This window comes from Stenella coeruleoalba (assembly GCF_951394435.1).
Source record: "Stenella coeruleoalba genome assembly, chromosome: 1".
Classification (NCBI taxonomy): domain Eukaryota; kingdom Metazoa; phylum Chordata; class Mammalia; order Artiodactyla; family Delphinidae; genus Stenella; species Stenella coeruleoalba.
In genome coordinates this window covers 24,607,401-24,679,202 of record NC_137169.1, presented here as the reverse complement: position 1 = coordinate 24,679,202, position 71,802 = coordinate 24,607,401, and the positions used below count along the sequence as shown (strand labels likewise).

General features: G+C 49.6%; 1 protein-coding gene and 1 pseudogene across 2 annotated transcripts; one reads left to right on the top strand and one right to left on the bottom strand.

Moving 5' to 3' along the window:
- Window positions 1-43,504: 43,504 nt before the first annotated feature.
- Window positions 43,505-60,735, bottom strand: SERINC2 (serine incorporator 2). Its single transcript, XM_079901271.1, has 10 exons — window positions 60,625-60,735; window positions 53,584-53,745; window positions 52,680-52,870; window positions 52,142-52,221; window positions 51,624-51,761; window positions 49,903-50,072; window positions 48,158-48,248; window positions 47,721-47,862; window positions 45,260-45,475; window positions 43,505-44,090 (listed from the first exon to the last, which is right to left on the bottom strand). Exons 1-10 carry the CDS (start codon window positions 60,661-60,663, stop codon window positions 43,955-43,957), a joined length of 1,365 nt encoding a protein of 454 aa, XP_079757397.1. The 5' UTR covers window positions 60,664-60,735; the 3' UTR covers window positions 43,505-43,954.
- Window positions 60,736-69,289: 8,554 nt separating this feature from the next.
- Window positions 69,290-70,390, top strand: LOC307182701 (methylosome protein WDR77-like; annotated as a pseudogene). Its single transcript has one exon. The product of its transcript is annotated as a methylosome protein WDR77-like (transcript).
- The last annotated feature ends 1,412 nt before the right edge of the window (window positions 70,391-71,802 follow it).

Sequence of the window (71,802 nt, the reverse complement as noted above, 5' to 3'; positions counted from 1 at the left end):
CCTTGTCAGCACAGTTAACCCTTTTCCTGGCACTGATGAGGCTGTTTCTGACTCTCTAAAGGTCCCTGTTATGACCTTGCGGGAGGGTTGTAAGTGACAGTAATCTCTTCATGCACCCCCCACACCCCTCATTGCTTCAAATTCTTTAACAGCACACCCCAAGGGCACCCCAGTAATGTCAAACCCTAGAGGGGAACACTGCCATACCAAAATAATCTAAAGGTTTAATCAATTTACATTAACAAAAACCTGTAGAATCTGTGTGGGAATGGACGCTGAGGGTGTTAGACACAGAAGGGAGGAACATAACTTTAGATCAGATCAGTTTATCCATATGGTTCACTTACCTGCAGTCACCATCCAGGTGCTCGCTCAAACCTCCGGGAGTGGTTGATTAGCTAAACCTGAACTCCATGGTGGCCTGCAGTAAGTGAGGTTGAATGCCATAAATTCCCTGGTTTCATACAGAGGAAGGAATCCAGAGATTTAAGGAGAGCATCCAAGCAGCTCATACACCATTTAACTACGTTTCCTGTGGAGGTTCAGGAGAACATGACTTCTCCAAGGACTGAGAAATGCATTGAGAGTCACATCAGCAAAAAGAGTAGTAGTTTCTTTGAAAATCACTCTCTAAGCCAGAGATAAAGGACGGAAATTCTGCCATTGAAATGGACTTTCTTATTTCAAAGGGAAAGATGAGATGAGGTCCTGGAGGATAGTACAGGCCAAGTAACAGCACTTGGCCGCAGAGGCAACATGGTTACCATCGTGGACAGCAGGGCCCCAGTGGGATCAGAATGGTTAGGTCTGCAGGGATCTTTGGTGTGGTCAGTTGACCGTGGGCTCTGCAGGACAAAAGTAGGTGTTCAGACTACTGAGATCCCATTTGATCTGTTTAACCCAATAAGAAACTCTAGGTATACCCAATAATTTTAAAAATAATAGGCAAAAAAATGATAAACAATATTTTGTATAGTCAGGATAAAGTAAGTGTTGGTAACTGATTTAAATAAAATTGTGATAAAATATATTGGGAAGACTGAAGAGAAGTGAGGAGATATAGAAGAAACTCATAAAAAATAAGTATAGATATTTAACTCATTAAATCATGAAATAGCATCATAAGCTCGTTATCTGGAAATACTGAGGTCAATAGCAGAAGAAATGCCTGACAGTGTTCAAAGTGATGGCCTCTGGGGGCAAAACCAGTAAGAGGGGAGGTGTGCTCGGGAGTTTGTGCCAGGCATCATTTAGAGTTGAAATTTTTGAAAAGTTAAAGTTTTGAAAAAAAAAGAAATATCTTGAAGAGCTACATTCTCCTCACAAACCATCTGCAGACAGGGCTCATGTCACCCAAGGTAGCTCTTCCCTAGGCCAAACACCCCCAGTTCCCATTGGTCTGGCCTCTTCCTTCCTCCCTGGGAGGTTATGTAACCTGCTCAAGGTCACAAAGAGAGTAGGTGTCACAGTCCAGAGTGACATTTGGGGCTCCTCTGACAGACAGCAGAATAGGAACCTCTGAGGGCAGGGCCTTGAGTTCCCTGGTGCCGTGACTCAGTTCCCCGGGTGACTCTGCAGGTAGGCTGGACAGAGAGTCATCCCTGAGGAATCATCCCACACTGACTCCTGCCTGAGGATGCCCCATGGGAGCAGAGACTGCCCGCCCAGCCCCACCTGAAGCAGGACTTCTGATCTGGCTTTTCTGGGGCGTGTTCCTACATATGTCAATAAGCAGCAAATAGGTACAAGAAATCTCCTGCATACGAACCTTCAAGTTGCGAACTTTCAAAGATTCGCACATGCATTCACATGTCCAATCACGTAAGTTAGTTCATGTGTCTGGTGTACCTTGTCACGTGCGTGCATCCCCTACAAGTGGTTGTGTTTTTGGGTACTTTACTGTACAGTACTGTTGCTGTGCAACTCAAGGAGCTTACTAATGAAGACCTGATGGAATTGGAGGCCCAGAGAAAGGATGAAGAGAAACAAGAGGAAGAAGAAGTAACTGAAGAACCGAAGAGATTCACAATGCAGGAAATGGCAAGGGGATTTTCTTTATTTCAGGAGGCACTGTTAGTTTTTGAGGCACAGCGCCTGAACGTAAGACGGTACACGAAGGTTGCAGCAACCGTTCAGAATGCAATCCAGTGCTACCGTGTCATCTATGACAAGAAAAATAAGTTACTACCCAGACATCACTGGATCGTTTTTCAACAGGGTAAATAGAATTGAATCCAGCTAGGAGCCAGAACCTGTGCCATCAGCGTCAGGCATGAGTGAAATTGCAGCTTGCCCTCCATCTCCTATAGCTGACGATCCTTCAGCTCTACCATCTCCCACCTCCTCTCCCTCCTCCAGTCAGTAACTCTTCTTGCCTGTTCACTCGATGCCAGCCCCTGGATGCCAGCTGTTGTACTGTACCACTGTATTTTTCAAGGTACTGTACTGTAAGGTTAAAAATGTTTATTTTTTAAAATTAATTTATTTATTTACTTATTTTGGGCTGTGTTGGGTCTTCGTTGCTAAGCGTGGGCTTTCTCTAGTTGCAGTGAGTGGGGGCTACTCTTCGTTGCGGTGTTCGGACTTCTCATTGCAGTGGCTTCTCTTGTTGTGGAGCACAGGTTCTAGGTGCGCGGCATCAGTAGTTGTGGCGCACGGGCTCAGTAGTTGTGGCACGTGGGCTTAGTTGCTCTGCAGCATGTGGGATCTTCCTGGACCAGGGATTGATCCTGTGTCCCCTGCATTGACAGGCGGATTCTTAACCACTGCGCCACCAGGGAAGTCCCAAAATGTTTTTGTTATTTTTGTGGGTTTTTTGAGGTACGTGGGCCTCTCACTGTTGTGGCCTCTCCCGTTGCGGAGCACAGGCTCCGGACGCGCAGGCTCAGCGGCCATGGCTCACGGGCCTAGCTGCTCCGCGGCATGTGGGATCTTCCAGGACCGGGGCACGAACCCGTGTCCCCTACATCGGCAGGCTGACTCTCAACCACTGCGCCACCAGGGAAGCCCCAAAATGTTTAATTTTTGTGTTTGTTTTTTATGTATTATTTGTGTGAGAAGTATTATAAACCTATTACAGTACAGTACTATATAGCCAATTGTGTTAGTTGGGTAGTTAGACTAACTTTGTTTGACTTACAAACAAATTGGACTTACAAATGCACTCTCAGAACGTAACTCGTTCATATGTAGGGGACTTACTGTACTTTCATGAATACAGCCAGTGTGGCAGAGGGGAGGTTAATGCCCCATTTCGTAGACGAAGAAATTGAGTTTAAGGGAATAAATGACTTATTCAAGACACACCATGGATACAATGCACATTTGGAGCCAGGCCCGATGCTACTGCCTCTGTGCCCTTACCTTTCTGGGGTGTGTTCCTGCATACTGCGATATCAGCAAACACGAGATATTCCAACTCTGAGCCAGGCCCTGGGGTGCAGGTTCAGGTGGAGAGGAACGAAGGGGACTGGGTCAAGGAGACTCAAGTCTATGTGCTGAGTCAAGGATGTACACACTCCCTGGGCGGCGGAGGGCAGGGTATTCATCTCTACTTTATAGATGAGGAAACTGAAGGTCAACAATTCAGATGAGTTATCCATGGTCCCACAGCTACTGTGGAGAGCGGTAGTAGTGAAGGTCATCGACCCTACGGCCAGACCCCTAAGGTTTGAGCCGGCTCTGGGGCTGCTCTGGGTAAGTACTTGACCTTCCTGTGCCTCTGTTCCTTCTCTGTCAGATGTGGATACTAACAGATGTCACTTCTCAGGGTCGCTGAGCCAATGCACATAGAGGACCAAGGGCAGGGCCTGGCTGTGCTGCCTTCTCCCTGTCACTCACTCCCTGTTTGGGAAGGTCAACGGATGCCTCTGAAATGAGTGTTCAGAGACAGCGTGAGCTGCCTCAGAGATCAGGAAGCAGGAGGGATCCCTGGCTCACACTCTGGAAAGAACAGAGCAGATGCCTGACCCCTGCATGCTCTGCCTGTACACAGCAAAATGAAATCAGCTCTGTGAGCGCAGAGGAGACAGGATGTAAAGCCCAGACCACTCTGTCTTGAAACAGTTTGGACTGAAACCGGCTGAAACAGTTTGTGGAGACACCTTCCACACGAGGGCCACTTAGCTTGACAGGACTCAGGTCACAGGCAGGCGGGGCCTAGGGTCAGGAAGGAGGAAGTCTGGCTGCTGCCAGCACTTTTATGACACAGCCATGAATCCAGGCCATGGAGAGACACAGTGGTTCTATTAATTCACTGGGCAAAATTATGAGGCAGGTCCTTGCTCAGAGACAGCGATGGCCGGCCTGCTGTGACAGCTGCGAATGGCACTGGTTTGTCTGATTCCAGAACTTACATTATTGGGAGGCAGAAGGCAGAGAGTGGGTGTGGCCTGGACTTCAGTGTTGGACCTTGGGCTTGAGTCCCCCCACCTCTTTCAGTTGTGTGATCTTGGACCTCCAAACTCTTGCTCACGCAGCTGTGAAACAGAGATGCAGGGGACATGGGTTCGTGTCCCGGTCCGGGAAGATCCCACATGCCGCGGAGCGGCTGGGCCCGTGAGCCGTGGCCGCTGAGCCTGTGCGTCCGGAGCCTGTGCTTCACATCGGGAGCGGCCACAACAGCGAGAGGCCCGCGTACCGCCAAAAAAAATAAAAAACCCTTGCAGAGAGTCTTTGAAGACTATGGTATCTCTTTTCCTTTTTCTTCCACAATAAAAATAGCTCTTTATTTTTTGGCTTATGTAAATAGTACCTGCTTATGGTGATCAACTTACATAATACAGAAAGTTAAAGAAAAGCAAGTAAAAACCACTTGAAAGTCCATTTCCCCAATGAAAACCCTTAATGTTTTCAGACCAGCCTTACATGCATCTGTTTATGACTCTAACAAACCTGTATACTTAACATCCCATCGCTGGGACAGTAACAGTGTGAACTCTGTATCATGAACATCTTTTTAAAATCAGCCTTTTTGTTCCCCTTCCCCCTCCCTCTCTCCTCTTTTCATTCCTTCCTTCCTCTCGCACCCCCCCAGGTAATTTACTTTAACCAAGTGGTATGTATCCTTCCACAGTATTTTTAGGCTCATATAATCATATATATACAGTTTTGGCCTTTTGTCTAATAAAAATAAAAATTATATTAAAAATATACATTTATCTGTGTCTTACTATTCTCACAAAACAGCATGAAAATCCTTCCAAATCAATAGATCTAGCTCTAACTCATTGCTTTTTTTTTTTTTTTTTTTTTTGGCGGTACGCAGGCCTCTCACTCTTGTGGCCTCTCCCGTCGTGGAGCACAGGCTCTGGACGCGCAGGCTCAGCGGCCATGGCTCACAGGCCCAGCCGCTCCACGGCATGTGGGATCTTCCTGGACCAGGGGACGAACCCATGTCCCCTACATCGGTAGGTGGACTCTCAACCACTGTGCCACCAGCGAAGCCCTAACTCATTGTTTTTAATGGCTGCATTCTATTCCATGGTAAGGAGGTACTACAGTTTATTTAGCTATTAACTCTTCCTCCCTAGATGAACATGAATTTTGTTTCCAGTTTTGTTATCAGGAACAATGCTGCCAACAAAAATGTTTTGTACATAAACCCTTCCATGCTTGCATTCTCATTTCTGTGATACAGATTCTAGGAGTGGTATCGCTAGGCCAAGAAATGTCTGTGGTTTTAATTTTAATAACTATTACCAAATTGCTTTGGCAAATAGATGTTGCCAAATTGCATCCTTCCCCAAGGTTCTTAGTTTGAACATTTTTTGCCAATGTGATGGAGGAGCAGCTGGATCAAACCAGCCTAAGTCAGCTCAAATGGCAAAAATTAGTCCAAACAGGCCAAGACTCACCTCTGCCTGATGAACCTGTAATAAATGGGGTCTAACCAGATAAAACCAGCTCAGACTGGCCCAAACCAAATCAAAATGGAATAAATTAGTCCAAGCTTGCAAATACTTTCAACCATTCCAACTGTCTTCAGCCTGTGAACTAAAATGTTGCCTGCCATATCAGTAAACAAAAGATGTTGCAGCCACCCAACCATCACATTACACCTGCCCCAATGGTGAGCCCTGAGGGAACTCAGGATGGAAACAAAGAATGCCCGCCACCTAGCAGTCAACTACTGCAGCCACCCCCAACAGTGCACCCCGAGGAGACTCGGGATGACAAAGCACAGGATGCTGGCCCCAGATGCCTGAGGTGCATACCAAATGACTTCAGTGAGCCCAGACTCTTGCCTCTTCCCATGTATAGGCAAGCTCTAAATTCCTTAACCTGAGATGTCTGGTTTTCTTTTATTAACAGTAATATTTTGATGTTCCAACTACCTGGTCTCTGTAGCAAAAACTCCTATATATCCTGGCTCCCTGCCTTGCCTCTTCAGAACAGTTTCTCAGAGTTATCTGAGATGCTGTGTCTGGGGTCTGAAGTCCTCGGAATGTCCACCAAATAAAACCTAACCCTCAACTTTTAGGTTGTGCATTGTTTTTTTCAGTCGACAAACCTCCTCCTGGTTTCAGAAGAGCCACTCACTGAGCAATCAACATGGTCCCAGTGTCTGCGTGCTGGGCAGCCTAACCCACATTGGCTCTGTTCAGTGCATTCTGTAACAGCAAAAATCTGCTAAAAGATACAGCAGATCTTTTGCTCCTTCTTAGTTCTTTGGGTTATAAGAAAATCACCTTCACACTCAGTCACTCAAAGGGGATTTCTTAGCAGGAAATTGAGGCATCTCAGAGACCCCAGGAAAGGCAGAACCAGGAACTGAGAGGCCGTCAGGAGCTGAGGTGGCCACCTCTCTCATTCATGTCTTCATTCTGGCTGTACTTTGAAGTGGAAACCAAGGCCCAGGCAGGAAAGTGGCTTGCTAAGGACCAAGAACCCACTGGGAGCAGAGCCACATCAGGGTTATGAGGGACCCTCAGGGTGGGGGCCTAGAGGTCGAAAGCTGATGTTGGCTGGTAGGCACTGGCTGTGACCAGTGTCCTAACCCAGCAGGAAGCCCTCAGGCCCTCACTGGCTCAACTTCAGTTGACCAGTGACCTTATTTTTCCTCCTGAATCCCCTGGAGCCCTGAGAGGTTTGGTGGGATCTGAAGCTATACAGATTGGGATCCTCTGTAAGATTTACAGGGAAAAAAGCAAAATTATTTGTACAAAATTGCTGTGAGCCCATTCCTGGGCCTTGAAAGTGGCTTAACAGAGTGAAGGACTTTGAGGTTTAAGTTTCATTCACTTTGTGATAAATCTGCTTCTGGTCTGGAAGCAGCGGGAAGCAGAGCCCTTGAGGAAGAGGCCTTGGCTGGGCTGGCAGCCTCACCCTGGGCATTCTCTGTACACTGCTGCCCCCTTGAGGCCAGTCCAGGGATTGGGGCGGGAGCCTCAGGCTTTACAGTGAGAGCGCTGGTCCCCAGGTCTGAGGGAGGGCAGGGAAATGTGAGATGGCCCTTGCAGAGAGACTGAGTGCAGACTGTCCCCAAGTGTGTGGCCAGAGCTGGAGAGAGAAGTCAGAGTCACCATCAGAGAGGCGATTCCTGAAGAGGAGTCAGATGCCAGGTAGCCCTGGTCTGAGAAATGAGCTCCAGCCTCACAGACCTCCTTCCTATTTCTAGAATATTCTAAACCGCTCCACACCTCAGGGCCTTTGCAGTGGCTCTCCTCTGTCTCGAGTGCTTTCTCCAGCCCTTCCCAAGAGTAGCTTCTCATCTTTCAGGTCTCAGCTCAAATATCATCTTCTCAAAAAATCTTGGGCAGTGACACCAACTTCCTGAGCCTCAGTTTCCTCTTCTAATACATGGAGATTAATAATATTTATAGGGGACTTCCCTGGTGGCGCAGTGGTTGAGAATCCGCCTGCCAATGCAGGGGACACGGGTTCGAGCCCTGCTCTGGGAAGATCCCACATGCCGTGGAGCAACTCAGCCCATGCACCACAACTACTGAGCTCACGTGCCACAACTACTGAAGCCTGTGAGCCTAGAGCCCCTGTGCCACAGCAAGAGAAGCCACTGGAATGAGAAGCCCGCGCACCACAACGAAGAGTAGCCCCTGCTCTCCTCAACCAGAGAAAGCCTGTGCGCAGCAATGAAGACCCAACGCAGCCAAAATAAATAAATAAATTTATTTATTTAAAATATAATAATATTTATAGGATCGTTGTGATGTACCAGGGAGATGATTATTGTAAACATTTGATAACTGAACTGATACTGTTCAGATAACTGAATGGGGAGGGGCATGGAAGGAGGGCTTGGAGGCTGCAAAGGCCAAAGGACAACCTGGGGTGGGGAAGGAGGGTGATGGGAACTTGAATCTACAGGACTCTCCCCACAGGGCGTACCAGATGGTCTTCCTCCACTCTGCTCACCACGCTGTTCTGACACACATCCCATCCCTCACCACCACCCTGACCCAGGTGACCCTCATCTCTCACCAGCATTAGAGCAATACCTTCTCTCAGCATGTCGACTAAGCCTGGTTTTTACCTATACCTCCCATCACACCCTGTACTTCTCACGCTTCTCCTTCGCTCAAATGTAATGATTTATTTCTACCAATTTTATTTGCTAATGATTTATGTGGGGTTGATACTTCTGTTTTAGTATCATTTGGGTTTTTTTAACTAATTTATTTTATTTATTTACTTTTTTACGGTAGGTCCTTGTTGGTTATCTGTTTTAAATATAGCAGTGTATACATGTCAATCCCAACCTCCCCATCTATCCCTCCTCCGACCCTTCCCCCCTGGTAACCATAAGTTCATTCTCAGAGTCTGTGAGTCTGTTTCTGTTCTGTAAATAAGTTCATTTGTATCATTTTTTTTTAGATTTTGCATATAAGGGATATCATATGATATTTGTCTTTCTCTGTCTGGCTTACTTCACTTAGTATTGAATATGGTAATTTCCAGGTCCATCCATGTTGCTGCAAATGGCATTATTTCATTCTTTTTTATGCCTGAGTAATATTCCACTGAATATATGTACCACATCTTCTTTATCCATTCATCTGTTGCCAGACATTTAAGTTGCTTCTGTGCCTTGGCTATTGTAAACAGTGCTGCGATGAACATTGGGGTGCATGTATCCTTTCGAACCATGTTTTTCTGTGGATATATGCCCAGGAGTGGGATTGCTGGATCATATGGTAGCTGTATTTTTAGTTTCTTAAGGAACCTCCATACTGTTCTCCACAGTGGCTGTACCAATTTACATTCCCACCAACAGTGTAGGAGGGTTGCCTTTTCTCCACACCCTCTCCAGCATTTACTGTTTGTAGATTTTTTGATGATGGCCATTCTGACTGGTGTGAGGTGATATCTCATTGTAGTTTTGATTTACATTTCTCTAATAATTAGTGATGTTGAGTATCTTTTCATGTGCCTCTTGGCCATCTGTATGTCTTCTTTGGAGATATGTTTATTCTGCCCATTTTTTCATAATGGGTGGTTTGTTTTTTGGATATTGAGCTGCATGAGCTGTTTGTAAATTTTGGAGATCCTGTCGGTCATATCGTTTGTGAGTATTTTCTCCCATTCTGTGGGTTGTCTTTTTGTTTTGTTTGTGATTTCCTTTTCTGTGCAAAAGTTTTGAGTTTAATTAGGTCCCATTTGTTTATTTTTGTTTTTATTTCCATTACTCTGGGAGACGGATAGGAGCCCAGGAGCCCTCAAACAATGATTCTTGGGAGTTGGGGTTAAATAGTCCAGCTCCCTTGCTCCTCATGTGGGATGACTCTGAGGCATGCATTTTATACCCCAGAGTTGCCTGTGGAATTGAACACTAATCACCCATTGTGATAGCCATGTGTTTTGCCCCCTATTGGCTGCCTTCCTTTCCCTATCTCACTTCCCCACCACCCTGCTAGTGTCCCCTGCAGCTCCCAAATTAACTGTATGCACTCAAATCCTTGTCCCTGGGTCAACTCCTGGGGGAATTAAGACACTGGGTAACACATCTTCCTTTTTTTGCACTTCCAACCTTCTCTCAGCTAATTTCCTCAATTAAATCCCTCTCTGTTTGAAATACCTGGGGTCCTTTCTGTTTTCCTGTAAGATCCCAACTGATGCACTTCTCAAATGGACTATAAATTTGAAAAGGGGAGCCTTAGTCACTGCTCTGTCTTATCACTCAGCAAGGCCCAGCACACAATAGATGCTTAATAAGTACTTGTCAATGACATACACGTGTAATGAGGTGATTTTATTGACTGCTCACCATGCTTTTTTTTAAAATAAATAAATTTATTTATTTATTATTTATGGTTGTGTTGGGTATTCGTTGCTGCGTGCGGGCTTTCTCTAGTTGCAGTGAGGGGGCTTCTCATTGCAGTGGCTTCTCTTGTTGCAGAACACGGGCCCTAGGCACATGGGCTTCAGTAGTTGTGGCATGTGGGCTCCGCAGACTCAGTAATTGTGGCACATGGGCTTAGTTGCTCCGCGGCATGTGGGATCTTCCCGGACCAGGGCTCGAACCCGTGTCCCCTGCACTGGCAGGCAGATTCCTAATCACTGCACCACCAAGGGAAGTCCCAGCTCACCATGCTTTATGTGCATGTTTTCATTCATTCCTCATGTCCATCTGATAAGGAAAGCACTGTCATTATCTTCATTTCATAGATGAGGAAACTAAGGCCCAGAAAAACCAAGCCCCTTGCCTAGAAACCTAATGTTTTCTTCTCCACACAGTAATTCCATTCATCATCAAACTTTCAGAAAAGGTCTATAAAGCACCATGGTGTGATCTGAGCTGCACTCTGGGATGGTGGGGGGAGGCTCAGAGTGACTGAGCGCAGGAAACCAGAACAGCCTGGAGCAGCCGGCAAGAGGCAGTTAGAGAAGTGGGTTCAGGGGTGCTCCTGCTGAGCCCAGAGCTGCAGGGGTCCAGTCGAAGAGGGATGATGAAAGAAAGCCACACTCTTTTTCTCTCTACACTCACAGAACACTTCTGTAACCGGATATATGGGGGTTGCTCCACACTGAAACCGAGCAGGACCCCGTGGGGCTCCTGGGCACAGAAGCCTTTATGTCCCCCATTTCTTATTTGAAGGCAAGACTCCAGCCTCCATGACCTTCCCTGAGTTCCAAAGCGCAGATTCTGAACAGTTGCTAATAAAAGGAGGAGCAGTCAAGAAACCACCTGAGGCCAGATTAAAGGGACCAGAGAAGCCCATCCAGATTAGGAGACCCGGGCTTCCCTGGTGGTGCAGTGGTTGAGAGTCCGCCTGCCGATGCAGGGGACACGGGTTCGTGCCCTGGTCCGGGAAGATCCCACATGCTGCGGAGCGGCTGGGCCCATGAGCCATGGCCGCTGAGCCTGCGCGTCCGGAGCCTGTGCTCCGCAACAAGAGAGGCTACAACAGTGGAAGGCCCGCGTACCGCAAAAAAAAAAAAAAAAAGATTAGGAGACCCGACCACCTGAGATGAGATGAAATGATCTTATTTGCAAAACAGAAATAGAGACACAGATGTAGAGGACAAACGTATGGATACCAAGGGGGAAAGGGGGAAAGGTGGGAGGAATTGGGAGATTGGGATTGACATATATACACTATTGATACTATGTATAAAATAGATAACTAATGAGAGCATACTGTATAGTACAGGGAACTCTGCTTAACACACTATGGTGACATAAAAGGGAAGGAAATCCCAAAATAGGGGATATATGTATATGTATAACTGATTCATTTTGCTTTACAGTAGAAACAACACATTGTAAAGCAACTATACTCCAATTAAAATTAATTAAAAATAAATAAATAAAGGAGTGCAGGCCCTGCACACACCCTAACCTTGTCAGCAACCCCACCCTTGAACTACTGCTATAAAACTCCAAATCCTCCCAGGTTGGGACACAAAATTTTAAGAGGCACAAGCCCACTGTGTCCCTCTTTGCCTGGCAAAGCAATAAAGCTATTCTTTTCTACTTCACCCAAAACTCTGTTCCCGAGATTCAGTTTGGTGCACAGAGGCTGAGCTTTCGGCATCAACACCAAGTAATTTTCTAATTCTCTGCAGACACCAACTGGCTCTCCTACAATCTAACTCAATCCTGTCACGATCTACCTGGAGAAAGTGTCAGATCCCACAGGTTAGGGGCTCAGTCCCACAAGGCTGTCCTCTCTACTGCAGATGCCAATCAAAAGTCCAGGTTGTCACCTGTGCTTCTGACGCACTGGCCACAAATCAGAAGTTCCCACAACTCCCTCCTTGGGTTTTATATTTTGCTAACAACTCACAGAACTCAAGAAAACAGTTTATTTACTAGATTACCAGTTTGTTATACAAGAGTATAGCTCAGGAACAGCCAGAAGGAAGAGGTGCATAGGGCAAGGTATGTGGAAAGGGGCACAGAGCTTCTATGCCCTGTCCAGGCGCACCAACCTCCCAGCACCTCATGTTCACCTATGGAAGCTCTCTGAACCCCTCCAGTTAGGGGATTTTGGAGGCTTCATTATGTAGGCATGATTGATTAAATCCTGAGGCCCTTGCGTTAACATACAAAAAGACACATCTCTTCAGAGATTCCAGGGGTTTTAGGAGCTGTGCTAGAAAACTAGGGAGAGAGACCAAATATCTATTTCTTATTATGTCACAGGAGAGAGAGCACGGGATGGCCTTGAGGGACATAGGAGCACTTCTCCTGGATTTTCAGTATTTTCTTGAGGATGAAAACCTAGTGTTTTTTGTTTTTAAAGAATTTCCCATGATTCAAGTGATGGAGACTTCTTACTATGGAGAATAAAAAGCAAAGGTCTTCTTGTTTAGGGTCTGTTACAGGCTGATTAGGCCTGGAGACCCATGAGTCATATACTCAGACCTGCCCATCCTCCCCAAGCAAAGAAAACTCATGGAAATGTCTTCCATCTTGATTTAACTTACATTTTCCCAGAGCCTACTTATACCCCTGAGTGTCTGACTGGGCAGAACCAAGATACTTTGCAGATGGGGAATTTGATGTTCTGCGATGCGTCCATGAGATAACCTTGTTTGAGTGGGGTCATTGGGCTCCTCTAGCTTCTCTGGCTGCCACCCGTTACCCCAATCCACACTTTGCTCCCCATATGTCCAGGGGAGATATCTGTAGAGGGTGCATGGGAAGAGGGGCAGATCGGGGCAGAGTTCCTGCAGGGATACAGGGGAAGGGAAGAAAGGGATGGAAGACAGAAAAGACCGAGGGCTGGTCTGTTCCCCTTCACCGGCTCACCCGGAAGCTATCAGAGCACTCGGAGGGGCACGGGTGTGTGCACTGGCTGGGACTTATCCCTCCACTGCCCATCCTGACAGAGTCGGGCCTGCCCACACATGAGACCTCAGTTCCTCATCTGTAAAGTATGAGGCTGTTGGCTCCGATTATTGCTATAAAGCAGAGGTTGAAAGCTCAGTTACCTAAGGGGCCGAGCAGGTAACATAAATGAGAAAATGGGCCAGTTAAGTCTTACAACAAACTGGAGAGTCAATGCCTCTGCAAAGAGGGCAGCTACACTCCCAGTCCCACAGATCCGTCAGATACTGGACATGCGCCATAAATTTGATTTACTTGTTGCCAAGATGGACTGTACTTCTATATCATCAGCTCTCTCAAATTTTTGAGAGGGCCAGAGGAATTCAGGCATTTGTGAAATGCGTCTATTTTAAAACAAAGACTATTGGCAACTAAAATTTGTAACTATTGTGGGAGCCAAACAAGCCCAGAGGTCTCGTTTGTAACTTCTGCTCTTAGAGCACCTCTGTTTCCAGCATGCGAGCTTGATGAGAGGAGGGACAAGTACACACACGAAGACACATGTCCAGAGACACCCAGAAACACTTACACACACACCCATGCAGACACACATGTATACACAAGCAAATTTGTGCACATGCTAAGACATTCATTGGCTGGGAGTGAAAGTCAACATATTTACAAACAATATGGCCTGAGCGTCAACCTACTTGGAGGGACAACTACCTTCATCTGGAGGAGGGTCCCGGAGGCCCCACTGGGTCAGGTATTACGGTTCTGGTTGCTGGATCATGGGACAGACTGAGAATAGTTATTTAATAGATATACACATTTCTACACACGGACACAGGGAAACATGTACCCACACAAACACACATATACACATACCTACACCTTCTTCTCTCCCTGACGATTTTCTCCAGCTTCACCAGAAACCAGCTTGGGTGTGGGGGAATTACCATCCCTTGCCCACAACTTCAGGAGTTGATGGACAAAGGCCCCAGCTCCCTGTCCTCTGGTGGATGATTCTGGTTCTGCAGATGATCCCCAGCGGGGCTGGTCCAGATGCCCACGGTGGTAACCAGCTTGACCGTTTCTTTTTTTGACTTGCCTCCCTTCTGTCTCACTCTCCCGATTTCCTCATTGGTGCCTCCCAAAGAAACTACTAGCACCCAAGTTTTTGTCTCAGGGTCTGCTTTTGGTTGGAACCAAACCACACATGCACACCTGGTACACACAGAGGCCCAAAGAGAGGTGGACACACAAACACATGTACGTGTACACAGACACCCACACTCGTGCACATGCCCGGGCACACCCTGTGATCTCCCTGAGCACAGGTACCAGCTCACCTCCTCAAACTTGGGCCCCAAACCCTTCACTCTGGGAAGCTCCCTTTAATAGCCAGGAGGCTCATGTCTTGCCCAACCCTGCAGCCCATCTCGAACATGTGCCGGCAGTCAGCGTCAGCCCGCACGAGGCTCTGGGGTGTCTGGCAGTCGGATCCCATGTGGAAGCTGAGCACGGTCCGTGCGTGTAACTCAGGAGAAATGTGTGCAGAAACCTATGGCCTCATATATTCTGAACCATAAAGCCACAAAGACCGCGGATAATCACAGAGAGAGATGCACTGGCATATATAAGACCCAGAGCCACCAGGGCCAAATGCAGAAACCAACACCTGGAAACATCCCTGACTGTGCCGGCCCAGCTGTGAGCTCACAGACACCTGCACACTTGGGCTGACCTACGGATGAAGGCACCATGGGGGGCCCTCACCTCCAGACCCGGGGGTCCACGTGACACACACCCGCACACACACCCCAGCGGCGGCACAGCCACCTGGTTTCCTCTTCCTCTCAGGGACATTTCATGACCAGACCCCAAACCCCAGTGCCTTGGAGCAGGAGGACCTAAGTAAACTTCATATCCCATCCTTCCTCTTTTGACAGATGGGGTCCCACAAGCCCAGAGAGGGGCTGCAGCTTGCCGAGGGCAGGACTAGACCCCAGGGCTCCCGCCCCCAGCTCTGGAGTGTTCAGCCTCCCTCACCCGACTCCCGCCACCGCCAACCCCAGGTCTCTGGCAGACATGGGCAGGTGCCCACACACCTCCAGGCTGGCCCCAAACTTGGCGCTCAGGGGGCGGTGCTCTGGTTGTCTTTGGTCTGCAGCTGGAGGACCAGCCTGGGCAAGGGACACAGTGAATGGGGAGGGCAAGGAAAGGGCACTCAGCCGAGATGCCAGGGGGCCTAGACCACTGCTTCCCACCCTCTTTCCAGGGCCAGCGGGCCCCCAGATCCAGTAGGGTGTCCAATACCACCGAGTCTCCACCTCCGTCACCAGCCCAAGAGCACACATGTGTATCCATTTACCTCTTCCTCATTTACACCCAGGGAAGGGAGTGTAGAAAACAGATACAGCGTCGGTATAGTACACCTACTGTGTGCCAGGCAACACGCCTCCATTTTGAAAATGAAGGAGCCAAGTGTTAGAAATGTTCAGAGACTTGCCCAATACATATATCAGGTAAATGACCGAGCTGGGATTTGAACCTGGGCTGTCTCAGTCCAAATGCAATAGAGCTCCCACGTACCACCAGCTGCCAGACCCCCTTAAACCAGGCTGGGACTTGCAGGTCCACCTCTTCATTTGTCTTAGACCAATGTTTGTTGGGTAAGTACTGTGTTGGGTAATTTGCTCATTACGTTGCCTTTGTCCCCAGCCCCCTGACTGTCACCCCAGCTGCCTGCACACCCCTGCCGGTCACACCTGGCCCCGGGTGGTCCTGGGCCACCTCAGTGAGTTTCTTCTCGATGTCAAAGACCAGGAGCTTCACCCCATGGCAAGCGGCGCACTCGATGTGGGGGACAGCCTTGCAGGGGTAAGCATAGATGATGCACGAGGGGCCATGCCCAGGCCCAGCACCTGCTCCAGCTCCACCTGGCATGGCCAAGAGCCCAGCTGGGGACCCACTCCTTTGCTCCCACTGGATGGGACCATGAGGTGCCTGTGACTGAGTCCCTGCAATGTGCCAGGCACTGTTCCAGATGCTGATAGTTCTAGCTCAGAACCAACCCCTTTCCAATAAACTCTGGTCCCATGGGAGAAGAAATCAGGGTGGCTGCCTGTAGGCAGCTGGTGCATTTAATCCTGCTTAGCTGAGGGATCCTCAGAAAGGGAAGGAGGGAGGCTTAGTAAAATATCCCCATCTTGGGCCTCCCTGGTGGCACAGTGGTTGAGAATCCGCCTACCAATACAGGGGACACGGGTTCGTGCCCTGGTCCAGGAAGTTCCCACATGCCATGGAGCGGCTGGGCCCGTGAGCCATGGCCGCTGAGCCTGCGCATCCGGAGCCTGTGGTCCGCAATGGGGGAGGCCACAACAGTGAAAGGCCTGCATACCACAAAAAAAAAAAAAAAAATCCCCATCTCCAGGGATATCATTCCCGCCAATTGAGTTCCTGCTCTAACCTGTCTCAACACCGTGAATCCCTTTCTGCTAAGAAATCTCCAGAATGTTCTACTCCCCAGTGTAAGGAAAGAGCACAGCCTTTGGGTCAGGCTCAGTCATTCACCTAAGTCCGTTTCCTCCTTAAATGAAGGGGGGATACCCCTGGCCACCTCGTCAAGCTGTTGGGAGGATCAAGGACAGAAATCCGTGTGAGGCCCTTCACACAGCGCTTGGCACAGAAAGTGCTCAACAGGACAAGGGGAAGCTTATGCATGACCCGCAGCTCAGTGGGATTCAACCCCTACCTGGCTGATCCAGTCTGACCCTTAGCAGGCCCAGACCCACCTGGCTGGCACAGTCAAAGCTGGTGCCCAGGGTGGCCAGGACATGCAGCACCCAGGGGCTACTGTTGCACTTCACCTCACAGAAGGGTGAGACCTGCGGCAGGGCCTGGCGGAAGGCCCGATGGCAGCTGGCCAGTATGCCCAGGTCAGCCACCGTGAAGGGGTCTTGGCAGTCCTGCCAGGACAGGGGAAGAGGGAGGGAAGCCTGGGAAGTGGGTTATCTCGGCTAATCCTCACAATAACTCTTAAGTCCCATCTTAAAGATGGAGAAATGAAGGCTCAGAAAGAGGAAGTCAGGGACTTCCTTGGTGGCGCAGTGGTTAAGAATCCACCTACCAGTTCAGGGGACACGGGTTCGATCTCTGGTCCAGGAAGATCCCACATGCTTCGGAGCAACTGAGCCCGTGCGCCACAACTACTGAGCCTGTGCGCCTAGAGCCTGTGCTCCGCAACAAGAGAAGCCACCGCAATGAGGAGCCCGCGCACCCCAACAAAGAGTAGCCCCCCTCACCACAACTAGAGAAAGCCCAAGCGCAGCAACAAAGACCCACTAAAGCTAAAAATAAATAAAATTTAAAAAATAAAAAAAAGAAATAGGAAGTCACTGGCTCAAGGTCACACAGCAAGTACATGACAAAGACAGAATCTGAGCCCAGGTCTCCCAAGTCCAGGGAGCTTTGCTTTTAACCACTTTTCTCTACTCCCTTTCGACTTACGCCCCTCTCCTCAGCAGGAAGGAGAAGTCTGTTGGGCCAGGGAAGGCTCTAGGTTACTTATTCTATAATCATTCAACAAAGATTTCTCCAGCACCTACTCTGTGCCAGGCTCTAGCTTGGGTGCTGGGGAAACAGCAGTGAACAGTCCAAACCAAAATCCCTGCCATGTGAAGCTCCTACTCAACTGAACCAGAGGGAGACAAGTACGAACTCATGCAACATGTGCTCGGTAAGCAACTACCACGTGCCAGGCACTGTGCCGAGGGTGGGGGGTGGTGTGGGCAGAAGTACTGTATAAATTATTCCCATTTCGCAGATGTGGTCACTGAGGCTCCGAGGGCAGGTGTACCTCACCCAAGTTCTCACCGTTGGGAGGCAGCACAGTTGAGACTCAATCCCAAGAATGAATGGCTTCAGCTGAGACCTGAACGTCAGTCTGTTTTTTTTTTTTTTTTGCGGTATGCGGGCCTCTCACCGCTGTGGCCTCTCCTGTTGCGGAGCACAGGCTCCGGATGCGCAGGCGCAGCGGCCATGGCTCACGGGCCTAGCCGCTCTGCGGCATGTGGGATCCTCCCGGACCGGGGCACGAACCCGTGTCCCCTGCATCGGCAGACGGACTCTCAACCACTGTGCCACCAGGGAAGCCCCATCAGTCTGTTTTGAGATATGGTCTATTTTTGTCCCTTCTTCTCTCCTCCTCATTGATGCCAGTGGCTATTTCTGTAATTTATGCCCTTGGGGGAGGTATGTGGCCAAGGCAGAAAGAGCCTGCAAGTCTTTCTGACTTTCTTGGGGGAGCTTAGCCCTTGATGGAAGAGGTTGCTGAGTTGCAAAAAGAGTGTCTTAGTCACCCTGATAGATGGAAAAATGAGGCTATCTGTGTCACTCAGTGTCCGGTCACGTCCCTCCTCCCTGGCCGCACCCTCCCTGTACATGTGAGCTGCTGAGGTCGCTGTGACCTGCTGGCCCTTTCAGGCTGAAGCCACCACTTTGGGGCTGCCTTGCCCCTGGATGCCAGCTGACACTCCCCACAGGCATACACCCCACCTCTGTGCTGTGACCAGAGCCTCCTGGCCTGTTCCAGGAAGGCAGTTCATCAAGGAGCCGGCTCCTGCCCTGACTCTTCTCTTCTGCCAGCCCTGCCTGGGCGGCAGGGTGGGCAGGACCCAAGGATGGCAGAGATGGCAAGTCTCTTATGTCTGGGTGGCAAAGAAGTGAGTCTCTACCCGGAAAATAACCTGCTGCGTGACTCGGACAGTATTCTTCCTTTCCTCCTGTGTGCCAAGTGACCTGGTATAGCAGAGGTGTTAATCTCCTGGGCTTGAAATCACCCTGGCTTACTACTCACTAACTGTGGGGCCGTGGGCAAATTACCTGACAGCTCTGAGCCTCAGTTCCCTCCTCTGCGAAATGAGGGGCAGTGACCTCAAGTGGCAGTGATGAGGATTAAGTGAGATAATGTACATGAAGTGCTTCACTATTACTGTTGGCATTTGTGCTTGCGTTTCTGTCCCTATGAATTGTCCCCACCACATTATGATAGCTTGAAGACAGGGAACACATCTTCTGCATTTCTGGGTCTCCAGTGATGCACACTAGTATAAGACTTGGCACAGAATTTGCTTCAGTGAATATTTGTAGAATAAGTAAATATAGGATGTCACAGCTAAGACACTTAAGATCTAGGATATATATCAAAATCTGTCAGCTTCTACAACCTGTTCAGGATCAAGAAGAGAAAAATCAATGGGACAGAACGGACAGGCCAGAAACAAAGCTCAGAACAAAAGAATTTAACACATCACCAGGGACTTGCCTGGTGGTGCAGTGGTTAAGAATCCGCCTGCCAATGCAGGGGACACGGATTCGAGCCCTGGTCTGGGAAGATCCCACATGCCGCGGAGCAACTAAACCTGTGCAGCACAACTACAGAGCCCGCGTGCCACAACTACTGAAGCCTGCCCACTCTAGGGCCGTCGTGCCAAAACTACTGAGCCCGTGTGCTGCAACTACTAGAGCCCATGCTCTGCAACAAGAGGAGCCACCGCAATGAGAAGCCTGTGCACCGCAACAAAGAGTAGCGCCCGCTCACCGCAACTAGAGAAAGCCCACGTGCAGCAGCGAAGACCCAAAGCTGCCAAAAATAAATAAAAAATTTTTTAAAATTGTTTAAAAAAAAATCACCAATCATCGAAAAAACAAAAAAAAAATTTATGGAACAAATGGTGTTCGGACAGCAGGTGAGCAATTTGGAAAATAAAATGTATTTAGAACCTCACTTCTAACCGATATAAACATGAAATGATTTAAAGTGTCAAATATACGCTTTTAAACAATCCATAAAACACATTAAAATATAGTCAATTATGTATCATATCTTTGGGAGGGAGGATGATGTTTTAAGCTTGGATGTGACCAAAGAGATCATAGTGTAAACATTGAGATTTGATGGCATCTGGTTTATAAATTATGTACATTCATAAACTCAGAACTCATTCTTTCTAGGAATCAGGAGACCTGTGACATGGTGCTGACATGGAGATTAGCTAACAAGGCCGTGTGACTTGAGTAAGTCTGCCCTCTCAGGTTTTGAGTCTCTCAACCGTAAAACCCAAGAAGCAGTGTAATGAGACAATTTAAGGTCTTCATCTGAATTCCATCTCTGGTCAAATTATTTTACCTTTTTTTTTTTTTTTTTTTTTGCGGTACGCGGGCCTCTCACTGTTGTGGCTTCTCCCACTGCGGAGCACAGGCTCCGGACGCGCAGCCTCAGCGGCCACAGCCCACGGGCCCAGCCGCTCCGCGGCATGCGGGATCCTCCCGGACTGGGGCACAAACCCGCGTCCCCTGCATCGGCAGGTGGACTCTCAACCACTACGCCACCAGGGAAGCCCTATTTTACCTTTTTGATCCTCTATGTCCTCATCTGAAAAATGGAAATAATATTAGGATAGGACACTAGGGCTATTTTGAGGACTGAATGAGACAACCAAATAAAGATCTTAGCTTAAACCCTGTTGGTTTAAATTACTGGGATCTGAGGACCTGGCCTCTAAAGGCTGGTACACAGTTTAGTACAAGCAGGTGCTCCGCAGATGGCTCTGACAGCCCTACCTTTCTCTGAGAGCTGGGACTTGCTCGTGCAGAGGTCAGGTGAGTACATGACTCTCAGCACAGCCTGCCTGATCATATGCACATTTCTTCTGGAACATTCATAGTTTGACCCTATGGACTCGGAATGGGATTGAAATGCAGGGTGCGACCTTGGTGAATAACTGGGGTTAGGTCCTATTAGATCCTGGGATGGCCATGTGGTTAAATGCCAAGATACCTCAGGTTTTCTTTAACTGTGCTGTTAAAGGCCATGAAGCTTCATGCCACGCACATTCTCTTGCCTTAAATGCATCAAAACCATCTGGTTTGTAGCAAGTCTAGAATCAAAGAAAGATAAGTCAGACCCAACATTTCTATGAGCCCTGCAGTTGGGTTAATGAATATTTATGGAACTCCTACTATGCATTGCATAGTTTCACTGTTTCTTATAGTTCTCATGACAACCCCATGAAGCACTAATTACCATCTCTATTTTTTAAAGTTAATTTTTATTGGAGTATAGTTGATTTACAGTGTTGTGTACCATCTCTGTTTTACAGATGAGAAATCAGAGGCTCACAGATGTTTAAAAAAAATTCCTGGGCTTCCCTGGTGGCGCAGTGGTTGAGAGTCTGCCTGCCGATGCAGGGGACACGGGTTCGTGCCCCGGTCCGGGAAGATCCCACATGCCGCGGAGCGGCTGCACCCGTGAGCCATGGTCGCTGAGCCTGCGCGTCCGGAGCCTGTGCTCCGCAACGGGAGAGACCACAACAGTGAGAGGCCCGCGTACCACAAAAAAAAAAAAAAAATTCCTAAAAATTTTTTTAAAAAACAACAGCAAAAAATTCCTGAGGTTCTCAGTAAGTGGCAGATCCGGATTCAAACACGGGTCTGTATGATTCCAGATCCCAGGCTTCTTCCACTAGTAGTTAAAATAGTCACTGAATAGTCACAACATTGCAAAGTGAATATTATTATGTTGGTTTTACAGATGGAAACCTGAAGGTCAGAGAGAAGCAGGACCTCACGCAACAAAATGGCTTCCAGAACTCACAGAAGTCATCTCGAAGGATGACCTCAGATCTGGGTCTGATGGAGACCAGGGCAAACAGCCAGTCTTGGGGGAATATAATGGCCTCATCTGTCCTTGCCAGTCTCCCCCTTCCCACCACAAAACCAACCTCAGAAGACTCTCCAGTCCCACCCAGCCCACTTATCACATCCCTCTCTGTTACAAACCTTTGCAGAAGTTTCCTTCTGCCTGAAACCCTTTCCCTCCAGCCTGCTAAGCTACTGTTCATCTCCAATGACGTCCAACTCAAATGGCTCTGGGTGGTAGTCATTAGAGCTGTCCATCGGCTATTCGCAATTCTCTTGTAATTGGTAAAATTACACTTCCCCACTGAATCAATCCATTTAAGCTAAGTTATGCCCCAATAACAAAGCATGCCCAAATCATACAAGTTCATAACTATAAAGATTTGTTTCTCACTCATCTTATGCTCCCATTGTGGGTCAGCTCTGGCTCTGTTCCATCATTCCAGGATTCAGGCTGAAGGAGCAGACCCTCATGGCACATTTCTACAAAAATCAGTAGCTAAAACAAGTCCCATGGCCAAGCCTGATGTCAGTGGGGAGAGGATAACAGGGAGAGACAGCAAACATTTTGGCAATAATACAGTCTATCACAGCCTCCCATCCCTTGGAGTTATGTATGGCCATGTGACTTGCTTCATCTAATAAAATGTGAGCTAAAGCAATACCTTACTTCCAGTAGGGGACTTTAAGAGCCAGTGTGAATCGTCGTCTTTTCTTCTATATGAGCAATCAGTAGATGGTGGCTACTCCACCAGCCTGGGTCCCAGAGTGAGGACAGTGTAGAGCAGGGCCCCCAGCCAACCCTTCCTGGATATATAGTTTGAGGAAATAACAACCTTATTGTTTAAGTACTGAGGTTTGAAAGTTGTTTGTTACTGCAGCCTAAGCTAGACTGTCCAGCTCAATACACACCTCCTTTCGAAGACTTCACTGTGCTGACAGAGGACAGTGGGAGGTGCTCAGAACTGCACAGGGATTGACCAGTCAGGAAGCTGCTGATTTTTAAGGGGGACTAAAATACCACCGGAAATGTGACAAGGTTAAGAACATGGTATTTACAGAATTACTATTCAGAAATGTACAATGCATTGTTCATTCATTCATATATTAATCAATTCATTCAATAAATATTTATCAAGCACTTACCATGGGCCTGGGACAGTGTAGGCATTGAGGATACAGCAGTGAACAAACCAACATCTCCTCCTTCATGGAACTCACATTGGAGTAGTTGGAAAAGATGCATTGATAAGTCACTTGTGGGAGTGGTAAGCATGCTTGAACATGGGTAATGGCAGGGCTTTTCCTCTGTAGCTGCAAGTGAGCGGAGGAGCCGAACTCTTCAGAACAGGAGAGGGAGAGCTGTGGGGAACCCCAGAGAAGGTGGAGAACAAGGGCACCTAGTGTCACAAATAGTCTCTATGCACTAGATACATAGGGAATAGTAACATGAGGGACGATATGGACCAGATCTTCAGCATTTTTCAAAATTCTCTTGACAATCAAGACCTAAAAAACAAATAAACAAAAACAAAACAACCCCCCCCCCACTTCATTTTAGACCTACCATCTTTTTGCACTGGCTTGTGGAGGACTCTCTGTAAATACATAACTGAGCAGAACCCTATGGGGCCTTACTGGGATGGACCCCTCCCCCATATCCTCTGTTGTTGCTCCTCTCTGAAGTACCCAGAGAGTATTTCATGCATATTTCCTGAGTTTTTCAGGTGCTAAAACCACCACCAAAAGGAAGAAATTAACTACGTGATGATCACAAGCACGTAGTTCCCAGACCTTCTGGCGCCTAAGGATTGGTCACCATCAGCCAATCAGAGCATGAGCTGATCACATACCCTGGGATGCCCCTCCCTCACCTGGCCTTTAAAAATGCTTTGCTGAAACGCTTTAAGGAGTTTGGGTTTTGGGGGGGCATGAGCCACCCGTTCTCCTTGCATGGCCCTGCAATCAACCTTTCTCTGCTCCAAACTTCATTGTTTCCGTATTGTTTGGCCTTGCTGTGCATCAGGCACTCGAACTTGTGTTCAATAACAAATAGTTTGACCAATCAGGGGATTTCAAGGTGCAGAGTTGGTTTTCCATCCCTCCATGATCAACCACCCACTGAACAGGTGGCCAAAACCAGGATACGGGTTTCACTATGCCTGTCTCCTTACTCCTCATCCAGGTGCGCATGGCAATCGTCCTCTGGCCACAGCCAAGTTTACTGTACTTTCAGGGAAGGTAAGTACCTGTTCATAGTTTAAATACCCGGTCCATTCAAAGAGATACCACTTCACATGCATTAGGATGGCTATTACCAAAAAAATAAAAAAGTGTTGGTGAGGATGTGGAGAAACTGGAACCCTTGTCTATTGCTGTCAGGGATGTAAAATGGGGCAGCCACTGTGTAAAAAAACTATGGCAGTTCCTAAAAAAGTTTAAACACAGAATTATCATATGATTTGGCAATTCCTAAGTATATATCCAAAAAGAAATTGAAAGCAGGACTCAAACAGACATTTGTATGCCTATGCTCATAGCAGCATTATTCACAATAGCTAAAAGTCCATCAATGCGTATGTCCATCAACAAATGAATGGATAAACAAAATGTGGTATATCTGCGCAGTGGAATATTATTCACCTGTAAAAAGGAATAAAGCACTGACACATGGATGAACCTCGAAGACATTCTGCTCAGTGAAATAAGCCAGACACAAAAGGACAAATATTGTACGATTCAACTTATAGGAAGTACCCAGATTAGTCAAGTTCATAGAGACAGCAAGTAAAATAGTGGCTACCAAGGGCTAGATGGGGACAGCATGGAAGGGACTGGAGAATGGGGAGCGATGGTTTATCCAGTACAGAGTTTCAGTTTGGGATGACAGAAAAGTTCTGGAGGCAGATGGGTTGATGGTTGCTCGACAATGTGAGTGTACTTAATAACATTGAATTGTACACTCAAGGGTTAAAGTGGTAAATTTTATGTTATACATATTTTACCACAATTAAAGAAAAACCAGAACTCTGATCCATTTGGGACCATTGGGCAGAGAGAAGATCTTACTGAGGGCAGCTTCGCATGCTACCTCTATCCTCCTGCCTCAGACTGACTCCTGGGTTCTTACTCCCCACCACCAGCTTCAGCTATTGGTGGCAGCAGGAAGGGGCGGGAGAGTCCCGTTCCCCACTGATCAAGTCCATCAGTGATTGGTGATTTCCCACCCAATGGTTCAAGACCTGTTGGGATCCCAGCTTCAGCAAATGCAATTCCAAATGTTTTAGGGTCAGCCAAATAGGGACTAACTCCCCCTCGGTTCCGGACTATACTTTGCTCTTGGTTCCAGTGAACCAAAAGTCATGAGCTACAAGGAATGCTTTAGTCCCGGTTAATTACAATGCAAACTGCTACCCACATTTTCTTATTCTTGTCTGAAGGTGGGGGTCTTCAGTCACCTAATAGCATCCAATCCCCAGAGCTAGTGTAGTCCACATGGCCATAGAAGCCAACAAAGGTTCTTACCCACCACCCACAGCCAAACCCCTGCTGCAGCAACCAGGTGACTGGGCGGGGGAGGGGGAAGAGGGCCACCTCCCTTTCACTGTTTCACTCAGAGTAGAAGTTCAGGCCTGTGGTGACATCGCAGATCCCCCATGTCCCTGAACTGGGACACTGATGTGCAAGCCCTTGGAAGGCAGCGTGGACACAAACAGAGCACTTAGCCAGCATGATGACTAAACCGGAGGGAGCTGAGGGCGAATGTTTCACCACCACATACTTATCCAGCAGAAAGACATCTCCAACAAAGGGCCTTGAGACCACATAATTCTCTCCATCATAGATCTTCAACTGACTTCACAGAAGAGGTGCAGCAGCCCTTGCAAAAGATGCATAACAGCAATAGCCACTCACAGTATTTTAATTCCATGTGCTTCCCCTGCAGAAGGGAAATTGTCACTTGACAGTGACAGTGACAGGGGATCTTAAGCCACATGTAGGGGCTTTCCTATAACAGTTACTTGTGTTCTCTCAGCTTCCGTTTCCCCATCTGCAAAATAGGGGTAAATAAAAGTTACCTGGCAGGTAGGCAGGTGCTTTTAATCATAGAAACTTAGAATCACGGAAGCTTTCAGCCAGCAAGGACCTTGGAGGGGTGGGGGCAGTCCCTGGGACATCAGCCACTCCTCCCAGACCAGGAATTCCCTCTCCAACTTCCTTTCCACATGTTCATCTAGCTGACTTTATTTGCACGTTCCTGAAGACAGAGAGCTCGCTCCCTTTCAGTTCTTGAACAGCAACTCTGACTGATAGCAGTTTATTTCGACCTCCCACTTCTTGCTTCTAGCTCTGTTCTTTGAAACCACACAGTACAAATCAGTCTAAATTCTCTTCCCCATGACAAGCCTCTGACAATGTGAAGGTCAAGATTGAGTCCACCTCTAGGGAAAATATCTTTAGCTCATTTCACAGATGAGAAAATCGAGGTCCAGAGAGATACTGGGAATTGCTCAAGATCACAAGCCCAAATTCCCACGTGACCGACAGCAGAGCAAGGGTCATCTTGGAGTCTAACTAATAGGCAACAAGGATGAGGAGGGATTCCCCAGAACCCCACCAGGCTCGAGACCCATTCCTGGTTAGAGTTAGAGCTACGGTTAGTGGTCTCGTGGCCAGAACCCCATTCCTCTTCCTTATCCCTCACAGGGAAATCTTCAAACTGATGGCGCAGTGGTTAAGAATCCGCCTGCCAATGCAGGGGACACGGGTTCGAGCCCTAGTCCGGGAAGATCTCACATGCCTCGGAGCAACTAAGCCCATGTGCTACAACTACTGAGCCTGTGTGTCACAACTACTGAAGCCCACACGCCTAGAGCCCGTGCTCTGCAACGAGAAGCCACTGCAATGAGAAGTCCATGCACCGCAACGAAGAGTAGCCCCTGCTCGCCACAACTAGAGAAAGCCCACACACAGCAACGAAGATCCAACGCAGCCAAAAATAAATAAATAATAAATTTTTAAAAAATGCCATGCATGTTTTTGTACTTCTACTGCATATGCATGTACCCACAAACAATATAGGGTATTATTTTGTGCATTTCAAAAAAACGAACATAAATTGTGTCATACCATATCATTTTGCAACTTGATTTTTTTCAGTCTTCAGGGTGTTTTATGTTATCCTTATTGGTTTATGTAGCTCTACTTAAGTTATTTCAAATACTATAGGGTAGTCCACTATCTGAACAAACCTCAGGTTATTTACCCATCCTTAACAGAGTGCTGATTAGATCTTTTGCACTTTTTACTATTATGGACAGAGCTGCAATGAACATCCTTGTACATGTCTCCCTGTGCATGTGGGTGAGGTTTCTCTAGGGCAAACATCTATTGATGGAATTGCTCAATCATTGTTCTCATCTTCAAGCTTGCCCAATATTGCCACATTTCCCACCAAAATAATGGCTCCAGTATACACTCTTGCTGGAAATATGTGAGTTCCTGTTTCTCCACATCTTACCAACACAAATGTCATTAGCCTTAAAGATTAATTTTTAAGGATCTATTTCCCAACCTCTATCCCCACTAGTTGTTGAATTTATTATTCCAGTTTCTCTATTTTTACTTTTTTACTGTCTCATACATCATTTATTGGAAAAGCATCTCTAAAAATCGCATTTTAATTGTCGATTTGTAGATTTCTCCTAGTCTGTTAATTTTTGCTTTAGTATAATTTGAGGCTACATTATTGGGTCCATAGGGCTTTAGGTTCATTATAACTTCCTGGTGAGTTGTTTATCATTAAATGATTCTCTTATATACCTAACAAAGACTTTTGCCTTAAAATCTATCTCGTTTGTATCGATATTGACACACCTGCTTTCTTTAGGTTAGTGTCTGCCTATTATGTCTTTTCCACCAGTTTACAGGCATACCTCATTTTCTTTTGCTTTGCTGCACAGATACTGCAGTTTTTTTACAAATTGAAGGTCTGTGGCAACCCCGAGTCAAGCAAGTCTATTGGCACCATTTTCCAACAGCATTTGGTCACTGATGGTTAGCATTTTTTAACAATAAAGTATTTTAAATTAAGGTATGAACACTGTTTTTTAGATATGATGCTATTGCACACAGTAGACTACAGTATAATATAGACATAACTTTCAAATGCACTGGGAAACCAAAAATTTGTGTAGGTCTTTTTTACTGCATATTCACTTTATTGCAGTAGTTAGAACCAAACCTGCAATATCTCTGAGATATGCCTGTACTTTGTTCTTTTGTGTCACTGTGTTTTAGGTGTGACCCTTGCAAATAGTATATAGACATGTCTTTATAAAAAAATCTTATCAGAGAACTCTGGTTAATTAAATTCATTTGCATTTATTGTGATTAATGACAAACATGTATTTATTTCTACAATCTTATATTTTTGTTTCTCATGTGGCTTTATGGAGATTTAATTTCTATACTATAAAACATACCATATTATTTTGCATTTCCATTTCCCACCATTTTTCTTTGATCTTTTTTTGTTTATATATAATGTAATAAACTAAATCAGAAATGAGTTAATACATGTAAAGTGCTTAGAAAAGAGCCCAGCACAAAGTAAGTGCTCAAAAAAATATATGTATTAGCTACCATTATAACAATTATTGTTATTTATAGATGTTTATTCTATATCAGTCTCTTGGGTGAGGTGGAATGACAGAGAAAATGAATAAAACAAACTGCTTTCCCTCAAGCATCCTGAAATCCAGTGCTAGAGACAGAGATATACAACAAGGAGAGAGGGGAAAGTAATAGGAATGGAAAAATAAATGATGCTCAAAGAGGGTAAATGACTTGCAAAGTTTTGCAGCTGGTAAGTGACAGAACTGGGATTTGAGCTCATTACTATCACATTCCTAAGCCTGAATTCTTAAGACTTAGTTCTTACCTTACTGCTTTGTAATGAACTTATGAGACCATGCATGTAAAGCATTTTGCACATAGTAAGAGTCCAGTAACTTACAGATGAGAATGACTGTGATGGTGAGGACAGTGACAGTGATGATGAGGATGATGGCAGTGGTAATGGTAGAGATGGTAATAGTGGGGGTGACTGTGATGAGGATGGTAATGATGATGGTGGCGGTGGGGTACTAATGGGGATGCTATTGATGATGGTGGTGGTGGTGACGGTGATGCTTAGGTTAACCAACCATCCCCTAGTTTGCCCAGGACTGTTCTGGTTTCAGCACCAAAAGTCCTGAATCCCAGGAAATCTCTCAGACCCAGGCAAATCAGGACAGCTGGTCACCTTAGTGATAGCAATGGTGATGATGGAATGTCCAGGAGACCTTTTAGAAACCATCTAATCCAAGGGATCTAAACTTTTCTTGATCATAGACCATTTTGAGAATCAAGTGAAAGTTATTATTCCTTTCTTCTCTTATCAAAATCTTTTGCAGGCTAAGAATATCTGATCTCCTCCAATCATTCCATTTCTCAGATCGAGAAACTGAGGTCTTTGCCTCAGAGATTTGGTCCCAGCATGGACAGGTCCTCTGCTAACACTGAAGTGTGCAAGGCAGCATCTGAATCTGCTCTCTGACAGCTCAGGGCTGTCCTGATTTTATATTCTATAAGGAAGAGAGGACCTTCTCACTCCTTCATGACCTATCTGAGAGTTGCATGTGGTCAGATGAAATGATCTTACAAGTCCTTGAGAATAAAACCCAGAGAATAAAACCCAGATGGATTGAACCAGAGCGTGAAGACAGTTTTCTGGATACTAACCCACTCTCCCATGCAAAACGGCTCCTGGGTTAAGTCGAAGTTCAGGTAAATGAAGCCAAATTCATGAACTCATGGAAGCACACAAATTACAGAGAAAGCTGGATGAGTAGAGAAATTAGCCTTACTGGTTTGTCTAAGACTGAGGGATTCCCAGGGTGTGGAAACCAGGACTGAATATAACACATTCATGAAAGAGCCACAGAGATACAGTGGACACTCTTTTGTGACCTCCCCAGCACCCATTCCCCACCTTCCCTATCATATCAGAATTTTCCAACCATTAGAAGTTGGATAATTCTAATCTCACCTCTGGGTGCGGTGGCAATGAATGATTTACCTGCTTGACCTGGGGGCCACAGATAGAATTCAGGATGTCCATATAGGAAAGTGCTTATATCTTAATTTTCACCAGCCTCTCACTGAAATTTATCATTTTCTTTCATTATAAATATAGGTAGCAAACCACAGTCACATGATCAGTACCTGTGTCTGTCACCAGTGGAAATCACAGATATTCATATTACATTGCAGTGGTTGCAAACCTCTCAAAATATCCTTTACGTTCATTATTACTTCTAAATTAAAATAATTATTAAACTTGCTGCTGAATACATGTGATCAAAATGTTCTCATCTGCTGCTCCTGCATTGCCAGCCAATATCAGGTAACTCTGTGCCTAGTAGATGTTCAGTAACCAAACAGTTATGTCTCGTGGTCTCATACCAGTGACCCAGGTATGTTAATTGCTTTCCAGGCTCCTTTCCCTACATAGTTTGTTGATCAACAAGTGGAAGGCGGTAAGTCAAAGTTCACCTCACTGTTTAATGTTCTTATTAAAACTGGGTAAGTGTCTCACGTTGATGTGTCATTTTAAAATAAAATTAAAGCTTTGACTTGTTGGTATTTAAAATATCTTATTATATTAAGTATCTATAAAAATACATATATTACCCCATCATAAGTTTGTTTATTCATTATTTTAATATAATTGGTTACCTTTGTAGTCTTATATATTTTATTTTGTGCATTTAAAACATTCTGAGGAGTCCTTAAGCTTCACCAGACTGTCAGAGGCCCATGGCACAGAAGAGGTTAAGAACCACTGGCTGACCCGCCCTCCAATCCTGTTTTTTTTTAAGTTTAATTCATTATTTATTATTTTATTCCTCTTTTATTTATTCTTCAGAGCATATCTCAGCTTTTAATACACTATATAGTCCATATTTTAAAATCATCTGGGACTTCCCTGGTGGTCCAGCGGTAAAGAATCCGCCTTGCAATGCAGGGGGCGCCGGTTCGATCCCTGGTCAGGGAACTAAGATTCCACATGCTGTGGAGCAACTAAGCCCGCACGCCAAAACTACTGAGCTCGAGCTCCTCAACTAGAGAGCCCGCATGCTGCAAACTACAGAGCCCACCTGCCCTGGAGCCTGCACTCCACAACTAGAGAGAGAAAACCCACACGTCACAACTAGAGAGAAGCCCGTGCACCGCAACTAAGACCCGATGCTGCCAAAAATAAATAAATACATCTTAAAAAAATAAAAATAAAATAAAATCATCTGTTCATCTTCACTAGAAAATAAAACCCACAAGGACAGAAAATGAAACCAACATCAGAGAAAGAAGTCAGACCAGTGAGATGACAAGAAATTAGGCCCTTGGTGACATTGTTGGGCAGCTTGATCAAGCCTCACCTGCTGTGAGATCTACTTCTGCCTTTCTTAGTTGCATGAACAAATAGACTCTCTTTATTTTTTTTTTAACAAATTTGAATTGGCTGTTCAGTTGGCTATAACTAAAAGTATCCTAAGTGACATACAGGCAATAAGCAGAAACACATTTAATTAATTCATACCACAAACATTTAACCAGCCCCTACACTATACCTAGTCACTGGGCATACACGAAGGTTAATAGAACCCTGCCCTCCTGGAACACATCCCTTCCAGTAAGAAAGACAGAAAAGAGCACACATATCACAATACTGTGTATGACGGATACACTGGGACAGCACCCTCCTTCCAGTGTGCTCTCCCAGGGCCCCTGGCAGCCAGGCTCAGGGGATTTATGTAAAGGGCAATCAGATTCACTCACGCCAGATTTAGGAAAATGGAAGCGAGATGGAGGCCATCTTCCCGTTGTTTCTGCCATTTCGCCTAGCAGCACAATTGTGGAGACATTTGGTTTTTCAGAAGCACAGTTAGTAACGATGTGGTTTCCCTTGCTTGGTAGACATTGAGAATAAGACTGGACACTCATTCATTCTGCTACCAAGGATTATAGCAGGCATGGCTTGGTACCTTAGTGGCAGCTTCTTAGCTGTGGCAGTGATGTGGTTCTGGAGCCTAATCTTTCTAATTAGAGCCGTGCTCTTGATTGTCGAGTTCTGAGAGCTGTTCTTGAAAATTCGAACTGGAGCCTGTTTCTTCAGCTCACCCCATCATTCTGTGAGCCACTTAGCACCCTGAAAAATTCCTTCCTGCTTAGACTAGCCGGCATGTAACTGAATCCTGATTGAAACACAGTGTGTTCAGTGATATAACTGCATTTTAAATAAGTCTAGAGCGGTCACGGTGTTCCAAAGAAAAGCCAGTGATGGAACTAGATTCTGAAGGAAGAGTAAGGGTTGATAAGACAAATAACAGCAGTGGTCATATGAGTTTGAGAATAGACCTAACTGTGAAAAGTAGCACAACAAAGTTTCCAAAAGAAAAAATTAAAGAATATATTTCTGACTTTGGGGGAGGCAAAAGTTTCATCAGCAGGGCAAAATAAGCATCGTAAAAGAAAAAAATAATAAATTGGATTCCATTAAAATTAAGAACTACTGTTCATCAGAAGACAACAGTAAGGGAGTGAAAAGATAAGACAGAGATTGGTGAAGATATTTGCAAAATATATTTGCAAAACGTATGTCAATAAAAGGACGCACTTCTCAAGAAGCGTCTACAAGATGACCCAATTTAAAAATGGGCAATAGGGCTTCCCTGGTGGCGCGGTGGTTGAGAGTCCGCCTGCCGATGCAGGGGACGCGGGTTCGTGCCCCGGTCTGGGAAGATCCCACATGCCGCGGAGCGGCTGGGCGCGTGAGCCATGGCCGCTGGGCCTGTGCGTCCGGAGCCTGTGCTCCGCAACGAGAGAGGCCACAACAGTGAGAGGCCTGTGTACCGCAAAAAAAAAAATAAAAAAAAATAAAAAAAAAATAAAAATAAAAATGGGCAATAGAGTTCAACAGATATACAGTGGAATATTATTCAGCCTTTAAAAAGAAGGAAATCTTGCCATCTGTAACAACATGAACAAAATTGGATGTCAATGTGTTAAGTATAATAAGCCAGACAGAAAAAGACAAATATTGTGTGGTACGATATTACTGACATATAAAATCTAAAAAAAAACACAGTCAAACTCATGAAAACAGTCTACAATGGTGATTGTTAGGGGTTGAGGGAGAGGAGAAATAAGGAATGACTGGTCAAAAAGAACAAACTTTCTGTTATAAGATGAATAAGTTCTGAGGATCTAATGTACACTAATGTATGGCATGTGTGGCATGGTGACTATGGTTAATAATACTGTCTTATATACTTGAAATTTGCTGAGAGTAGCTCTTAAGCATTCTCATCCCCCCGTCCCCCGCCAAAAGGAACTCTATGAGGTGACGAATGTGTTCAAAAACGTAATTGTGGGAATAGTTTTATAGTGTATATGTATATATCAAATCACCACTTCACCAAATGTACTGATACATATCACCAAATGTACCATATGTATATCAATCATCACTTTATCAGATGTATACTTTAAATACATTACAATTTCATTTGCCAATCATACCTCAATAAAGCTGGGGGAAATAAGTTAAACAAGCACTTCACACACACACACACACACGCACACACACAAAAGGGTATTCAACTGTCCAGTAAGCATATAAAACAGTGCCCAACATCACTGGTCATCAGGGAAATGTAAATTAAGAACATGTGATACTGGGACTTCCCTGACGGTCCAGTGGTTAGGACTCTGTGCTTCTACTGCAGGGGTCCAGGTTCGATCCCTGGTCGAGGAACTAAGATCCCGCATGCCGCGTGGTGCAGCCAAAAAAATATAGATCGCATGATACCACTACACTCCTGCTTCAGACATCAGCTCAAGTAGCACTTCCTCAGTGAAGCCATCCATCCCTTTTCAGGCAGGTTGAATCTTCTTGCTATGGAAGGTCATAGCTCTGGCTACCTTTCCATCATAGCCCTTGACACATTTAGAACTTCACATGTGTTTGTGTGGCTATTGGGTTTATATCCATCTCCTCCATGGGACTATCAGCCCCGGGATGGTAGGCATGATGTCTGCTGCTGACCATTGTGTCCTCAGTGCCTGGAACAAGGCCAGGCACAGGATAGGTGCACAATACATAGTTGGTGAATGAATGAATGAAAAGAGTGAGTGAGTGAAGGAAGGAAGAAGGCATTATTATTGCCATTTCACAGGAGAGGAAACTGAGTCTCCATTTCAAGAAATGTGTCCATTTCAAGAAATGTGTCCAAAGTCACCTTATTCACCTGTAGTCATTATGCACCTACTAGGGAGTGGAGCAGTTGTCCTGCCTTGGTTACAGAATGTTCTAAAGACTCTTAGCTGGGTGGAGGCATCTCACTCAGACTGTGCTGGGTGATCTTAAGAGTTCTCAGAAAAGCCTAAACAGTACAATAAGATGAGGTCATGGCTCAGGCTGGCCTGTCTCCAGGCACTAGTTAAGATCTTGGGATTCAACTCAGAGAAGAGACCAACCCAGTGCACATTCTGGCTTACTGCCCAGAGGAGAGTTGGCACAGGACGCCATGGTGTTCTGCCCTCTCTCTCTGGGCAGCCAGTGGCACGGTGTAGCCTCATATCAGGGTGGGACATCCACACATTCACAAACACACAATTTTAGCACCTGCTTCTATGTGTGTATATACCCAAGAGATATGAAAACAGCTATTCAAACAAACACTTGTACATGAGTGCTCATAGCAACATTACTCATAATAGTTAAAAAGTGGAAACGACCCAAATACTCGTAAACAAAATGTGGTGTCTCCACACACTGGAGTATCATTCAGCCGTAAAAGGAATGACGTACTGATACCTGCTACAACATGGGTGAACGTCAACAACATTATGCTAAGTGAAAGAAGCCAGACACAAAAGGTCGCATATTCCATTTATACGCAATGTCCAGAAGAGGTAAATTCATAGAGACAAAGCAGATTAGTGGTGGCCAAGGGCTGAGGGGAGGAGGGAATGAGGAGTGACTGCTTAATGGGTACGGGGTTTCCTTTTGGGAAAATGAAAATATTCTGGAACTGGATAAAGGTGATGCTTGAGCAACGTTGTGAAAGTATGAAATGACACTGGAGGGTACACCTTAAAATTGTTAATTTCCTGTTAATTTACCTCAATTTTAAAATTTTGTTTTAAATATCTAAAATCTGACCATGGGATTATTAAGGAACAATGCAATGAGTTAATATATTCAAAGCATTTAGAAAAGTGCTTATTTCATGTTATATACTTAATAAATGATGATGATTAACTACTTAATTATATATTCATTTTAGAGAAGGAGAAACTGAGGCAAAGAATGACAAAGTGACTTGCCCAAGCTCACACAGCTAAAAAAATGGACAAGACTGGATGAAAATCCAGTCTTGCTTGGCTCCAGAGTCCCAGCTCTTTCTGCAACACAACCCTGTCCCTCCCTGAAGGTTGCTGTATTGACCAGAGTTCCATCAAGAAAACAAAAGCCACTCTAGGTGTTTCAAGCAGGAAGGAATTTAACACAGGGAATTAGATGTTTGCAAAGAAGGTATCAGGAGTAAAGTCAGGAGATGCCACCAGCTTCTAGGGTCAAGAGTCACAGCGTAGCTAGATATGAAGAGTTAGAATGTTGCTGCCACCTGGAGTCGAGAAACTATAGTAAGTTCTGGCCCACATTGCAGTCAGTGCTGTCCTGCAGTCCCGAGGCCGAAGACTGGCAGTGGGACGGAGGATGGAGTCATCCAGCTGCTGTAAAAACTTACATCTGCAGAAGGCCACACATCTATCATGGTTGCCAAAGAAGGAAAGATGGATTCTACCCTCTTCCACCTTCTAAATATCATGTGAGCACGTTTCTTCAGGACACTCTGAACTGTACCCATAATCTTGCCAGTAAAAGAGTCTGGAACATCTAGTTCCTGAGCTTAGAGCCCAGGAACCCAGTGAGAACACAGAATGGGGTGGCGCAGCTGCCAAGTGCCAACAGTCACGTTCATGCACAGGTTCCAAGGTCAGGCCTACTCTGTGTTCGCCCCTGAGCTAGGCACACCTGTAGGTATCCTTTTACTCTTCCAACTGCTACTAGTACTTATTGAGGGCTTATTGTGCCAGGCCCCGTGCTGAGCTCTGGGAATATAGCAGTGAAAGGGCCCAAGGGTGGTGGGGACTCCATCTGGAAGACAGACATGGTCAGACATGGTCAGTCTGGCCACTAGAGGAGCCTTCTGCCAAGGGAAACGTACCCACTCAACACACGTTCATTGAGCACCTATTACATGCAGACTGTGTGAGGTACTGGGGATACAGTGGTGAATACAACAACATGCATGTCCATGTACTTTTCTGTATTCTCCCCCAGGAAGAATCATCCAGTCTAGTAATTGTACATGTATCTTTTATAAGTGAATGGCTCCAGCCCTGGTGTCTCTCCTAAGCTCGAGACTCTTATATCTAACTGCTGGCTTGGCCTCATCATAACCATAACAACAATACATATAGTACATATTTGTCCCAAGCACTGTACATAAATTCACTCATTTCCTCCTCATTAATCCTATGAAATGAGTACCATAAGTATTCTCACTTTACAGATGATAAAATTAAGGCATTGGTTTAAAGTAGATTAAAATAACTTGGCCATACAGTTACTAAAAGGCCAGAAATCCAGCCCAGCCAGTCTGGCTCCAGAGCCCTTGCTCTCAACCCCTGAACTATGCAGCCTCTCAGTAGCTCCCCTTGGACGTTCTAACATCCCAAACAGAAATCTGATGACCTCTTCTCTCCGAATCCAACTCCAGTTGTCCACATCGCAATAGATAACATTCACCCAGTTGCTCAGGCCAAAAGCCAGGGCTCATCCTTGATTCTTCTCTTTTATTCACACCCCCATGTCTAACCCATCAGCAATTTCTGCTGGTTTTACGTCCAAAAAATTTCCCAGCTCAGCTCACACTGCACCATCTCCTGGGCTGTCACACTAGTCAGTCACCTCCTTCCCTGTCTACTATGGTCACCTCCCAAATGGTCACCCTGATCCCACTCTGACCTTCTTCCACCCCCTGACATCATACTGTCTTTTAAAACATAAACCAGAGACTTCCCTGGTGGCACAGTGGTTAAGAATCCACCTGCCAATGCAGGGGACATGGGTTTGAGCCCTGGTCCGGGAAGATCCCACATGCCACGGAGCAACTGAGCCCATGCACCACAACTACTGAGCCTGTGCTCTAGAGCCCACTAGCCACAACTACTGAGCCCACGTGCCACAACTACTGAAGCCCGAGTGCCTAGAGCCTGTGCTCCACAACAAGAGAAGCCACGACAATGAGAAGCCCGCGCACCGCATAGCCCCTGCTCGCTGCAACTAGAGAAAGCCCACGAGCAGCAACAAAGACCCAACACAGCCAAAAATAAATAAATAAATAAATTTATTAAAAAAAAGATGAAGCAGCAGGGGGATGCTGAGGAGGGGCAGGGGAAGCTGAGGTAGACGGAAGGTGTGCTCCAGAGCAAGGCACCATAATCTTTGTTGAGGTTCTTGTTGTTTTAAACATAGAACAAGGGCCAAACCAGACATGCGTTCCGGTCACCAGTCTGCGACCTCTGAACTCCATAGCCTGAACCTCCCCACCTCCACCACTTGACCCCTTACCATGCTGCTCGAGCTCCTCAGCTCCTCGATGGTCCTGTCCTCTTACTGCAGAGCCGCTGCCATGCAGTTCTCTGCCCTGGGCAGTCTTCCTGTGCTCTTTGAACCACCCAATTCCCACCTATTTTGCTGGTCTCAGCTTCAAAGCCATTCCTCGGAATTTTCCTCTGACCCTGCACATTCAGTACCAGAACCCAGGCCTCTTGACCTCAGCCCAGGTCTCTGGCCCTTCCTACTCTGCTATAAACTCTCTGTCCCCTAGGCTTTCTCATGGCTACTCCAGAATCAACTAATACTCATTCAGATGATCAGTCAATCAACTAACCTTTCTCTTATTGAGCATTTTCTGTTTATCAGGCTCTGTTCTAGGCACCAGGGAAATGATAAACAACGAGAGTAGGTTCTCACCCTCCTTGACCTTAGGGGAAGTCAGACAATACAGCGATCATCACACAAATGGATACATAATCACACACCGTAATAAAGGCTATGTATGCAGAGAAGTGTAGAGTTTTTAAGAAAACTAAGAGAAATGGGAAGGCTAATTTAGACTGGGGATCAGAGAAGACGGGGGAGTCAAGGTCTCCATCTTTTCTTTCTCTTATGAATTGCTTTCTCTGTACACTAATAGACTTGCTATTGGCGTTGAAGTTCCTTGCTCCAGGCTCGGTGCACAGGAACTGTTCAATAAATGTTGGCTCCTGTTACAATTTTTCTCCCTACCTCTTGCCACCTGTCACTCACATCCTCCTCCAGAGAGGCAAAGGACAGGTGTCTCTGGAGGTAGAGGGAAGGCTAAGGTGACCTCATCTTTTGGCCTAGACTTTTGTCTCAGTCCCTGAGGACTGATAGCCAGCAAAAGGAAGGAGGCACCCTTTCTTTGACTCCTACGGTGAGCCGAGCATGGTGCCAGGCCCTTTACGGATGTGATTTCACTGACCACAGCAACATCCCATGGGGTGGGTGCTAGTACAATCCCCATTCTGCAGATGGGGAAACTGAGACCCAGAGAGGTGAGGGTAGCTCATGGGCAAAACTGAGATAAGAACCTAGAGGATCTTGGCTCTGGAGTCCACCTTCCTGCAGCTCAGCAAGCTGCCAGAAGAAACACAGCGGCTGGTAGTAGGAAAGACGAAAGCAAACAAGCAAAAAACCACTGAAAACAATGTGGATGCCCGTTAACTGAGGATTAGTTAAATTAATGATAGAATATTCACTCAATAGAATCCTGTGCTGCTGCTTGAAAAAATGAAATAGATGCATGCTTTTCACACTCCTGTACTGTTTTTTGGGGGGACGGGGTTGCCATACATCAGCCTATATCTACAGCTATTTTAAAGGGGGTATCAAGCTCAATTCACAGGTGTGCAAGAAACAGAATATCTGTTTTATTTTTACATTTTTTATTTTTTGGCTGCGTTGGGTCTTCATTGCTGCACGTGGGCTTTCTCTAGTTGCAGCGAGCGGGAGCTACTCTTCGTTGCGGTGCGCGGGCTTCTCATTGCGGTGGCTTCTCTTGTTGCGGAGCACGGGCTCTAGGTGCGTGGGCTTCGGTAGTTGTGGCACGCGGGCTCAGTAGTTGTGGCTCGCAGACTCAGTAGTTGTGGCTCACGGGCTCTAGAGCTCAGGCTCAATTGTTGGGGCACACGGGCTGAGTTACTCCGCAGCATGTGGGATCCTCCTGGACCAGGGATCGAACCCATGTCCCCTGCACTGGCAGGCGGATTCTTAACCACCGCACCACCAGGGAAGCCCTGTTCACTTGTTTTATATCAACTTTCTTTCTATGCAAAGCCCCATCCAGCCAGGCTGGTGGGAAATTCAACCTCAGCCATTTTTCATTTTCCTCCCCAACACACATGACCCCTCCTGGATAGTGCAAAAGTCCTGGGGTTGCAAGTAGCAGCAAGGCAGTGGACAGAGCAAGAAAGATGTGGTATGGGGCGGGGGGCAGCTCGGGCAGGGCAGGGAACTATGCTTCCACCCTTTGAGGTCTCACCTGCTCCCCGCGCTCTGCCTGGCTCCCCCAACTCAGCAGGAGTTGCTCATAGAACATCTTTGCTCATAGAACTCACAGCCCTTGGCCTCCTCTTCCAGTCATAGAGAACTTCTTTGGGGACTGGGAAGAACCACCCCCATCCCTAATCAAGTTCCTTTGGGGCTCTCTCCTCTCCGTCCAGGAGGTGCCTCTGCTGCCCCCATCACCACCCCCTCCCCCACTGCCCAGAAGCTGCTCAACAAACTTGGACTTTTGGATACCAAAGGCAGAAGGGGAAGTATATTTTGCAGGTAACCTCTCTCTCCTGCTTCCCACTCTTCCTCAGACCTCCCCCAAGACAAGGAGGTCCAGAACCTTCTTCTCCCATGTGTTTGGCAGAGGAGAGAAAATTTAATATCTCAAAAAACTGTCTTGTCCACTTTTTCACTCTTATCACTAAGGAAATTCCAAGGGTTTTAGGAGCTCTGTGCCAGAAATGGGCAAAGACCAGATATATATTTGATCACAATATCACAAAGTATAATAGTGTCCATGGGAAAGAGGGAAAGAGTAAAGCAGAGGTGCCAAGCTAGTCAGATCATGGGAGCAGGGCTGAAGTCCGGGGCAGGGGCAGGAAAAAAAAAACGTCTTGTCACAATCTCTCCTGCTACTAAACATATAGGTATGTATATATAAACATATACAGTATACAGTTATTTATAAATATACACATATATATGGGGGTGCTATACTGTCGCTAGCCCATAGTCCTGAGGAATGGAGGTAAGTTTCTCCTGTTTATTATTTTTATTATCACTAAACATCTCACATGTTATATCATTTAGAAATGTATTCAGCTGCAAGGAACTTAATGCCCAACTAATAGGGGCTTAAATTTACTGGTGTTTGTTTTCCTCACATAACAGAAGTCTGGAGTCAGGTACAGTAGGGTTGATGCAGCAGCTCAAAAGAGCACCAGGGACTTAGACTCCTTCCATTTTTCTGTACCACAATCCTCACCATGTTGGTTTCTCATCCTCAGGCTCTTTGCCTCATTGTCCCAAGATAGCTGCTGTGGCTCCAGGCATCGTATTTGTGTTAAAATAGGAAAAGGGGGAATGAGTAGTGCCTTGTAAAAGAAAATCAGAAACTTTTCTAGAATTGCTCCTTAGCATCCCTACTTGGGTCTACTTAGCTAGAATGTTTTCAGGTACCCACTTCTAACTCTCAGGGAAGCTGCAAAGTGACAGTTGACTTTTCCCGCCTTTGTGACAGAGGCAGGAAAGGGAGAAGGGGCTTGGGAATGTCTGCTGGTTAACCACAGTGTTTGTCCCATGAAAGCACCATGTTTTACGGTTTACAAAACAGCTACTATTGCCATATTACGGAAACTGCAATTGAGGCCCAGAGAGAGGAACTGAGTTGCCTAACTTCAGGTGACAAGATAGTGGTGAGACAGCCATGGAAACAGAACTGGAGCCGAGCCCAGAGCCCTTTCCAGCGCACCACACTGCCTGTTTCCCCACGTGATCTGCAGGTCTTGCACCCACTCTGCCCAGATATTTGTTCTACAACTTTGTCCAAAGTTGCTCCAGAGCAGGCTGGGTTGAGGCTGCTGGTGGTATCGCTGCAGGGACCACAGCCCAGGTGTTGGGAAGCAGGTGTCGGGCAGCAGGTGTCCAGGGACAGAGCACAGGTCTCCGGGGATGAGGGCAGCCGCTTCCCCATTAGCAGTCCAGCAGGGAAGCCCAGCCTGTCAGCGCTGGCAGACAAAAAGAGCTGGGGTCCTACAGCCTGTCCCACAGACTGGCAAAGGAAGGGAGGTGATAAAGGAGAGTGAGAGAGAAGAGAGGGGATAGAGAAGAGGATATGAAGGAAAAGAGGAAGGAGGTGATGGAGGAAAGATGGGGGAGGGAAGTTGTGTGGAAGCCATGATGCTGAGCAGCAGGGGATGAGGGGGATACAGCAAGCAGGCTGAGTGGGCTTCCTAGCCCCTGGGGGGGCAGTGGGTCAGGCCTGACACCTGACACCCCCATCGACCACCAGGTACAGGAGTGTGACCACTGTCTCGCCAGAGAGAACAGGGGCTGAGGAAACACGGAGGGAGAGCTCCCTGCCTGGGGGATACGAGGTGGCTTCTCAGAGCCAAACTGGGACCTGAAACTCCTTAGCCAGCATTCAGGCTCTTCAGTCTGGTTCCAGCTTCCTTCCCTGCCAGGCCTGCCCCAGCCCAGACCCTGGCACAAATCATGCTCAGTACATGTTTGTTGAATGAATAATTGAAAAACTGTAGAGCAACAAGGATACAAAAGCAGGATAAAAGTGCCCACTTCTACAAACCTTTGAAAAAGGTTATCGGGAGCACAAAGTGGGCTTTTTCTCCCTAAAGTGAAACAAGGAGAGAAATGAAATCTCATGTGTTGCAGGGAGGAAGCTCAGGCTGCTCCGTGGAGAGGTCTCCTTCAGCTGAAAGCTACCAGGGGACAAAAGCATCCACAAGATCTGTCTCAAGGTGAGAGAAGGCTTCCTCGGCCCCTGCCCGACTCCAGGCCCCCACCCACTCCACCCTGGGCCCTGGTACCTGCCTCTAGCTGCTACACCCTCCACTTCATCCAGGAAAATTTTTCTAAAATACCCATCTGACCACGTCACTACTCTGCTCTAAACCCTCCAGGACCACCCCCTGGTCAGCTCACAACTTCACGGCCTCTCCCCTGCTCAGAAACCCTCCATGGCTCCCCTCTACCCTCAGGACGGTATCTGGTCTCCTCACCACGGCCCTCAAGGGCCTGTGTGACTCAGGCCCAGCCCAACTTTCCGAAGCTCACCACCTCCTGACCCCTACATGCCCTCTGCACTGCAACCACCCTACGTTTCTCATTGGTCCTCCAACACCCTGCTCTCTTGCTCACATGCCGCGTCCTGTCCCTTGGGCGTTTTCGCTCCCCCGATCTGGCCGACTCCCACTGTCCTGACAGGGGCTGTGGCAGGCACCTCCTTGGTGCACCCGTGCACCTGTGCTGCCCCCATGACCCTAAAGCTCCTCAGAAGTGGGCTGCGTCCCTGGCCACTGCATCCCAGCCCCCAACAAACCCCAGTCACCTCGATTTCTGTTATGACCTGAGGATGGACATCACAACGTCAAGACCAGGCTCAGGAGGCCCCAGCCAGGAGCCTGTCCGTCCCCCGCACATCGCTGTGCGCCTTCAGAAATGGGTAACCTGTTTCACCTGAGCCTCACAGCAGCCTGGGTACAGGTGGCGTTTTTCCATCTGCTGAATGAGGAGCCAGGGCCCAGAGGGGAAGACTTGCCCGGAGCCCCACAGGAGCCCCATGGCTCTTGCAGTTCAGCGGATCCAGGCAGCTTGGCTGACTTTAGAGCACACACTCTTCCCCACCACACCCTGGGGCCAGAGCAGGGGCCAACGTCTACAGCAGGGAGAAGTGGAGGGTGGTGACAAGTTCTTCAGGAGGACCCTAGAGGCAGGTCAGAGGTGGGCAGGACCTCAGGATGGGCGCTGGTAAGATGGCCCGAAGACCAGCCTCTCAGCCTCCCCACGTGAGCCCCCTCTCCACCCCGACTCTGGCCTCATCACCCTGCATATGGACACTGCTCCAGGGCCCCCTTTTCTGACCCCCAGGCTCCCTTTTGCCAAAGCCCCTCCTTCCTCTATAGCCCCAGCCCACAGGCTCTCCATGGCCCAGAGGACAGAGCCAGGGCCCCTCTGTCTGACCTTCAAGGCCCCTCATGGTCTGGCCCTTCAGCCCCTCTGCCCTGACATTCTGTTCCCAGCCCCTGCACTGGGCCCAGACGGGATGGGGCCCGTGCCAAGGGGGAAGGGCACAGACATGGGAGGCACACACACCGGCTTCTTTATTGGCAGAGTCTTAGAGACTCAGTAAGGCACGGAGCCCAGGAAGGGGACGGGGTGTCCTGGAGTACATGGTCAGGAATACCCGGGCCCCAGTGCTGGGCACCCCATCGCGGTGAGCACTCCTGCTTTCTGAGCAGCTCTCAGTGTTTCCCTCCTTCAGGACCCTCTCCTGGGGAGCCTTAGAACAAGGGGCCCTTTTTTCCCAAGAGGGCAAGAGTGGGCGAATGGGGGTGAGGGGAAGGAGGAGGCAGCTCCATGGTGGGCGTGGGGGGGCAGCGGGAGGGAGGGGCCTGATGCTCCTCCTCCCTGAAGGCACTAAGAACAGAGGGGCCCAGCTCAGAGGCACGTCCCGGAGGCACGGCGGGCGCTCAGCCTGCTGTCACTGAGCCCCGAAGCACCAGGTGGGCTGGCCGCAGGGAGCCGCCTCAGCTGAAATCACGGTTGGGCAGGAGGAGGGGGGCTACCAGGGTCCACAGGTAGAGAAGCAGCCCTGCCCAGCTGGCACAGATCTTCACCCACACGGCGGTCCACGTGCTGATCATCTTCCGGGTCTCACCGGGTCTGGAACACACCATCATCCCAGTGAGCCTGGCCCTGACGCTGTGACCTCAGTCCCGGCCCCGACCTTAGGATCCAGTTGCGACCCCTGACTTCACCTCTGGCTCTTACCCTGTAAACCCTAGCCCCATCTCTGATTTTTATTTATTTATTTATTTATTTGCGAAACGCGGGCCTCTCACTGTTGTGGCCTCTCCCGCTGTGGAGCACAGGCTCCGGATGCGCAGGCTCAGCGGCCATGGCTCACGGGCCCAGCCACCCCACGGCATGTGGGATCTTCCCGGACCGGGGCGTGAACCCGTGTCCCCTGCATCGGCAGGCGGACTCTTGACCTTGCACCACCAGGGAAGCTCTTTGATATTTTTGACACTTGGCCTTAAGACCCTACATAGAGCTCATGGCCTTGTACCATAGACCTGAACCTGACCTCAATTCCAACCTTGACCCAAGTCCTAGGCATAATATTGTGACCTGATTCTGGTCGCTAACCTTGTGATCCTAATTCCGTGACCGCACTCCTGGTCCCTGACTTTGGGACCCAGAAGCTCCTAACTTTAGTCCTGACCTCTAACGTTGACTCTGACCTTCAATCCCATAACCCCATCCTTGACCCTATGACCACAGTTCTGATATCTCTGACCTCAATTTTGACCCTTGGCCCTGTGACCCCAGTTCTGGCCGCTAACCTAGTTACTCTGATCTTAGCTCCTTGACCTGGTCACTTCAATCCTGGCTTTCTGGACTTGTAACCCCAATTTTAACCAAATGACCAAATTTGTTACTTTATATGGCCCCAATCCCAACTCTCGACTTCAGGACTCCTATTCTTGACCCTGTGACTTTGATTCTGACCCCACACCCTACTCCTAACCCTCAAACCATGAATCCCAAATCCGACCCCATAACCCAAATCACCACCCTGATCTGTAAACCTGGTCTGCCCTGCACAGGCCCAGCCTCACCTCCCGTGATTCCCACTTCTCAGCACTTAGCGAAGGTACCAGCTACTGCGTGGACTAGGCACTGGCAGGGAAACCGGGGCACTGATGAGGCAGGCTCCCTGGAGGGTCCTAGAGAGACACCTCCATGCCCAAGTCTTAAACTCCAGTGCAGGGCTGGAGGGGAAGGGAAGTGGCACGCGCACTGCGGACATTGCGGTTCCGTCCACACACCTGTACCAGTTGGTGAGCGTCATCATGACATGCAGAGAGGCGAGCACCAGGCAGAAGTGGAAGAAGGAGTAGCTGTAGGTGACGCTGTCCTGCTCGTTGTCGAAGGCCCGGCCCTCGCAGTCCGCCACCTGCTGCTGCTGCGTGGCCTCCAGCACAGGCGGGCACTCCTCCGTCTGCATCAGGCTGTTTACCTGCCGGTGGTCCGAGGAGCGCAGACTGGGGGAGGCGAGGGGAGGATGTGCATGTGGCTGTCAGGCCGTCACCACTGAGGTGGGTGGGTGGGCAGTGCCAGGAGGCCTCACGCACCACGGCATTGGCCATGATGACCATGGGCACCAGGGTCCCAGAGCCTCGGGAGCCGGCGGCCTGGACGTTAGGCCCTGGGCCCTGGAGTTAACAAACTGCCTTGACTCTCAACTCTACCCCTACTCCCTGTGTGACCTTGGGCAAGACACTTAACCTCTCTGAGCCTCTGATTCCTCGTCTGTAAATTCAGAGATAACAGTACCTCCCTTATAGGGTTGCTGGGAGGATTAAATGGAGTAATGGTGTTTGAAGGCCCAGCACTGTGCCTGGCACAGAGTAGGAACCAGATAAGCGGCCCCTGTTATTTTGGTTGTTTATTTGCCATCTCCACAAACACGTGTTGAGAACTTAGTACCGCAAAGGATCGTACCAGGTACTACATTCATTAAAAATATTCATAAGAATGCTCATTTGCTGGTACATTTGTTTACCTTTTATTCATTTTAGCTAAGTAGCATTACCCACTGCTTCCCCTTTCTCTATGTTTGTAATAAAGAGAGAATAATAGTAATGATTTCTGTCATTGCTTTTCTACAATGAGGTCTTGATGTTTTTAACTACATTTAATAGTTTGAGACACATATACAATTTTGAAGATCCAACTTGTGTCCTGAAAAAAAGTGAACAAAGGCCTGGATTCCAGCCCATTCCATCAAATTGAAAAATCACCCCTTGCTGAGCTTCAGTTGACCCCAATCACCAAATACTGTGCTGATATCTAGTGCACATGAGCCTAGATCTGGGCCATCCAGCTGGGGGCAAGAGCGATCATCAGTGGTCCCTGCCCTCGTGGCTGTTTATGCTTCCTTGCTTCCTGGGTTTTAAGAACTGTGCTAAGAACAGATGGGATCTGTGGGCTCTCCAAGGTGCAGCCCAGTGACTGAAGGCCAGGGAGGTGTATTACAAGCATCAGGAAGCACAGCTCTGCGCCCACGCTGGGGATGGGGAGGGATAGAGCTCGGGGGCAGGGAAGTGAGCTCCAGCACCACGGCCACTGTGCGCTCATGGCCTCGGACAAGTGGCTGCTCCTCACCAAGTCTCAGTCTCCTCATCTGTAAGATGGAGGTGACGTGGGCCCTTCCGGGTTGGAAGAGAAATCAGAGGAGAGGACAAAGAAGAGAGATGTTTGTGAACTGCCCCAACTCCACTAGGAGAAAATGTTTTGAAAAAGGTGAAAACAAAACGAAATGTGAAACAGCCTCGAAATGTTCTAGCCCAGGAGCCTAGAAGCAGGTGTGCTGCTTACAGGCAAACGGGCGCTGCCCAGGAAGGGTGACTGGGGGAGAAAAGATCAGGGCGGAGGTGCAGACACACAAAGTGGCACCTGGAGAAATGCCAGGCCGCAGGGAGGCAATACCTGAGTCTGCCAGTGTCAACAACAAGTATACTTGATATTACCGTCTGGTGACACAAAACAGCCACTCCCAGCCACCCAGCTGTGCAAATATTAATAGTTCTTTGCAATAATGGCAAACACTTATTTGGCACCTACTGCTTGCCAAGTTCTTTTCTAAGTGCCTTGTACATATTAACTCCTCATAACTCTTCAACAATCCAATGCAGTAAGTAGTATTTTTATTCCTGTTTTACAGATAAGGAAACTGAAGCACAGAAAGGCTGAGAGACTTGCCCAGGGTGCCAGGCTCAAGTCCACGCTGATAAGCATTTGCTAAGACCCCTTCAAGAATGTGCTCTTAAGAGCACATGTGATCTTAAGAATGAGCTGCTTTTTCTCAAGGGACACTGTGGGGTCACAAGCCACCCTGGGCATTAGAGGTTATCATCCTTTAGCTGAAAAGGACGCTGAAGCTTGGAAAGGGGAAGCGGTGTGAGTGATGGAGCCTGGACCCGCTGGCCCCCGTCCAGGCTCCGGCCCTGGCACCACAGCTGCCTGCACACGGCTGAGCTGGGCACACGGCAACCCGGGCTCAGGAGAGGCCTTGGGCCAGGAGGCAGGGCTCAGCCCCACCTCCGCTGCCCAGTCACTCTGTGCCCTCTGAGGGGCTCAGTTTCCCCGCCAGCGCAGTGCCGGGGCTGCATGTGCTGCCTGTGGAGGCGCCTTCCAGCTTGGTGTCCCAGCGCCCATATCCTCCCGTCACTTGTGCCTCAGGGCTCCCAATCACGATTCCTTCCCAGAAACCAGGCCCCACCCTACCTGATGAAGAGGGTGCACAGGATGAAGACGATGAGACCCACGATGCTCGGTGCGTCCCACCACTGGGTCTCGTAGCCCTCGGGGCCTGCCAGGACCGTCCCATTGTCCAAGTGGGTCAGCAGGGTGGGGTTGCATGTCCGGTCTGGGGAGGGGAGCATGGTCACCCTCAGCCCACGCAGGCCAGGTCTGTAGCCAGGGAGCCCAGAGGATGGGCTCAGATGGACAGCCAAGGGACAGACAGACACACAACCAACACTCAAGTCCCGGCGACAGCACGCAGCAGACAAAACAACAGAGACAGCTCCAGGAACAGATGGGGTCCTCCCACCTCCCCGAAGGACTAAGTCTTGGAATGGGCTGGGAATGTCCCCGTCATCTTTGAGGGTCCCCAGCCCAGGAGGAAGACCAGGCCACCTGGAACCCAGGCCTCTACTCACCGGGGACGTTGGATAAGGCCAACCAGGTGACAAACATGGTGTAGAGCGTGATGACCGAGGCCTGCAGCAGACCCGAGTTGGGCTGGGCATCCTGGCAAGGGCAGCCCACAGTGTGACTCCTGCCAAACCTGGGTACACCCCCCACCCCCAGCCCAGCCACGCCCGACCGGGGGACCTCAGAAACCCCCACCACCCTAGGGCCATCCCACCCCACACCCTTTGGGAAAACATACCACCCGGGCCACCCACTGCCACCTCGCCCACCCAAAGGTAGAGTCCTAATTTTTTCTCTTAACAGATTACCCGACTTGTTCCCCAGCTGAGAACCCTTCAAGGGCAGCACTTCTTCACACTCTGAATTAAAGCCCTCCTTCGTTTACCCCATCTGCATCTTCATCCGACAGCCCTCCCTGCTGACTACTCCCCAAACATGGTGGTCACCTCTCTGTCCGTGGAACCTGCCAAATCCTCTCCAACCTCAGGGTCTTTGCACTCGCCCTGCCCTCTCCCTGACATATTCCTCCCCCACATCTCTGCACCAGCAGTGTCTTTATATTCAGGCTTCAGCTCAAACAGGACCCCCGCAAAAGGCTCTGAAAACCCTGACTGCAGCAGACCCCGGCCCTGCCTGCCCACCTCCCTTTCAGCCCATACCCTCTTTTATTTTCCACATAGCACTTATTCTCCAAAATTACTTCAGCTGGCCTCGTCTCCTGTCGGTTGTTCTTCCCCACTCCTCACCACACAGACACGCTTGAAAATATGAATCTGAACTCTATGATTAGGAGCACCGTCTCTGGAGCCAGTCTGCCTGGGTTCAGATCCCAGCTCCACCCCTTACTAGCCGTGTGACCTTAGGCAAGTCTCTTTACTCCTTTAAGCCTCTGTTTCCTCATCTGGAAAGCGGGGATGATGATGGTGCAAGGACTAATAACATGACAGATGTCATTAACTGTTAGCTATTATTATTCCTCCTCTTCCTCACAGCTGTATCCCCAACATCTAGAAGAGTGCCTGGTACACAGTGGATGCTCAAGAGGTATTTGCTGAATGAATACTGATTTCTGTGTGACCTGGAACAGAGGCATCACCCTCTCTGGGCTTCCGTTTTCTTACTGGGAAATGGAAGCTCTGGCCAGAAGGGAGATTCCCAACCTTTCTGCTAAGGACCCCCAAAGACTATCTAAGCTACCTCTGAAACACCTGGTGGGCTGATATCCCAAACTGTGAAATACCACTGGATTCTTCCGAAGAACAAGTGATTACCTTGGGAGCTCCCACCCATCATCCCAGATAGTCTGGGATTGGAAACTGTGGAATTGCACCTTCTAACACCACTTCTTGAGGTGTCTAGGAATCATCACTTGGTGACCCTTCCTAATGTTCTCCTGATTTGCATGAAAAAAATGATGACATCAAAATAATGATAACAATAGCCAATGTCTGATGGATATGCCAGGCACTGTTCTAAGTGTTTATAAACATGGTCTCAATCTTGAGAATAACTCCAAATAGTGTTATTATTCCCATTTTACATCTGAGACGGAAGAGGCACAGACAGGTTAAGGCACTTTCCCAAAGACAGCCAGCATATAAATGCGAGAGTCAAGACTCTGACCCAGGGAGGCTGACTTGGGAGCCCACACTCTTGGCCCAAGCCTCTGTGACTGACAGTCCTGGCCCCAGGACCCCAAGGTTCCTACAAGAAGTCCCACACACCGAGGAGCAGAGACAGGCAGGCTCACCTGGACCTTGGGCAGGACAGCGACTATGGATACGCAGAAACAGAAAATGAGGTTGAGGCTGATGAAGATCTTGCCCTCGTAGCAGGCGCCAGGCTGGGTGTAGTAGATGAACAGTAGTGCCACGGCCACGACTGACAGCGCGTAGAAGAGGAGGGTGAAGAAGAAGAGGCCTGGGAGGGAGGGGCAGCGGCAGGTGGGTCAAGAGGTGCAAGGACCCCCATCCCTTGTCGAGCAGTGCACTGGGTCTCAGGCCCCAACTTCCTCCTCCAAGGAGTGTCTACTAAACTTCAGTCCCTGGGGGCTTCCTTGGTGGCGCAGTGGTTAAGAATCCACCTGCTAATGCAGGGGACACGGTCCGAGCCCTGGTCCGGGAAGATCCCACATGCAACTAAGCCTGTGCACCACAACTATGAGCCTGAGCCCTAGAGTCCACGAGCCACAACTACTGAGCCCGTGCACCACAACTACTGAAGCCCGCGCGCCTAGAGCCCGTGCTCCGCAACAAGAGAAGCCACCACAGTGAGAAGCCCGTGCACCACAACGAAGAGCAGCCGCCACTCACCGCAACTAGACAAAGCCCGTGCGCAGCAACGAAGACCCAGCGCGGCCAAAAAGATTTAAAATAAATAAATTTATTAAAAACAAAAAAACTTCCGTCCCTCACCCAGGCTTTGTGAGCTCCTGCCCCACCCTGAACTAAAATGATTCACTTGCCGTAAAAAAGGTCACCATAAAAATAAAGACAATGAATAGAGGGGACTTCCCTGGTGGCGCAGTTGTTAAGAATCCACCTGCCAGTGTAGGGGACACGGGTTCAATCCCTGGTCCGGGAAGATCCCACATGCTGTGGAGCAACTAAGTCCGTGTGCCACAACTACTGAGCCTGCGCTCTAGAGCCCACGAGCCACAACTACTGAAGCCCACGCGCCTAGAGCCTGTGCTTCGCAACAAGAGAAGCCACGCCGGGCTTCCCTGGTGGCGCAGTGGTTGAGGGTCCGCCTGCTGATGCAGGGGACACGGGTTCGTGCCCCAGTCCGGGAGGATCCCACATGCCGCGGAGCAGCTGGGCCCGTGAGCCATGGCCGCTGAGCCTGCGCGTCCGGAGCCTGTGCTCTGCAACGGGAGAGGCCACAACAGTGAGAGGCCCGTGTACCGCAAAGAAAAAACAAAAACAAAAACAAGAGAAGCCACGCCATGAGAAGCCCACACACTGCAATGAAGAGTAGCCCCCACTCGCCGCAACTAGAGAAAGCCCGCACGCGGCAACAAAGACCCAACGCAGCCAAAAAAAAAGACAATGAATAGAGAACAATCTCTCAAAAAGTGAACTAGATGCCTGGTGATCAGGGAGGTGTGAAAATCAAATCAACCCTGAAGAGTGCCTTTCTTCTTGATCAATTCAGAAGAACTGAAAAGGGACCCGTTCTGCCACTGGGGTTTCAATGACCAGGTGTCATTCGTGGCTCGCTCTGCAGGGCTGGCTCAACCAGATCCCTCTGAACTCTCCAGTGCAGCTCTCATCTGACCCCACCTCAGCCACCCGGGGTCAGCGGGCCCCTGCCACACACCCTTCCCTCCACGTGACATGGACGGCTCAGTTCCTGCCCTTAGGAGGCAGCTCGAGATGCCCTCCAGGCCGTCATCCAGCTTCAGGGACCACCCCCCCGCCCCAACTCCTCAGGTAGCCCAGCCCCCTCACGAGGCCATTGGGTGGCACTGACCTGCATACCAGGCGCGGGAGTCGCTCTTCTCAGCCTTGTTCACCCACCGCTGGTTCCAGGAGTGCGCAAAGTCGATGAACAGCAACAGCTGGATGAGGAGGAAGACGAAGGAGCCCACGACACCAAAGTAGAACCAGACTAGGCAGGCAGAGGGGAGGGAGGCAAGGGGGTCCAGCCATGGCGCAGCAGCCCCTGGGTCTGGGTCTCTTCTCACGCTCACTTTTATACATTCAACAGTCATTTGTGCCACACCCTGTACTGGGGACACTGAGAAGCAGCAAAGTCCCCGCCCTCAGGAGCCCCTGGCCACGCACAGAGATGCCTTGTGTCAGGGTGTGGGTCGGGGTCAAAGGGGGTCCCCCCAACCCCGAGTTGACCAAAGGCCATGTGGCCAAGCACCAGAGTCCTGTTCTCCTGGGTGGGAGGCAAGGACCCAGCCAGTAGTCTGGGGTCTGTGTGCTGGGGGCCAGCACGCTCACCCTTGGTAGCCCCCATCCCTCCCCAGCAGGGCCACCTACTGTTGGAGAAGGAGCCGTCAGGGATGTAGAAGGCGCCCACGGTGATGCCCACGAAAACCAGGAATTTAAAGAACCAAAACCTATGGTGGGGAAAGGGGGAGGACAGACAAGAAAGCTGAGTAGGGGGAGAGAAGAAGGCTGGACCCCCAGAACCCCAACCCTGAAGAGCAGGTACTGGGAGAGGTGAGAGAGACTTCCCGATGGTCTGACAGGCACAGAAAATCTGTCCTGGCCCTGGAAAAAGCCCCGAGGGGCAGAGGGAAGGACCAGTGAGGGGTGAGGATGGTCACCTGGGCTCTAACCCCAACTGTGTCACTAAACTGGTGTGTGGCCCTAGGGATGCTGTTGCCTTTCCTGAGCTTTGTTTCCTCATCTGAGAAATGGGAACCACTAGATGAGCCGACCTCTGTGCTGTGCCCTCCTGGCTTCAGCGGCCCCTGAGTCTGAGGGTTAGGGTCTGGAGATTGCTGGAGACAGGCCGAGGATAGGGAAAACCACAGCGGGAGGGGCCCAGGGTGCAGGTGGGACCCCTCCTCACCCATTCTGGATGGCAGCCCTGGGGTCCCGGCTGCTGCGCACGCAGATCATGAGCAGGGAGAAGAGGAAGAAGAAGGCCGCCATAGCGAAGCACATACGGTAGACGGCACGGTGGCCGAGCAGGGAGCCACAGTCGATGTGGCCCTGCAGGGCGACGGGGGACCCGGCCACCTCCTCACACACCCAGGGCAGCTGTGGAGACAGACAGAGCAGCTGGAAGACCCCACCCCACCCAGAACCCGGGCTGACTCTGCCCAGGCCGCCAGGCAGGAGGCTCTCCCAGGAGGGCCACACGAGCCTCCCACTTCCACCCATGGCCCATCTCCATTCCCACCCACCTCTGCGGCTGAAGCCCTATGAGTGAGCCCCCCAGGGACAAACAGAAAGCATGGCACGGTCCAGGGCAGGATTTCCCAAAGTGCTCTCCGCCCACCAGCTACATCAGAATCCCCGGAGGTTCCCCTCTCCTACAGAACTAGGGTCTCTAAGGCAGGGTCTGAGATTCTGCATGACTGGCACACTTCCCAGGGAATGCATGCTCTGTACACACTAGTATGTCAGAACCTCTGGCCTAACTATCCCACTGGCTATGAAACACTGAGATGAAGGGAAGACTTAGGACCCTCAAACTGGGCTCATGCATAAAAGTGGGGAGAGCTTACCCTGGGCCAGTGTCTGGCAGGGATGGCGATAATGATTCATGACACTTCCCAAGGGGACCAAGGCTTATGAGAAACAATAAGGCTCAAACCCTCCTCCCAATATGAAGAAACGACCCTCCATCGTCAAGCTTGGATCATCGGTGCGCTGGCATTCCTGCCCACCTCTTGATCAGCTGGGCCCCCAAGCCTGGGCCCCCTGGTAGCTGAGCCTTTGCCAGAGGCCAGGTCCCGCAGGTGGCTCACCTTGTAGAGCTGGCTCTCCACACTGGGACTCAGCATGATGACGGACACCAGCACCCCCAGGAAGAGGAAGGCCGTGAAGATGAGGCGGCTCAGTGTGGAGCTGTGGCTGCAGGGGCAGCAGCCACACAGGATGCAGGGGGCAGAGCCGCAGAGGCAGGACGCCTGCGGGGAGGCCAGGATGGCACCTTACTCTCCGGTCTCCTCTCCCCTTCCCCGCCCAAGCACGCAGCATCCACCCACTGCCCGCTGCCCGCTCAATATCTCCAAACCTACGCAGAGACTGCCTGTGCCACACCACGAAGGGACACCTCTTCCCCAGATGTCACCCCATCTAACTTTCAAGCCCAAGGGAGAGGCCAAGGAAACCAAGGCTGGAAGAGGCTGGGTCCCACAAGGACACACAGCCAGTAAGCAACGGAACCCAGATTCAAACCTGGATCTATCTCAGGTGTTACTGTGGCTTCGGCGAGAGAGCTGGGGTCTCAGTGCTTCTTATTTAGGAGGAGGCAGAGTGGAAAAAAAAATCCGGAAGGCCAGCTCTTTCACTGATGAGCTATGTGCCCTTATACAGCTCACTCAAGCTCTCTGAACCTCAGTTTCCTCTTCCCTATAATGGGAATCCTAACAGTACCTGCTTCTCACATAGCAGTTCTAAGAATGAAATACTGTAGGGATTTTATTTTAGTTTTTAATTTTTATTGTTTTGGCAGCGCTGCGCAGCACGCAGGATCTTAGTTCCCGACCAGGGATCTAACCCGCACCCCCTGCAGTGGAAGCGCAGAGTCTTAACCACTGGACCGCCAGGAAAGTCCTGTAGGGATTTTAAAGTGTAACTCCCTGGGAATTCCCTGGCGGTCCAGTGGTTAGGACTCCGTGCTTTCACTGCCAACGGCCCGGGTTCAATCCCTGGTCGGGGAACTAAGATCCCGCAAGCCTCGCAGCACGACCAAAAAAAATTGTAACTCACTCAGGTTCCCTTTGTCCCTTCCCTGCTTTATTTTTCTCTGTAGGACTTACTACCACCTGATTGGCTTCACAGTTTACTCGTGTTGCCGGCCTCTCATTGCTAGCGTGCAAGCCCCACCAGGGCAAGGGGTTTTGATGTTTTGTTCACCATGGTATTCCCAGGGGTGGGAACTGTGCCTGGCACGTCGTCGGGAGCTCAGTGACTATCTGCTGAACAAATGTAAAGCGTCTGGCATCATACCAGACGTATGTTAAGACCTCAGAAAGAGCAAGCGCTGATAAATCAACATCTGTTGAATGAATGGAATGAAGAATGTGGGTGGCTGTGACTTCCCGCTCTGGGGCTGCACCAGTTTGGGACAGCAGAGGCGTCCAGCCCTTTCTGTCTCCAGCTCCTCTGCCCTCCGTCAGCCCCTCCCTCCCTAGGGCTGGCTGAAATCACTTAGGGGCTGGTGATGCCACGCCTTTCGTAGCTGTAGACTCATCCCTTGGGAGCCAGTTCTCCAGCCCAGCCTTGGAGGAAGTGGGCCCACATCCAGATACATCTGGTTCACTGTTTCTCTTCCCCCAAACAGCCCTGATTCCTCATTCAGGTATTTAAGAGTCTGGAGGGCAAGAAAGACACAGGCTCTGCCATCCTGGAGCTTCCAAGGGCAGGAAAGATACTCAGCAAGTCATTACACCCGTCATGGTAAGTGTGAAGAAGAAAACATACGGGCTGCCATGAGAGTGACCGGCGGGGGCCTAGTTTCGATTGGGGGTAGCGGGTTACTTCCTGGAAGAAGTGACACTTAAGCTGAGAGCTGAACAATGAGGATTCACTCTCCCGACCAAGGGGAAGAACGAGTGTTCCAGACAGAGGGAACGGAGCCTGAGGCAGCTCTGGGGCGGACAGGAGCTGAGCGTTGGAGGAATGGAAAGAAGTCCCTATGGCCAAAGCTTCATAAGCAAGCGAGCGGTGAGGTCGGCCAGGCTGGCAGAGCCCGGCAGCCATGTGCAGGATCCTCGTGTTCATCCCACGAGCAATGGGCATCCATTGCCATTGGGCATCACCTCTCAAAGCCGGAGGGACAGGAACAGCCTTATGCTGAGTGACCAGCTTTGTGGAGAGCAGGCTGAAAAGGGCCCCTTGCTCCTCGGAGGCCCCGTCCCCTGCTTTCTGGACTGGTCACAAGGGGTAGAGCACACTCTGCTTGAGGGGCAGCTGCCCTCCCGTATCCCCTACACCTCTCCCCCAGACTGGAAATGCCCCTGAGAATGCTCCTTCTTACCCATCTCTCTCACCCACAAAGCCAAGTAACAGCACAGTTGCTAAGTGAATGCCGAATGAAATTCTCCCTCACGGTCCAAATCATCCAGCAATTTCTGGTTGTATCTTGCAAACCCCACCCCAATCCTGACTCCTGTTCATAGCTACCTTGGAGGAGGGCGGGGGCGGTGAGGAGATAAGCAAATGCCAGAAGAAGTGTTTTGTAAACCATAAAGAGCATTCTGAGATCAGAGAGATTAAGAAACCTGCCAGAAGTCACACAGTAAGCGAACAGCAGTGCTGAGATTCAAGTAATAACAGTAACAGCTTCCCTTTATGACGAGTTACTTGTCCCAGACACTATGATAAGGGCTTTGTCTAGATTAAGCCTCACGGACACTATGAAGTGTGTTGTAACTTCCCATTTACAAGTGGGGAACTGAGACTCAGAGAGGTGATGCGGCCAAGGTCACACAGCAAGTGAGCTAAGGAGCTGGGATTCAAGTTCAAGTCTGTCTGCACCAGGGCCTGCTAAGTCACTGATGGCACTCATTAAATTTCAAAACAGCCCAGCGATGAAAACAATCCCTCCAGTGCCCAAGAAAACCAAGGGAGGCCAACAGGTATGATCTCAGGAACCAAGTGCCCAAGTACCCAGGTCAGGGTCCAGCTCTGGCTTGATACCATTTCAATTTGAGACATTTGAGACACGAGAAAAGCTGCACACTGCAGTCAGGGAGCCTGGCCTTTCAACTCACTGTGGTTTTTGGAGATCAGAATCCAGGTATTCCTGATACCTGAAACCTTAGGTTTCCAAGGGCCTGGCTGGTAGCCAGAGAGACCAGGTCAGGGAGAGAACAATACACACAGCCCCCGCCCCTGCTTCTGGAGCCTCCTTGGAGTTGTTCATACATTCTTATCCCCACTCCACCTCTGGGGATCACTCCTACCACAACCTCTTCCTATAGAAATACCAGCCCACGGGAGTAAAGGCAGACACGTGCGCACACATGTACACAGGGAAGTCCACTGTGACACTTCCCACGAGGAAAATAATAGGGGAAAGCTGGAAATAACTAAATATCCATCATTACATCGTGGTACATCGTGGTCCCTAAGAGGCATCTCTCTGCTGAATGGAGCAGATGTGCTGGGAACACCTAAATGGGCATATACAACTAAATATAGTTAAATATAAATTATACCCCGATAAAGTTGATTTTCATTATCAAAAAATAGAAATGTTAAATTCAGAAAAAAACTAAAACAGGCACGAAGCTTTAGGTTGTATGAGCTTATTAGACTATCAGGAAACTGCAGATGACCTCATTGCCCAACACCAGGGGACAGCGGTGGCCCACTGACTCCATGGAATGTTATAGAGGCTGGAAAGATGAAAGCCACTAGACTGACAGCAACACAGGCTATGCTTGTGATGCAATGTGAAAGGCCAAGGCAGACTACAAACTGTTCCCACACTCAGATTACAACACCCCCTCCACAAATGCACTCAGGGGAAAGGCAGCAATGGAAAAGCACCAGAAATAAGGGCGGGGGAATCTTAGCACCAGCCAGGTTCTCAGAATGGAGAATTCAGAACTCAGGAGCCCGGGGTCTGCGAGTCTTTACGCTGCGAGGTTCCGTGGCACCCCATAACTGGCCGAGCCACCCTAGCACTAGACCAAACACAGGAGAGAAGAGGTCAGCCCAAGACTACTCAAAGCATACTTCCTTTCCCCACGCAGTGTGAAGAGGAGAGGGCCCTGTCTGGACTCTGCCACCAGCTGGCAGTATGACCTTAGACAAGTGGGACTCAGTTTCCTCAGCCATAAGATGGGCCTCTGGGCAGGGCAGTGAGGTGGCTTGGAGCCCATCAGACAGCCCTGGGTTTCACTAGGTTCCCCATTCCTCGAAAGTGGTCTCCAGCACGTTACCACCGGCGGGAGCTTACAGAGCAGCCGCCGCACGCCAGCTTCATGCTAACTAAGTCTCACTGAACCCTCCTGACGTGCTGAGAGGCAGGTGCCGTTGTTCTCGCCACTTTACAGACAAGGAGAGAGGTCCTCAGTCACGCCGCTGAGAAGAGGCCAAGCCAGGACCAAGACCAATGGGTCTGAGCCAAAGGCCTTTCACACTCCCTCGACTGTAGAAGGTCCTCCTTAAGTATCTGCTGACCATCCAGCTCACCATGTGCTGGCTTGGCTGGCGACTCCCATCCCTAGTGGGTCCATCTCATCTCCTCCCAGCCAGGACTCACCTTCAGCCCAGTCCAAATGCTGACCAAGAGAGCGACTTTTGTCCCTTTCCTGCCGTGACGCATTTGCATCTGACCAAGAGGCAGACGCAAATGCGTCACGGCAGGAGGGACAAAAGTCTTCCCCACCGACCCATGTATGCCAAAATGCTCCCTCTAAAGATGCCTGGCAACCCCCCCTTAGAACTTCACTCCTGTGGGGCAATGTCCATTGAAACAGGTTGTTATTGGTATCCAGCAGTGCCCAACTGTACCACTTAATACTGTGTGGCTGTGGGGAAATCATCTTCCCTCTCTGATCCAGCTTCCTCAGCTGTGAAATGGGGATAATATTCACTGCTTCATTGGGGTCGTTGTGAGGATGAAATGAAAGGGTACATACAAAGTGCTCACTACACTGCTGGGCCTGGGCTACCACTGGACAGCTCTGGGCTGTGAGCTCTGGGCCTACAGTAAGCACTCAGTAAACGGCAGCTATTGTCCGTATCATGATCTGTAAAATAGGATAACTATGTCATGGGGTTGGCGGGTGGGGTGCGTAATGAGATGGCAGGGGTGAAGGGCTCGGCACAGCACCTGGCATGCAGTAAGTACTCAGTAAATGTCAGAGGTCAGAACGCCAAGGGGAGGCCCCTGCCCCGAGGGGCAGGTCCCTTGCAGATATTAGATACTTCCTAAGCGAACCTGCCAATTCCACTCTGTACCAACCCTATCCCTCAGCATCCAGGATGTGAAGGGAGGGAAGGTGTGGGCAGAAGCCTAGACCAGGAATCAGATTTTAATCCTGACTGTGCAGTTCCTCCTCCTTTCACTGTGCAACCTTAGGCAAGTCAGCTAACCTCTCTGGGCTGCAGCCTCCTCATCGGTAAACTGGGGGTTGGAGCAGGCCTGTCAGGTGCCTTCTGACTCAGCATTGTAGGCGTCTGACTCAGAGACCAGCAACTGGCTCCAGAGGGAAGTCTCCACCCACCTTTTTAAGATGATAATAACAATACCTCCTATTTGGAGCACTTACTCTAACAGGGCGGGGCACTTTTAAATCTTCCCAACAGCATTATGAGGGAGGTAGACAGGGAGACAGCCGCACAGAGAAATGGCAGGTCTCCCTTCAACACTCCCCCCATCCCCAGGATAGCCCAGCCTGATGGAATTCTGGTCAACTCCAAGGAAACTCTCCCTCCCCCATCAGGAAGCAAGCCCAAACCTTGGTTTCACTGGGCAGGCAGGGATCTCAGGGACCAGCTCTTGATTCCCCCTCCCGTAGGTGTGCGCGCGCACACACACACACACACACACACACACACACACACACACACGCCCTTCACAGATGGGGAAATAGAGGCCCAGGGAGGACAAGAGTCCAGGAACCCACTATGCAGCCTCTCTGTGCAGATATCTGTCCACTCCTACACCCCCATCCTAACACACTCACACAAATCAGGGACAAAGGAAACTGGGATTTCAGCAGCCACCAGACTCCCCCTCCTGCCTCTCTGCTCATCTTTTGTGTGGGGCAGAGGGGGAGGGGGCTGCCTGAATGAACCTCAGATTTCATGAAGGGAAGAGGGAAGGGAGAGGGGGCTGGGAAAGGAGAAAAGAGAAGGGGCCTCCCAGCCGGGGTCTGGCGGACGCTCCTCCCCTCTGCTGGCTGCTCCCCAGGTCCCCGAGCAGACGACCAGGTAATCCCTCCCCCACACACCCCAACCTCCCTCAGTTCCCGGGTTTTCCCACCCAGAGCTGGGCCGATGGCGGTGGTAACCCGCACCCCTCACTCAAGACCGGCTTAGAAAAGCAAAGGAGGCCTCCTCCCCTCCCCCAACTTCGGCTCTGGGGCCCAGAGGGCAAGCGTCTGGGGTTCATTGGGGAACTGCCCAGGAATTAGCCTGAGCCAGACTGAACGAAGCAGAGACAAGACACAGAGAGACTGACAGACTGAACGGGCAGACAGACCCCGGCGGACAGACACGGAGCCGTCTAGACAGACAATGACAGATGGAGAGGCTTCAGACGGACAAAGACAGTCGGACAAACGAACGGACAGATATCAGACACATACAAATGGACAAACTGAGGCAGACGGGTAGGGACAGAAAGACCAACTGACAGAATGCCAGAGAAACAGAGAAGGACACACGGCAGAGAGGTACAGGGACCGGCAGGCCACACAAAGAGAGCGTCCGGGAGGGAGACCAGAGGCGCACTGCCAGGACGACTCCAAGCTGAGCCAGCTGGGGCCGCAGCCGCCCCGGGCTCTGGGCCTCAGTCTCCCCAGTTCCCTGGAGGGGCGCCCGCCCAGGACACCCCCTCCCCCGCCCGAGCGCGCCCCACCCCCGCCCCCGCGGTAACCCGATCCCCGGACACCAGCTGTCCCCGGCGCCCGCGGGCCCGGGATGGGGGCGGGGGAAGTCGGTGAGAGGGGCGACCCGAGGGGCGAGGAGGCGGGATGCAGGCCCAGAAAGACAAGTTTGGAGGAAGGCAAAAGAAGAAACTATTTGGAGGAAGAAGACAGGACGAAAGTGCGAGGCCGAAGAAGGGGCAGGCGGCGGGGGCGGGCGCCGGGGGCGGGACTCACGCAGCTGAGCAGGGAGCAGGCGCCCAGACAGGCCCCCATGTCGGCGGCGGCGCGGGGCGCAGGGCGCGGGCAGAAGGGCGCGGAATCCGGTCGGGCTCCTGGCGTCGCGGGCTGGCCCCGCCCTCAGCCCCGCCCCGGCCCCGCCCCGCCCTACCTGCCGGAACCGCTCGCCGCCTTCCGGCGGCGCTCGGGACCTCCCGGGACTCACCTGGGCCAGGTGCGGCAGGTGGGACCCTAGGGAAAGTGGAGGTACCGGGGATTCCAGCGGCCGCGCGAGCCGTGCAACGGGGCTTGTGTCCGGATCCAAAGTGATGGTTTGGAAATAGTGAGACCTGGGTTCGAGTGCCGACGAGGTCGCAATGCGACCTCACAACACTTCCCCCGGACCCCCACCGCAGGGGACAGTAGCCAAGAGATGGTCACCCCTGACTCCTCGGCGCTTGGCACGGAGCCTCTGCCCAATACATAAGCGTTGAATGATGAATGACTGGACAAAGAAATGGGCAAGTCACTTCACCTCTCTGAGCCTCATTTTCCCCATCTGTAAAGTGAGGGTACCTACCTCAAAGGGCTGGTACAACACATAGGAGATGCTTGCCAAGTGTGAGCTCCCTGTGCCTGTTACTCCTAAGACCCCGCCTCGCACTCTTTCGTCTGTCCTCCCCCTCTTTCGTCTGTCTTCCCCTCCATCCACCTGTTCTTTAAGCTCTACTGACTCCTGTCTTGGGCCACATGCTCCCCAGAGCCACCCGGCTCATCGCTCCAGGGATGCCCGAACCTGACCCCCAGCTAAGGAGGTCAGAAGGGGTGGGTGGGTCACATTCCTGCCAGACCGTCCCCTAGAGGTAGGTGGGAGAGACCCAGAAACAGGGCTCTGTAATCACTCTCGGTTCACCCTCCAGCCCGCTCCTCACTCAGCCGTAGATGGGATAATGTTAGGGAAGGAAATCTGCTTGCCTCAAAGCTGGCCCCGGGGCCAAAGATCCTACCTGACTGCATCCTTGGCGATTCATGGGGCGCCAGGCTTAGCCATTCATTGTACCAGGACTGTTCTGCAAACATCCCTACACTTTCCCTCCTCCACACTTTTGCACACAGGATACCCGACCCCTGGAAAGTCCTTCTCTTTATCCCCCTCTCTACCCTTCAAAGCCTTGCTCACAATCGCATATCTTTTTGGTGAAGAGAAACACCCTTCCCCCAAAACCACTACCTGGCTCCATTAGGAATAAATATCCTCCTGCTTCCCTGTGTTTCTACAACACGGGGCCCCTTTACAGCCCCACAAATAACTAAAGTTACCACACAGCTCAAGCTTATACCAAACTCTTTCACCTACATGGTCCCATTCAAGCCCTATAGTAACCCTGAGAAGTAGACTAACTCCTACTCCATTCCATTTTACAGATGAGGAAACAGGTTCAAAGAAGTAAAGTGACGTGCTAGACGTAAACTGAGCACTGAATAAACATCAGCTATGACTATTGTGCTTACTTATTATTGCTGCTCAAAGCCACACAGCTCAGAAGGGCAGAGCTAGAAGACCGCCCAATCTGGCCCTGATCTCAGAACCCGAGGCCTGTCCCCGACATCTCACTGCCTCTGTTTGAAAGCAGAGGTGACAATACCCAGTCAGCCTCTTTTTCTGTCCAATGATGTCTTCAGTCCTAGTCAGAGACCCTCAGGAGACTTTGAGCCACCCAAGGACAGTCTGCTTCACCTCTGGCCGGTCCCTCCCCTGCCCTGGGCACAGCACAGGGCCTGGCACACGAAGGCAGTGGATGCTTCCTGAATGAATGAATGGATGCCTGAACATTTACCACAAGGCCAGTGTCCTCAATCTGCCACCTAGCAGTCTGAAGTGAGCCCTTCTCACGGCCACCCACCCCAGGGTCAGTTCCTTTTGACACTGCTGCCCCAAGAGCCGAATTTTCCATCCCTCAACCCATCCCTTTCCATGAACTGGTCCAGTAGAAAACACCCACGACTTCGCTGAGACTCTTGTTCTGTCACTGCCTCTCACACCCTCTGCCGCCCTGGAGATCAATTCTCTCTTACCCTGAAATGGGAGTGGTTATCTTACTTAACCTCACAGAGCAGTTCCAAGCATCCAGAAAGCGTTCTAAGAAACAGGCAATTATCTGAAAGGAGGGAGGGATTAATATACCTGCAAGTGTAGAGAAACAGCGCCCTCTGAGTTTTTAGATTGAAGTTTCCCAGAGCAGGGTGATGTGCTGCCTTGTCCTGGCCTCACCCCGCCCAAGATGGAGGCGAGCTGGGCTCTCACATCCCCACATCGCCCTGCACGGAGGGGCAGACCCCCTGCAGACAACTCACTCTGTAGCCTTCTCCTGGTGCTTCCTCCTCTTCCAGCCTCATGCTTCTCATCTGTAAAATGGAGATAATCGTTTTTGCTCCATTTGTCTCACGGGAGTAGTGAGGAGATGAAATGAGGAAGTGGATAAAGAAGCTTCATTCCCTGGTATCCTGACAAGCCCACCCACTTTTCTCCCAGTCTTGAATCTCTTGCAAGGGACCAGAATCATTCTATCTCTCACACCTCCAAAGGCAAGATTACTGTCAGCAGCTGTGTGATCCTGGCAAGTCACCCATCCTCTTGGAGCCTCAGTGGAGGGTTGCGATTCAGGATCACCACAGCTCTTCCAACCATGTAATGCCATGTAAACTACACCCATTGAGAGAAACCTACAGGGGTCAATTAGTCCAACCCTCTGTGCCCATCACCCAGCCCAGACAGATGCTCAACTCTCCAGATCCCAAAGGAAGCAGGACCTGGCTTCTTGGGCCACTCAGCCCAAGGGTTCTCTAATCTGATCTCATTGGGCCTCAGTTTTCAAATCTGTAATATGGGGACAATCCCCTGCTCAAACTCCCCCATGGCCCCCAGTATCCCCCACCCATCCTTGCCCATCCCTCTTACCATCCTCCTGTCCGTGAGGACTCACATGCACTCTGGCTTTGAGCCTCCTGTCCCCTGAGCCTCACTCTCTACCCTGACCTCCACTTCCTTCTTCTGACCCATTTACAGAGCAGGGCTGGAGCTATCCCTTATGAATATGCATGTGGGATAATAAGGGCTTGGGACTGGGGGAGCTTCTGGGGAGAGGCATTCACGAGACACCATCCACCCATACACAGCCCCCCACCAAGGCTGCCCTCCCTCCCAAAGGGTGCATGGGAGTTTGAGGCAAAGGCCTGAAGTAACAACAATAATGATATCCACAGCAACCATTTTTAAGTGCTTACAACATGCCAGGCACCCTGCTAAGAGCATCTCCTGTAAGACGCTTTTAAGATGGGAACTATTTTCCCATTTAACAGATAAGGAAATCCATGCTCCAAGAAGTAGCACTCACGTAAGTCATACGTGAAACATATAAAGTGATTACAAGCAGAGCAAGGATGGAACCCAGGTTTTGTCGGACTCCAGAGCTGGTACTCTTTTTTTTTTTTTTGGCCACGCCATGCGGCTTGCGGGATCTTAGTTTCCCGACCAGGGATTGAACCAGGGCCCCGGCAGTGGAAGCGTGGAGTCCTAACCACTGGACCACCAGGGAATTCTCAGAGCTGGTACTCTTTTTTTGGCCTCTCCCGTTGCGGAGCACAGGCTCCGGACGCGCAGGCTCAGTGGCCATGGCTCACGGGCCCAGCCGCTCCGCGGCATGTGGGATCCTCGCGGACCGGGGCACGAACCTGTGTCCCCTGCATCGGCAGGCAGACTCTCAACCACTGCGCCACCAGGGAAGCCCAGAGCTGGTACTCTTAACCTCTGACATGCAGATGCACAGGGCCAAGCTCGGGAGCGCATGGTCATGGGGCCACATCTGGACTTCACACTCCAGCAGATGTGCTCACAGTGGTCTTAGGCGACCAAGGCTTTAGGAAAGGACTCAGGTCCTGGAATTGACTCCATCTGGAGAATATGGAGACAGGCAGACAGGTGTGTGCATGAACGCAGACACACACACGATGTACATGTGAGCACGGATGCATGCAGAATGTGTTGTGTGTGCATGGCGGTGAGCATGTGTGACGCGTATGCCCCTGAGGCTGCCCAGGGGATGCAAAGCTCTGCCGCTTTTGTTCCTTTTTCAACCGACCACAGGGCCTGCTGGGTGCCATGTGCCGGGGATGTGGTGTGAACAAGCCAACACTGTCCCTGCCCTCCTGGAGCGGCAGTCTGCTGGGCTTTGTACCCAGAGGTGGTTAACACTCCAGAAGGAACTTTTGTGGGAGGTTTTCTCTGTGGGATGTGGCTGGGAGGTGAGGGAGAAGACTGTGAGAAAAGTGGAAAAGGTGAGACATGTGGGGCGGGGAGCTGCAGGGGAGCCCCTGACACTTGCCGGAAGCGAAGGCTGGAGGAGTAAACCAGGGCCTGGCATGGGCTACCCGAGGGTCACAGGTCTGAGGATTCTAGGTCTCTGGATGCTCCTTTTACAGATATCAAAAGTCTGCCACAAATGCACATGTGGGCACTGTGTGTGTGTGTGTGTGTCTTTATGTGTGTGTGTGCACAGGGGATTATGTGTGATGTTTGCATGTGTGAATTCATGTCAATATGTGTAAGGAGAGGACATGCATGAATTGGAGAACATGGGTGAATCATGTGAGGTGTGTGCCGATGAGGGTTTTACATGTGGGGGTGGGGGTGTGAGTGTGAGTGTGAGTGCAGCAAGGCCTGTTACTGTCAGGGAGAAGGAGGAGGGAAAAGAGTGTCATCTGACTGAGTCCTCACATTCGTGAGCCTCAGAAATGCATCAAAAAACAGAAGAACGGGTGGAGGGATAGAGAGATGAAAGGATGGATTTGGATAGAAGAATGGAAAAAGCGATGGATATGACTTAAAGCAAATATTGCAAGATGTTCCTCGTAGATTCCAGATGATAAGGATATGGGTGTTCAGCGTACAATTGTTTCAACCTTCCTGGATGCTTGACATTTTTCATAATAAAATGTTAGAAAACAATGTACACTCAAAGGAGGCTGCGTGTCTAGTCCCAGGGAATCACGCGCAAGATGAAAAGAACAGGACGCTCATCATACAATTTTAAACTATATCCCGTCACCAGACCACACAGCACTGTGAACTCATATCATTTATAATTCCTGCAATGATCTTAGGAATCTCTCAATTGCATTGGATTTGTGAGTGTGTGGGGGCGCATGTTAAAGATGTTCATTTATTAAATAAAAGTATGTTAAACACACCACAGTTGTGGCCAGACTGTTTCGGCATGTCTTCATTTTTAAATTACTGGAAGCCTCAAAAATAAGAACTGGTTTGGGCCTCTCTTGGCCTGTGAGAGTCCCTGCTGTGTGAGGCGTGCGTGTGGTTTGCACATACACGCACTGTAGGGATGCAAGCACACGTGGCTGGGTGAGGCTGACACCCATGGGAGTGCCCACCCAGGAACTCAGCCTCCTCTAAGTCCTCATGAAGCCAGCACCGTTCTCAGGGTGAGGATTCAGGCGGAGGAAGGGAAGCCACCAGCCCCATGGCAGTCTTGGGGACCAAGAACTCTCTCATCCAAGGCTTGGACACTCTCAGGCCAAGCGGCATCCCCTAGCCAGCAGTGGAGTGTGGGCGGCGGAACCTGGGGTGTTTCCCCAGGACAGCAGGGCAAGGCAGGGTGTCCTGCGGCCCCGTGGCTCCTCCCTTTCTCTCCATACACTCCCTTCCTCTCCTCCTGACTAACCACTCTTCCTCCCCTGCCCAGTGCCTGTTGGTCCAAACTGTCAGCAACCCCCATTGTACAGAAGGGGAAACTGAGGTCTGGAGAGAGCAGAGCTACCCAGGCCACACAGCAAGGTAGCAGCAGGATCAGAACTGAGCTCCAGCCTGCATGCTATTCTCTGCACCACTGCCGGCCACCTCTGTAAGGAAGGGTGGGGGTCCAGACCCAGCAGACCCAGCAGGTGAGGCCCCAGAGTGCCCTCCTGCCTGTGTGGGTCACATACAAGATCTAGCAGGCCATGTGGGCACCAAAAACAGAGCACGGCTGGGAGGCTGGACTCAGGTTCTGGTCCCAGCTCTGCCATAGACCCTGTTGGAGTGAACCTGGACAGTTCCCTGTCCCTCCCAGGGCCTCAGTTTCTCCATCTGTAAAACAAATGAGGTGAACTACAGCAGTGGCTTTCACATGTTTGGAAGCAGAACCCCGAGCAGCTACAAGAGCTGCTGCCCTTTACTGGTGCAGGGAAGGCAAATAGACTCCATCCACTCAGCCCCCTCATCTGCCCTCCACCAAGGATCTCGCCAAAGAAATTTCCACCCAATTGCAGAAGCAGGGGATAAGAGATCAGGCTTCATCACCGAACAAGGCTGGGCTGCTTACCAGCTGTGTAAGGCTCCCCAAGCCTCAGCTTGCTCCTCTGTAAAATGGGGTTAACAGTACCAACCTCCTAGGGCTGTGTGAGATTAAATGAAATAATTCATGTCCAGTGCTTGGTACATGAGGAACCTAGTAAAACTTCAGGCAACAGTGGCTGTTATTGCTAGTCACCCCCAGATGAGAACCACTGCATAAGCCTGTTGGCTTCACCATGCGTTGTATCTGTTGTTCTGGCCCCAAAGCCAGTGCATTTCGGCAGCTGCTACCCCAGATTCCTCAGCGGGTCTATCTCTGCAGCTGCTCCAGAGCAGCTGGGCGTGCAGAGGCTGCTTCGAGGCCAGGCCTGGCCCCGAGGAGGGGAAGAATAGGGCTCCCTGTAATCAGGCCGGCCTGGGAGCAGGGGCCCGGGAGCAGGGTCAGTTTCATCTGGATGACAAAGCCTCTGACAGGCCATCATTAACTCCCCTCCCCTGCCCCGCGCCAGGCCCTGACCTGGCTCCTGAAGCTCCAGAGAGAAGGCGGCAGGTATTTAGCCAAAGCCTTTCATCCCCCGGGGCCCTCGCCTGGCTGCCTGGTGACACAAGCAGGAGGGAAAGTCAGCTTGAAGCCAGGGTCCCCAACTCACCAGGCAGCAATCAGCCTCAGGGTGGACAGCCACTTGGAATTGAGAATCCTGCAATGTTGGAGCTGAAGGAAACTCACAACTACCTAACGTATATATATATGTACAGTGGAGTATTATTCAGTCTTAAAAGGGAAGGAGGGACTTCCCTGGTGGTGCAGTGGTTAAGAGTCTGCCTTTCAATGCAGGGGACAGGGGTTTGAGCCCTGGTCCAGGAAGATCCCACATGCCGCATAGCAACTAAGCCCGTGCGCCACAACTACTGAGCCCGTGCTCTAGAGCCCACGAGCCACAACTACTGAGCCCACGTGCCACAACTACTGAGACTGCTTGCCGCAACTACAGAAGCCCGCACGCCTAGAGCTCCGCAACAAGAGAAGCCACAGCAATGAGAAGCCTGCGCACCCCCAACGAAGTGTAGCCCCTGCTCATCGCAACTAAAAAGAAAGCCCGCGTGCAGCAATGAAGACCCAACGGAGCCATAAATAAATAAATAAATAAATAAATCTTTTAAAAACAAGAAACACCTCTAGTGTCTCCTCTTATTTAACAGATGGGGAAACTGAGGCTGAGAGAGGGGAAAGGACTTACACCCATGCACACAATGGATGACTGTTGAGAGATGCTCCCTGACTTTCTGTTCCTTCCCCAGCAAGCTCCGCTCTCACCCCGGGCTGCACAGCTGCTGCATCCAACTCCTAACCTGGACTCCAGATTCCAGCTGGCTCTTTGGCACACCTACCAGTGCAATTTCTTCAATCTTTTAAAAAAATAACGTTACTCCTTTATTCTGGGTTTTGTTTCTCCCAGTTATAAAATATACCTGTTCCATGAGAGCAGGGACTTCATTTGTCTGGTTCACCCCAGGATCCAATCCCCCAGATTTTTGCGTCAGGCAGGGCATTGGGGAAGTACAAGAATGCTTTAAAAAAGTAAAAAGAAATCACCCGTGACTTCCCACCTTCAATGTGCTTTAATATATCTTATTCTTTTTTAAAAATTTATTTTATTGAATTATAGTGGATTTACAATGTTGTGTTAATTTCTGCTGTACAGCAGTGCTTCAGTTATACATATATATACATTCTTTTTCATATTCTTTTCCATTATAGTTTATCAAAGGATATTGAATATAGTTCCCTGTGCTGTACAGTAGGACCTTGTTGTGTATCTATTCTATATATAATAGTTTGCATCTGCTAGTCCCAAACTCCCACTCCATCCCTCCCCCAACCCCCTCCCCCTTGGCAACCACAAGTCTGTCCTCTATGTCTGTGAGTCTGTTTCTGTTTCATAGATAGGTTCATTTGTGCCATATTTTAGATTCCACATATAAGTGATAACATATGGTATTTGTCTTTCTCTTTCTGACCTCCTTTGCTTAGTATGATAATCTCTAGTTGAATCCATGTTGCTGCAAATGGCATTATTTCATACTTTTTATGGCTGAGTGGTATTCCATTGTATAGATGTACCACATCTTCTTTATTCATTCATCTGTTGATGGACATTTAGGTTGTTTCCATGTCTTGGCTACTGTGAATAGTGCTGCTATGAACATAAGGGTACCACTTCACCATGAACATTTTCCTGGCCATTAAGATGTTTTCCTGAGGAGGGACCACGTGGGGGTTGGCAGAGCTGAATCTCTGGCGGGCGTCCAGTTTGGGGCCAGGTTGGAGTTGGAACCATGGAGATTTGGAAGGAAACCCCACCCCCAACTTGTGCCCCTGGCAGCGGGGAGTGGAACCATCCCCCAAATGCGCCCACCTGTATGGGGCATCAGTTGGAGGCGGTGTGGTATCGGGGCATTCCTGCTAACGGTTTCCAGCTTGAGTGGCCTCTGCTGGGCTGGCTCCCTCTGGCTTTTTAGGGACCATTGTGCTGTCCGCAAGGAAGATTTCTGCTCCGCTGGAGTCCAGACGGAGGCTGGAGTGGCTGACCTCACTTGGGTAGGGGACAGAGGTATCCTAATGGCTTCCAATTCAGGTGCTGTTGAATTGTGGGAGCTGGATGAGAATGAGACGCTCATTGACAGCAAGTTCTGCAAGTATGAGCACGATGACATCGTGTCTGCAGTGTCCCAAGCTCTGGCGCACAAGCGGTTGGTGGTAGCAAAGACTTCTGCATCAAGGTTTGGGACCTTGCTCAGCAGATGATTCTGAATTCATACCGAGCTCACTCTGGGCAGGTCACCTGTGTTGCTGCCTCTCTACACAAGGACTCCATGTTTCTTTCATGCACTGAGGACAGTAGAATGTCACTGTGGGATATCCACTGCCCCAAGCCAGCATCACAGATGGGCTGCAGTGCCTCTGACTACCTTCCTACCTCCCAGCCTTGGCATCCTCAGCGGAGTAAAGTCTGTCTTCGGTGATGAGAATGGACTGTCTCCCTTGTGGGCACAAAGAGTGCAAGCTATGCCCTCAGCTCAGCTGTGCACTCCCAGTGTGTCACTGGGCTGGTGTTCTCCCCACACAGCGCTCCCTTCCTGGCCTCTGTCAGTGAAGACGGCTCACTTGCTGTGCTGGACTCAGGCATTGCCGAGGGGTGTGGAAGCTGAGCCCACAGAGACTGTGAGAGATACTACTCTGTCCCTGCGAAACCACTCCCTTCTTACCCCAGTGGGCTGGGACCGTCAGGTCACCCACCATATCGTGCCCACAGAACCTCTCCCAGAGCCTGGTCCTAAGAGTGTTGCCAAGTAGGTTGGATTTCAGACAAAAAGCAAACCCCCCGTGAGTATCCACTCCCTTTGCCCCTGCGCTCTCAGTTTGTGAGACAACACAGGAGCCTTATACAGTACGTTGATACGTCAGACCTGTGCAGTTAATAGGCACTGTCTCTCAGCCTGGGGCAGGCTGGATTCTGGGGTCCTGTAGTCAGGGAAGAAAAACTTCCTTGAACGTGGACATGTATGTGTGTCTGAGTGTGTGTGTAGATACATAGCTGTTGTTGGCAGGGGGAATAAAAAAGCCAGCCCACATCTTTCCCTAGACCCAATCCCCACCCCACCATGTTAATAAAAGATTTTTTTCTTTTAAAGAAAAAGGTTTTTTCCTTTTTTTTTGAATTTTATTTTTTTAATGCAGCAGATTCTTATTAGTTCTCTATTTTATGCATATTAGTGCATATATGTCAATCCCAGTCTCCCAGTTCATCCCACCACCACTACCACCACCACTCCACCCCACCCCACCCCCGTTTTCCCCCCTTGGTGTCCATACATTTGTTCTCTACATCTGTGTCTCTATTTCTGCCTTGCAAACTGGTTCAGCTGTACAGAAGATTTTTTTTAAAGCAAGACGTTATTTGAGAGATTTTGTTTTGTTTTGTTTTGGGGGGTTATTTGGCCATGCCCTGCAGCATGTGGGATCTTAGTTCCCCGTCCAGGGGTCAAACCCACGACCCCTGCATTGGAAGTGAGGCGTCTCAACCACTGGACCACCAGGGAAGTCCAACAAAAGGTTTTTATGCTTCCCATGTAGCTGTGCGTGAGGAATTGGCCTTGTCTGGATGAGGTATATGGGATGTGGGCATCCTGGTTTCTTGGAAGCAGCTCATAGACTGCTCATAGAGATAGGAGCAACTTAATTTTTTTATAGAGCTTAATTCACCTTTATCATGTGCTTCTGTTCACATCCAGCCCAGCTCACCTTGAGGAAGAGCCAGCACACTCACCACAGTTTTGCTCATCTCCTTGCTATTCAACTGAGCCAGAAGTCCAGTTTCTGGCTGAATAAGAAGTCTGGCTGGCACCTGTGTAATGCCCACCCCACACCCCCATGGAGTTATGTATATGAGAGATGAGTGTATTTCTGCCACAGACGTCATAGAAAAAAGTTTCAGGATGGAGAGCTTAATGGCATTTCAGTTAAAAACTGACACAGGCTTGCATAGGAATGTCTGCCATTGTCCCACCTGAAAACAGCCTGGGGCCTGAGCTTTTTTGCCTCTGGGCCCCTGTCTCTGGATATAAGAAGACTGAATGCTGTTTTGGGGGACTCTGAAGATTTTAAATGCGGCATCAGATAGAGAATCAGAAGTATCGGTCAGTGAAATAAGAAGTTGATTCATTGTTGGAAAAAAAGATGTTTTCTTAACACCATTGAGAGTGGCTTGTCCGTGGGTGTCCCCCTCCTCAGAAGTCACCTTCTTAGCAAGGCTCCTGGGACCACTCAGCCTAAAGTGATCCACTCGATC

Coding starts and splice junctions, on each gene's coding strand:
- SERINC2 (XM_079901271.1), bottom strand. CDS start 60,663: ATGGGGGCCTGTCTGGGCGCCTGCTCCCTGCTCAGCTGC. Junction 52,222..52,679: donor AGGGCTGCCATCCAGAATGG/GTGAGGAGGGGT, acceptor TCCCCACCATAG/GTTTTGGTTCTTTAAATTCC. Junction 45,476..47,720: donor CTGTGCACCCTCTTCATCAG/GTAGGGTGGGGC, acceptor CGCCTCCCCCAG/TCTGCGCTCCTCGGACCACC.